At 35.6% G+C, this 60,948-nt stretch overlaps 3 protein-coding genes across 4 annotated transcripts; 2 read left to right on the top strand and 1 right to left on the bottom strand.

Moving 5' to 3' along the window:
* Positions 1 to 19,557: 19,557 nt before the first annotated feature.
* On the bottom strand, positions 19,558 to 20,357 carry LOC125221963 (18.2 kDa class I heat shock protein-like). Its single transcript, XM_048124320.2, has one exon. It carries the CDS (start codon positions 20,169 to 20,171, stop codon positions 19,701 to 19,703), a length of 471 nt encoding a protein of 156 aa, XP_047980277.1. The 5' UTR covers positions 20,172 to 20,357; the 3' UTR covers positions 19,558 to 19,700.
* A 2,127-nt stretch (positions 20,358 to 22,484) lies between these two features.
* LOC125221962 (29 kDa ribonucleoprotein A, chloroplastic-like) lies at positions 22,485 to 24,534 on the top strand. Of its 2 annotated transcripts, none has more exons than XR_007176442.2 (5): positions 22,485 to 22,872; positions 23,011 to 23,112; positions 23,234 to 23,666; positions 23,928 to 24,024; positions 24,231 to 24,534. XR_007176442.2 is itself a non-coding variant. In XM_048124319.2 (5 exons), the coding sequence occupies exons 1-4, from the start codon at positions 22,555 to 22,557 to the stop codon at positions 23,976 to 23,978; spliced, it is 849 nt and encodes a 282-aa protein (XP_047980276.1). In that variant the 5' UTR covers positions 22,486 to 22,554; the 3' UTR covers positions 23,979 to 24,024; positions 24,231 to 24,534. The 2 variants fall into 2 exon arrangements, 1 of the variants encoding a protein (XP_047980276.1); XM_048124319.2 differs by having other exon boundaries at positions 22,486 to 22,872; positions 23,234 to 23,611.
* A 9,628-nt stretch (positions 24,535 to 34,162) lies between these two features.
* LOC125219568 (cytokinin riboside 5'-monophosphate phosphoribohydrolase LOG3-like) lies at positions 34,163 to 36,851 on the top strand. Its single transcript, XM_048121579.2, has 7 exons — positions 34,163 to 34,528; positions 35,078 to 35,175; positions 35,360 to 35,390; positions 35,814 to 35,913; positions 36,175 to 36,245; positions 36,333 to 36,476; positions 36,560 to 36,851. Exons 1-7 carry the CDS (start codon positions 34,409 to 34,411, stop codon positions 36,650 to 36,652), a joined length of 657 nt encoding a protein of 218 aa, XP_047977536.1. The 5' UTR covers positions 34,163 to 34,408; the 3' UTR covers positions 36,653 to 36,851.
* The last annotated feature ends 24,097 nt before the right edge of the window (positions 36,852 to 60,948 follow it).

Here is a 60,948-nt window from a genome sequence, read left to right as displayed (position 1 = left end):
GCCCTATCCATTTTGACTTCAGCTTCCCAGGCATGAGCTTGAGCTTTGATTGGAAAAGGAGTACTTTCTGCCCAACCTGCAGCTCCTTGACCTGGAGGTTTTTGTCGTGCCAGAGTTTGGTCCTCTCCTTATACCACATGGCTGAGTCATATGACTTCATCCTCAATTCCTCCAGTTCCTGCAGTTGCATCTTCCTTTCTTCCTCACAGGCATGAGCCTTCATGTTCATTTCCTTGACTGCCCAATATGCTTTGTGCTCTATCTCCATAGGCAGGTGGCACATTTTTCCAAATACCAATCTGTAGGGTGACATTCCTATTGGTGTCTTGTAAGTAGTTCTGTAGGCCCAGGGAGCATCGTCTAGACGTTTGCTCCAGTCCTTTCTCGAGGTATTCACTGTCTTCTCTAGGATGCCCTTTATTTCTCGATTCGAGATTTCAGCCTGCCCATTGGACTGGGGATGATACGGAGTAGATAACCGATGGTGGACTCCATACTTTCTCATCAGCGCTTCAATCGTCCTATTACAGAAGTGAGTCCCTTGGTCTGAGATGATCGCTCGGGGCACGCCGTACCGGTTGAATATATTGGCCTTTAGGAATTTTGAGACTTCCTTCGCGTCGCTTGAACTTGTAGCTTTGGCCTCGATCCACTTGGACACATAATCTACAGCAACCAATATGTACGTATTTCCATACGAAGATGGGAATGAGCCCATGAAGTCCATGCCCCAAACATCAAAGATCTTGCAAACTATTATTGGAGTCTGTGGCATCTCATCTCTCATAGAAATCCCTCCGGTCAGTTGGCACCTACTGCAGTTCTGGCAGAACTCATAAGCATCTCTATTCAGCGAAGGCCAGTAGAAACCGCTATCCAGAACTTTTCTCGCCGTTTTTCTTGGGCCGAAATGTCCACCACACGCTAGTGCATGGCAATGGTTTGGCACGTCTCTTTGTTCCCACTCTGGAATACACCTTTTTTTACTTGATCTGGACCCATTTTCCAGAGGTATGGGTCATCCCAAAAGTAGTACTTGGAATCGCTTTTAATCTTCATCCTCTGGGCCCTAGTGATTTCTTGTGCGGTAGGTAATTCTCCAGTGACCAAATAATTCGCCAGGTCAGCGAACCAAGGCTCGTTATTCAGCTTGCCTTTCCGTTTCTCTGACTCCTCGGGCCCAGTTAATGCTAATACTGCTACCCATCTGATTGGTCTAGTGGATTCCCCTAAGTAGTACAAGTGCTCCTCTGGAAAAGCATCAGGGACGGCTTCCTCATCTTCTCCCTGGGTAATTCTGCTTAAATGGTCAGCCACTCTATTCTCGGTCCCTCTCTTATCTCTGACTTCCCAGTCGAACTCTTGCAATAGCAGCACCCATCGGATTAGCCTTAGCTTTGATTCCTTCTTGGCTAGAAGATACTTAATGGCTGCATGGTCAGTGAACACTATGGCCCTTGACCCCAGTAGATATGGTCGGAATTTTTCAAATGAGTACACCACAGCCAGCATCTCCTTCTCGGTGGTGTCATAGTTCTTCTGGGCCTGGTTGAGAGTCTTTGAGACGTAAAATATGACATAACTCTTTCCTTCGATTCTCTGGCCTAAAACTGCTCCTATGGCGAAATCACTCGCATCGCACATTACCTCGAAGGGGTAATCCCAGTTGGGCGAGCGGATTATCGTGGCTGTGACCAAACGATCTTTGAGTAGCTGGAAGGCTTCTTCACATTTATCATCAAATTTAAACTCCACATCATTCTGCAAAAGTCGTGTTAGGGGCTGGGCAATTTTCGCGAAGTCTTTTATGAACCTTCGGTAGAACCCTGCATGTCCCAAGAATCCACAAATTTCCTTCTGATTCGTTGGGTATGGAAGCTTAGAGGTGACTTCCACCTTTGCTTGGTCCACCTCGATGCCCCTCTCTGATACAACATGTCCCAGCACTATCCCCTCCTTGACCATGAAGTGGCACTTCTCGTAGTTTAGCACCAGGTTCTTCTTCCTGCATCTCTCCAAAACAACATCTAGGTGCCCCAGGCAAGCCTCGAAAGAATCTCCATAGACGGTGAAATCATCCATAAAAATTTCTATGCAATCTTCCAGCAAATCTGAGAAAATGCTCATCATGCATCTCTGAAATGTCCCAGGTGCGTTGCATAGACCAAAAGGCATTCTCCGGTAGGCATACGTTCCAAAGGGGCAGGTAAATGTGGTCTTCTCCTGATCCTCTGGGTTGACATAGATTTGAAAATACCCACTGTAACCATCTAGAAAGCAGAAGTATTGTTTTCCCGCCAACCTCTCCAGCATTTGGTCGATGAAGGGTAGTGGGAAATGATCCTTGCGTGTGGCTGCATTGAGTTTCCTGTAGTCTATGCACATTCTCCATCCCGTGACTAACCTTGTGGGCACAAGCTCGTTGCGGTTATTCTTGACTACTTGTATTCCTGATTTCTTCGGCACCATGTGGACAGGACTCACCCATTCACTATCGGGAATAGAGTAAATGATCCCCAGGGCTAGCAGCTTCAATATTTCCTTTAAGACTTCCTCCCTCATATTGGGGTTGAGTTTTCTTTGTGGATCTCGGTATGCTTTGGCTCCTTCTTCCAAACGGATGTGATGCATACATAGGCCGGGGCTGATCCCCACTAGGTCAGACAGAGTCCATCCTATTGCTTTCTGGTTCCTCCCCAGCACTTCTAATAGTTTAACTTCCTGCTCCTGGGTCAGAAGGCTGTTGATTATGACAGGCAGAGATTCGTCTTCTCCTAGGTAAGCATACTTCAGACCCGGAGGAAGATTCTTCAATTCCTTCTTTGGAGGGGGTACTTCAGGGGGTAATGGATTTTTCTCCATACCTTTCTTGACCAGCTCGTCCAACTCTGGCAACTTTTCCATACTGGCCAGTTGAATTGATTCCTTTGACCCAGGGGATCTTGCCTCGCCACAGAAATCCATTATTGCCTTTGTGATTTCTTCGTCAAATAGCCCTTGTCCCATAATTGCTTCACACCATCCTGCAACTTCTTTCCTAATGGATTCAGTCATTTCCGAGGTGTTCACCTGTTCCTGCAATAGTTCGGTCTCAAGAAACTCCTGGACCAGGGGGTTAATGACATCAACAAAATGGAGGTTTTCCACGTCTAGTGGTTTCCTCATAGCTTCATCAATGCTGAAAGTGAATTTCTCCCCATTGTAATCCAAACAGATGGTGCCATCAAAAACATCGATTATAGTCTTAGCGGTCCTCATAAATGGTCTCCCTAAAAGAACGCCACTAGACTCAGCTGTTTCGTTGTCACTCATCTTTATCACATGAAAATCAGCAGGGTATAAAAAATTATGAACTTTTACTATCACATTTTCTAATACTCCTTCAGGGCTAATGCATGATCTATCAGCTAGTTGGATTACCACTTTCGTATCAGTCATTCTTGCTCCTACCAGTTTTTTGTATATGGAAAGCGGTAACACATTAATAGATGCACCTAAATCACACATTGCATGCTCGATTCTGACACCTCCTATAGTGATAGGTAAGGTAAACATACCTGGGTCAGTTTGCTTTGAAGGCATTATCCTTTTCGGAATTACTGCAGATACATTCTCCCCGATCACGATCTTCCCGTCAGATTTTGCCTTGCCTGCAACGAATTCCTTAATGAATTTGCTGAACGGGGGAAGCTTCAAAGCCTCCGGGAACGGGAGGTTGATCTCCAGCTTTCCAAAGATCTCCATGAAATCCACGGGGTTGTCCTTTTTCTTCTTGGCATCTCCTCTGTAGGGAAAAGGTTTCACCCTCTTTATTGTGTTGGTAGGATCTTCCTTAGAAGGTTCTTCCGCCTCTCCTTCTTCTTTTCTTTCAATTTCTACCTCAGGCTCGGGGTCTAAGAAAAATGGGTCCGCCATCCGAGGCAACGATCCTCCCAAATCACCAGCTCGGAGATCATACTCTGCTTCGACTTCTTCTTTTTGCTGGACCGGGTGGATAACATCCTCGCTCCTTGGCATTGACATTTCATCATTTTCCTTCAGCTTGGGTCCTTCATATGCTTTCCCAGATCTCAGGGTAACCTGGCTGATGTTTGCCCTTTCTGGTGGCTTTACTGAGGCTGGAATCCTTCCCTCATTCCCTCGCATATCGCTCAGGGATGTTGCAATCTGAGATAGTTGCTTTGACATCAGATCCATCGTGGCCTTGTGTTCCTGCTGAGCATCCTGGAGTTTGTGAACCACGTCATTGTTTGCCACCAAGTTGTTTTGCATGTGTTGTTGAGAATTCACTAGGTCATGGACCATATCATCCAGATTCCTCTGGGTCCGAGTGTTCTGTTGACTGCCACTTGGCCCTTGACCATGATTCGGTCCACCCCCTTGATACGGGCGAAAATTCCCTTGACCTCCTTGGTTATTGTTGTACTGATTCCCTGGCCCCTGATAGTTGTTGTTCCTCTGGTGTGGGGGTACATATGAGCTTCCTTGGTTATTTTGGTTCCTATTGTTCTAGCTGGATTGATTTCCTTGACCTCCTTGGCTCCAATTACCTTGTGCTCCTTGATTCCAGTTGCCTTGCCCCTCTTGCCTCCTTCCGGACCAGTTGGGTTGGTTCCCTTGGTTTCCTTGGTTTCCTTCCGAGTTAGTAATCTGGAGTTGAGGGTTTTGATTCCCCTCGGACCACCTGAAGCATGGATTGTCCCTCCATGGAGCGTCTTTGATTCTTCACTGGTTCCAATTGTTGCCTTGATTATTTTGGTTCCAATTTCCTACTGCATTTATATGGGCTGGATAATCCATCCCTCCTTGAGATCCGCAATAATTGTAACCATCCTCTGGACCCAGTGCTTGTTTTTCTTTCTCTGTTGGACCCGGTGAATCGTTCTTCCCTAGGGCAGTTAGGATAGTTTTCTCGAGCTGCTCCATTCTGACATCCATCCTTGCATCCACTAGGGCATCCACCCTTTCTTCATTTTGCACTGTGACTGCATCCGCATTCCCTCTCCTTAGAATGGTACGAGGTGAATCGTATGCCTTTTTTGCATCAATTAATCTTCCCAGTATCTCTCGGGCCTCGCTCACCTTCCTCTTGGTGAAATTTCCTCCACTAGCGGTGTTCATCAGATCTTTGGACTCAGGTTTCGCCCCTTCATAGAATAGATAGTAGGTTTCGGCTTCCATCATCCGGTGGTTTGGGCAAGCGTCGAGCAACCCCTTGAACCTGGACCAATACTGACTCAACGATTCATCATATTCTTGCTTACATTCTTGGATCTCCTTCTTGAGAGCATTCATTTTGTTAGAAGGGAAGAAGTAATCCAAGAACTCCAACTTGAAGTCTTTCCACGTATAGATTGAGTCGGGTGCCAGCCTTAACAACCACGTGTTAGCTTCCCCCTTTAGCGCGAACGGGATCGCGCGTAATCGATAATCCTCCTCTGTTGCATCGTTGGGTCTCTTCTGAATGCTGCAAAGCTTACTGAATTCATTGAGGAACTCATAGGGGCACTCATTCCTCCAACCCGAGAAAGTGGGGAGAATGCCCAGCACATTAGTTTTGATGTCGATCGCCCTCTGGCGCTGGGTAGAGACGATGGCCTGGGCAGGCTCACCATCTAAATGGGCAGTGAGCCAGCCGATCTCTGGGTCGTCGTCGCCCGCGTTGGCCATGCTCTCAACGCTTTCCTCCTCTGTTTCTGAGGTTGACTTTGGTTCCTTCTTAACTGACGAAGTTGACTCCTCGTCGCTCTCCGAACTCAGGTGAACTGGATCCCCTGTTGTAAGCCCCGATCTGGTGGTAACTGGGAATATAGTTTCCTTGACCCGCCAACTAGTCTGGGCGCTTCTCCAACCAGGTGAGTTGTTCCAGTGTCCGAACCGGTAGCTCCTGTTCATAAACTGAAAAAAGAAACAAAAGAAAACATGTTAAATAAATTATTTACACCAAAACATTCGCAAGCACACTAATAACACCATGCAGTCCCCGGCAACGGCGCCATTTTGACAGGTCCCAAGAGTGCAGTGCAGGTTTGTACTGTGATATGTGTCACTCGATCTAACAGGTCCAGAGGATTCGACTAGACTTCAGAGGCTAGAAGATCATGAAACTTATCAGAAAGGGGTCGTTGGGTGCACTCTGTCCCTTCAAAAAACCTCAACCCACTATACTATAACTTAGCACAGGGAAGTAAAGGATCGATCCCACGAGGAAGTAGGTGTTACGAAACTGCATTTGAGGATGTTTTGGAAAAGAAAGGGGTTGGCTGCTGCCACGCAATTTTTGTGGGTCGAGAACTTAAAACTACTGGGTCTGAGAGATAAGCGAAACTTTACTCTACCTATTGGGTCTAATAGATCAGGAGAACTTTACTCTACCTACTCGGTCTAAAGGATCAGAAGAACTTTACTGGGCCTAAGAAACGAAAGCGTACGGAACATACATGACTCAGAGAAAGTGAGATATTTTTAAGTTCTAAGACAGCTAGGGATAAACTTAACTAGACAGACTTTCCTAATTTGGGCAAACAAGCATAAAGCGAAAAGCAAGACAAACTTTCGTAAACTACCAGGGTCTGGAAAAGCATGCAGAAAAGTAAAAGAGACAAAGTAGATCGTACTGACAGGTCTAGCAGATATGCAGAAAAAGTAAAGTACATGCAGAAAAGTACTGACATAAAGCAGATTTGGTTCTAACTACCAACAACTTCATCTTCTTCGGGAATCAAATGAGAGTAGCAGATAAAACAGAGTTTTAAACACCATGAAAACAGAGCAAACTTTAGATTTAGACTTAAAACGAGAAATTAAAGCCTAAACTAACATATCTACTCTACTGGACCTAAAGGATGCAGAAACAGAAAGTAAATAGCCATAATCATGCATAACGTAAACATCAAGCACCAAATATGCGAAACTCCAACTCCGAAACACCAAGATTCAACAAATCCAAACATCTTCATATGCAAATTCCCAACCTCCAACAACAAACACAGATCTCAGCTCCAAACATCCGACAACAAACAAGAACGAAAGCTAAAAACAAGAGATGAACATAAACTCGGAGATATTCGACCAAAAGCAAACATAAACTTCCATAATAACTAGAAATAGGTCTGAATCCAGTAGATCAAAGCAAGAAACTAGAGTTGTGAAACTTAGAAATCAATAAGGTACTAAACGAAAGCAAATAAAATTGTTTCTTCGCCTCCACAAGGCGGTGTTACACAGCAAAATAACAACGATGACGATGAGAACCACGGTGGCCAGAATCCTCCATGTCCAAGTGCGCAGCAGTCGAAGATGAAAATTTGAAGTAGAGAACTAGAACTAGAGCTACGAGAGCGTAGAAGTGGTTGTTCACCGATTGACTTGTTCTTCAAGGTTGAGCTCTTTATATATGTGAGGCTCTGATTCCTAGGGTATCCCCTATGGTGATTTTACGCTCCTGCCCTTGAGTAAGACTCTTTAAAATAATTTGCTCTCGCTCCATTCTGCTCCTGTCGCCAACTTTTGATTCTCCCAGGTCTGAACGACAACTTCTGATTTTTGCTTCAATTTCATCTCTTTTGCATCTGCCAGGTCAGGTAACAACAACTCCTGGGTCCGACAGATTTACTACGCACCTGAACTCAATAACACACATTAGCGTCCCAAATGCACAGAATTTTAACCCTAAACCGATGTATGAAACGAGCCTTATCACCCTTCATGGCATAACCCTCGGGTTGTTCCATGTAGATGGTCTCCTCAAGACTACCGTTCAAGAACGCAGTCTTAACGTCCATCTGCCATACATCCCAATCCATATAAGCTGCTATAGACAATAGAATCCGGATCGCTTTGAGCATGGCCACTGGGGAGAAGGTCTCGTCGTAATCGACACCTTCCTTTTGGGTATACCCCTTAGCCACTAGTCTTTCCTTAAAGACTTTAACTCGTCCATCGGGTCCACGTTTACGTTTATATATCCACTTGCTCCCAATGGCAGTACAGCCTTCGGGTAGGACGGACAAATCGTAGACGTCTTTGTCTATCATAGATTGTAGTCCCGAATCCATTGCTTTTACCCATTCGCAATGATCGACATCCGCCTGCGCCTCTGCAAAATTCCAGGGATCTAGTACATTGTTGTCCGAGGAGTGATCCATGGATTCCCACAAACCAATGTAACTATCGGGCTCATGAGAGACCCTCCCACTGCGGCGCAGCACTACAACATTAGGTGTAGAAGTTGAAGGTTCGGGAATAGGTTGTACGATTGGTACTTGTTCTTGGTTAATGGAACTTGTGACTGAAGTGAGCTCTTCTAGAGCTACCTCACTGCTGGGTTTATGATTCATAACAAAGTCTTCCTCTAAGAATGTCGCGTGAGTACTCACAATGACTTTCTTGTCTCAGAGACTATAGAATTCATAAGCTTTCGAACCTTTGGGGTACTGAAAAACAAGGTGGATCTCACGGTGCGCACAGAAGGAATTTAACATGTTTCCTTGGTCCAGCAAATCCTCTAGATCACGCGGTCTAGGAACTCGTTGGTCATCGGAAAATCCTGGTCGTCGGACACACAGACCACTCTTTCAAAAATCCTCAACCACTTTACTAAACCTAGTATAGGGAAGTATGGATCGATCCCACAGAGATGGATGCGTAATAATCATGTTCAAGGATTTGGACTTGTTTTTGGGGTTGGCTGCTGCCACGCATTTTTCTTGGGTTGAGGAAAATAAACTTAACTTTGGAATTTAAAAAAACTGCTACGCTAACAGCTAGATCCAGGCGAAACAACAAGCATGCTCAAAAACTACCCGATCTATCGTTAGATTTAAGAAACTACTCTAATTACCTTGACCTGGGAAACAAACTGACCGTGGGGACCATGACTGAAAAAGCAGAGTACGGACGAAAAGCTGGCAAAACAACTAACTCTGGTACTAACGAACAGCGACATCATCTTCTTCAACCAAATTGCGTAAAAACTCAGAATAAAAATCACATGAACCAAATCGGAACAGAGCAGACTGAATCTAAACCATTTTAATGAGTAACAATTAAGAACTAAACAGATCTACAAATGCTGGACGAAGTAAACAGAAAGCAAGCGGAAAACTCAAAATCCATGCACAACTCAACCTCCTCGCTTCGGATCCAACCTCAGACGCTAAATCCACTCCGGATCCAAGCACCTGACACAAACTCCAACGTTTCACAACTTCAGATTTAAACAACAACCTACAATAAATCAACAAACCACAGATGTATCAACAGAATTCCCAGATCGAGTACTACCGCAGCAAAAACAGAGATCGACATATAACTTGTCAAAATAAACTCTCAACAGCAAGATCTATGTAAATCAACTTGAACAGATCACAGATAAACGCAAACAAACAGAGTGAATAGATAATCAGTAGCATCGACAACCGAATCGACTCCCAAAAGTGAAGTTCGACCGTAAAAGTGCAAACAAACTGAGATTTAAAGAGATTGTATCTTCGCCCACATGCGGACGGTGTTGCAACTGAAACTTTCTAAAGAAATGAACCCCTTCATAACCCAAACTACCCCAGATCTCCCATTCCCAAGTGTGTTATGTGTGTGAGCTAAGAGTGAGCAAAAAATGATGATTTGTGTGTTGCATGCTCTTCTATTTATAGGCGTTGGAGTGGGGCCCAGCGAGGTATAGATAGACTTTGTTGCCCTCAGCTACTGACTCCCTCCTTCACGCCTTCTTTTTTTTTCCCCTAGCTTCTGCTCATTTTACTTCATTCCTTCGCTAGATCGTTTCCTTCAGCACTTCCTTGATCTAGCGATTCTGTCACACACCTGGCTTATAAACCGTGTTAGACCCAGCAAAATGTAACGCTTTTCACCATATAACCGATGCATGAAATTAGCCTTATCAGTACCCTATAAACAAACATACCTCTGTCCTTGAGCCCAGCTTAGTTGGATCCTTTTCCAAAGCATGAGCTGGACACCCCCATATCTTGAGATGTTCTAGATTGGGCTTGCACCCAGTCCACAACTCATATGGAGTAGTAGGAACAGATTTTGACGGTAAATTGTCTAAAATATGACTCGCGGAAAGCAAGGCATGTCCCCAAAACGAAATAGGCAGTCGTGCATAACTCATCATCGATCGGACCATGTTTAACAAGGTCCTATTCCTTCTTTCAGCTACATCATTCTGCTGGGGTGTGCCCAGCGCAGTCGTTTGGGATTCAATTCCCTCTACTAATAAGTAGTCCAAAAACTCGGCACTGAGGTATTCGCCTCCGCGATCAGATCGCAGGCTCTTGATACGTTTTCCATGATGCGTCTCCGCATAAGCCTTAAACTCCTTGAACTTGTCAAAAGCTTCAGACTTAAAGCGCATCAAATAAACATATCCAACTTTCGAGTAATCATCAATAAAAGTGATGAAATAGCGAAAGCCGCCTCTTGCCTCGGTTGACATTGGTCCACATACATCAGTATGAACGAGTTCTAGTGCTTCCTTGGCCCTATTACCTTTCACCCTAAAAGGTCTCTTAGTCATCTTGCCTTCCAAGCAGGATTCACACGTGGAAAACGATTCAGTATCTAGCCCTTTAAGAAGGTCTTGATCCACGAGAGTTTGAATCCTCTTTTGGTTGGCATGACCAAGTCTAAGGTGTCATAAGTACGTTTCGTTCATTGAACTTGAAGGTTCTTTTCTTTTCTTTGAAATTTTTGATGCATTATTGAGTTCTAATTTGCGATTATTAAATTGTGTAGATATGATTGTGTACAGATTGTTTTCCATGATACCACGACAGATATAAGAACCATCTTTCTTAATAACACAACTGTCATTAAAAGAAATCGAATATCCATCAAAAACCAATTTAGAAACTAAAATTAAATTTCTTCTAAAAGAAGGTATCAACAAAACATTCTTCATAACCAAAAATCTATCACTACTAAAACGCAAATAAACATCTCCCACTGCAACGGCCGCCACTTTAGTAGCGTCGCCCAGCTGGACTTCGATCTCTCCATCATATAGCCGTCTTGTCACCTGCATTAAGTCAGGATCAAAACAAATATGATCAGTAGCTCCAGTGTCTATAACCCAAGTGTGAGATGAAGTCGAAGCTAAACAAGATTCGACAACAAAAGCTTGGTGCATACCTGTAGCCTTGCCCTTTTTAGGGCAGTCTGGCTTCCAATGCCCCTTCTCTCCACACTTGAAACACTTTCCGGTTTGCTTCTTTCCCGACCTCCTCTTTTTCTTTCCATTAGCTTCCTTAGGTGCGACCTGGTTCGTCACTTTCTTGTTTCCTGCGCCAGGCCTAGGGCCAGAGGAACGATGTGACGAACTAACCATCGCAGCCTTAGCTTGGTTCATGAGATCCTCTGCCGACTGAAGTTCAGTCAACAACTCAGCCAACGTGTAATTACTTTTGTTCATCTCAAAGTTGAGCTTAAACTGCTGGAAGCTAGGAGGCAGACTCTGAAGGATAATAGTAACTTGGGACTCGGCATCAATGACACCTCCCAAAACCTTAATTTGATTGAGGTGGCTCATCATCTCGAGGACATGATACTCCGAAAAGCTTGAGACTTAGCCGTTCGATTCTGAGTACCAAAGAGATTTGTGAGATTTTCCATAATCTCGGTGGCAGTTGCCATGGCGGCATGCTGATGTCTAAGCATTGTTGACATGGAGGCCAACATATAACACTTAGCCATCTCATTCGCCTTATGCCACCGTCTATGGGCATCTCGTGCTGCCTGCGCACTGGGGGGGCGTGGAGTAGTGAGCACAAACTTGTACTCATCAGCCGTGAGAACGATGTCCAAATTTTGTTTCCATTCTATGTAATTTTGGCCCTCGAGTTTGTTTTCTTTAAGAATTGCAGAAAGAGGATTGAGTGACATGTTGACGATTTAGTTTGCACTGCAAAACAGAATATTTACTATTTGTCATAAACTTATGTGATGAAATTGAGTAGATTAACCATAAAACTTTTCAAATTCTCACAACTGTAAAATTAAAATTTTGTACCCTCAAGCAGAGGTCAATACGCTTTAAAATTTTAACATTTTTTTTACTGGTTACAACACCGATGAATAGTCCAGAGACCGCAGCACGGCATGGCCGCCAAATGTTGCCTAAGCACGACCATCAGATTTATCATTACAGTATCTCATTTCTACAACACACTCCCATAACAATGCTCATGTGTTGATAACAAGACCAAGCTATCTCGTAAATTCTGTTTGAACTTCTGAAACTTGTAATTTCTTAGGATTATTGTCCCCACAGCATGGGTGACGATAATATTGGAAACTACTTTCAGTCCATACTATTTACAATTGAGAAGTCCACCTATATGAACTCGCTATTTCTTAGGATTATTGTCCCCACGGCATGGGTGGCGATAAGATTCAGAAATTAGCTTCATAAGTTGTGGACCAATCGATGGAGACCATATACAAACTTAGTTCGTAATTATCGCTTAGATATTTAAGTTATGGTTTTTCATTAATTATCCTTAGCCTTAGTGCAGATTAAAGGCTTAATTAAATTCTGTTGGTATTTAATTGACTGGATAATTATATCTTATATAATCTTTTAAACATTTTATTAAAGGATAAAAAAATTAATTACCAAAGTTTAATCCATATTCATGTCTTCTATAAGATTTATCTAAAATAATTAATTGCTTATATCTTTAACGGACATGAATAAATAAACTTAAATTAATTCCTTATTAAGATTGAGAAGAGAATAATATATTTTATTATTTAATGAAATCCTACATATCTATCCTTATTAGGATTCTAGATATATAATATAATTAGGAAACTATTAAATTATTCTTGTCCACGTCATCTAGGATTAAAAGATATCCCTAGATATGGTCAATAATCTAAATATTCCTAAAATCTAGGGAAATCTTCCCAAAATATTTTATTTCCATTAAATAATAATATTTTAATGATATCTTTTAATTTAGGAATCAAATAATCATTAAAATAATATTTCATCGTTATCTCATGATCGAGGTTCGCACGATCAACGATGACGAAGATTCTACCGGTGAGCATCTCGCCGGAACGGCGATTTCGCCGACCAACTCCCGCCGGCAGCCCGCGCATCACGCGGCTACTTCCTTTCTCCCACTCCGGCGCCTGAGCGCCTCGTCTCCCTCCGTCGACGTTCGCCGTTCGCACACGACAAGCTGGCGGTATCCAGCGGCCACGGCATATAGCAGCGCCGCTCCGGATCACCGTCGCACGACTTGGGTCGACTAGGGTTAGGGTTAGGGTTTGGCCATGGACGAACCATCGCTTCTCTCGGACGAGCAGCGATCCCGTTCTTCTTCCATCGCCGTCGACCGCCGTCTGTTCTTTGGAGAAGCCGCCGCGGTCTTGCCGGCGGCGTGGACGAGCCCACGCTCGTATTCACGTCGCCTCATGATCGCAGCCTTGCTCCCACTCGATCGGCACGATTCGCTGGAGTTCGCCGGATCTGGTGGTCACGCCGACGGCGCACACGAGGTCACTCTCGTCCGTGCGTCGCCGGTCGATCACCCTCCGTACTCCCACTCGCTCGACAACCCTCTATGGATCGCATGTCGCGCGATTCGTCTCGGCGCAAGTGCCGACGAATCGCACGTCTCGTGCGTTCCAAATATTTGAGTTCTTTGTTTCGATAGTTCTTGAGATTATCATGCATAAGAATATAACAACTAAAAACAAGAACATGCTTCGAAAACAAAAACGCATGCATACATGAATTTCGCGAAATTTAAATCCAAATAATCAGAGCCAAAAACCTGGCTCTGATACCAATTGTAGGGGTTGGCAGCGGAAGTGCTCACATAAATCAATTACATAATAATTCTGATCTATTTAGCGGATTATTTAGACAAATTCTATTCGCGTAATTATCACATGTATCATGCTCATAACTCAAATAATAACATGCTTTAAATTAATTGAAACCTAAAACATTATTTTCTAAGGTTCAGCCATTATACCTTGATGATTCTCCAAAGAATTGAAGATAACTAGCGCCTTCTCCACGTGAAGATATTTAGTACAAAACCACGGATCTTCTGACTGGTTCCCGGACTGTGGACTGATATCAGGGTGGGCTGATCTCACCAGTGCACTAGGACTTAAATAGAGAAGACAGAAATCCTTTCCCACGGAGGAGAAAAATTCGACCACTACTAGGAGTAGAGGGGGCCGAAAATTTTGAGTAAAATACAAGTGTAGATTCTGTCTCCTTTATTCTCCTATTTATAATAAGTCACATATTAGGCCCAGACAGGGATCTATGGAAGGCTTTGGATATGGGCTCCTCCAATTAGCTTTTTACTAATTAAATTAAACCCAATTTAATATAAGCTTGAAATTGAAATATTACGAGCAGCCACTACAGAAGTAATATTGCACTCCCCATCCAAATCCGAAATCACAAGAGAGGACTCAGCAAGAAAATCTTATTTATTATTCATAGAGTAATTAAACTCCAACTAGCTAGGTTCCGAATAATAAAACCTTATTTCAAGCTTCTCTTGAGGATGTTACGAGACTCACCTCGAGCACGATTCAACATAATAGCAATCCTAGCACCGCTAGATATTAATCACCACTACCCAATATACCAGGCTTATTGGGTTGCGAAAAACCCGCACCATTTGGTAAGTCAAAGTAGTGCATAATCAATACCGTATGCTCAATGCTAACGTACATTGATTGAGAAATAATTTACGAGACCTCGTCTTTCAGTAGATAGCATAAAGACTGTCTCGCTGTTAGATTCATTCAGTGCTATACCACACCAACGTCATCTTATTTCAGTAAGGCTTAGAAATAATCGGACTGACATTGCAACCTTTCACGATAGGTAGTCTAAGCCTATCTAGGTTGTGAAATTATTCTTTTTCTTTATTTAGAACTGACCGTGTTACCTTAAAGTGAACGATGCCCACAACCGGTCTACTAAAACAAAGACTTAGACTTTGTTAAGTTACTTATACATTTAAATATGCAATAAACATCCATTAAATGTAAAATATAACAACATTATGACAAAAATAATATGTTTATTCATTTGGAAAATAAAATAAGAGTTTTAACAGTATTCAATCACTCGAAAGGTGATTTCTAGTATACAAACTCTAACACAAGGGGTCATGAAACTTTGTCCAATTTTTGGTTTCAAATCATCAGGGCATTTTGGTACGTAAACCATTGTTAAAAAAATATACTTCACTGTAAGCACAAAATACTTCATTTTAATCATGTTTTACTTCACTAAAACGAAAAAATAGAGCACTTTAAGCATGAATCACAAAAACTTCACTCTAACTACAGTGAGCATAAAATAGTTCACTTAATGCATAATATACTTCACTGAAATGATAAAACAGAGCACTAAAAGCATGGATCACAAACACTTCACTCTAACACTCGAATACTTCACTTTAATCATGTTTTACTTCACCAAATTGAAAAAATAGAACACTTAAAGCATGAATCACAGACACTTCACTCTAACCATGTAATACTTCACTTTATTCATGTTTTACTTCACTCTAACCATGAATCACAAATATTTCACTCTAGCACTGGAATTCTTCACTTTAATTATGTTTTATTTCATTCTAATGCATAATATACTTCACAAAAATGAAAATAGTTAACTAAATGCATAATATACTTCAGTACAAACAATATTTACTTCACTATAAAGTATATTTAATTCACGATAGTACATATTTACTCACTAAAAAGCATATTTCTACACTACAACGCATATTGAGTATATTTACTTCACTGTTCGTCACATATAGTTCATTCCAACATTTTTCACATCATACACATCTAATCATGCTGAGCAACAACACTAAATTGATAATAATAATAATAATAATTGATAATTACCTTTAGATTCAGTTTCTCCTTCCTCTCCCGATGAAAATGAATCAGAATCGAAATAATCTTCCGATGAATGTATCAGAATTGAATCCATGTGATAAGGAATCCAGACGTCTCAATAAAGGAATGAACGTGAAGAATGAATCAAATTGTGCTGATCAATCGTGAGCGAATTTGATACCTTCGGTTTGCCATGTTGATCGATCCTGAACGATCACGCTGATAACAGAAGAATGAATTCAATCAGAATCAAATCACGCTGATCGATCCTGAACGAGTTCGCGATGAATAAAACGCAGCTGATCAATCGTGAACGAATTGGATCGGGAAGCTGAATTTGGTTCAGATTTGAGAAATCGCGCATGAATTTGGTTCAGAAATCTCGCAGTAATTCATGCTTGATTATCGTGAATGAATTCGATTGGAAACTCATTTTTGGAAGAAATCCTAAGCTAAATTTGGTTCAGATTTGCGCATGATTTGGGAAGATTGGATTCACGATTAATCGGTTATGTTATCCATTAATTCATGTTGAGATATTGAATTCCCAAAATGCCCTTGGACAAGTATTTTTTCATAAAAATATGAAAGTTTGTTTAAACCATAGGATTAATTTGGAGTAACAAGATGTATGGCTGAGATTTGTTCTCTAGTTATATACTTAAAATTAGTTAGACCTTGATCATTCCTATATATATATATATATGGTTGTGATCAATTGAGATTTTTTATGCTAATTGAGAAATGAGATGCAATATCAACCACTCATTTTTATTAAATGAGTGGTCCAGATTTTGCCACATGGAAAACATTTTTAGATTAATTAATTATGAAAGGGCAGAATGGTAATATCATGGTACATTTTATTCAATAAATATATTTTTTAATTTTTAATTTTATTTATTTATTTGTTTGTTTTTTTAATTATTATTATTATTATTATTATTTTTTTAAAAAAAAAAATTGTTAATTTTTTTTATTAATTTTCTTAAATTTTTATTTTTAGTTTTCAACTATATATACAATTCATGTCAACTATACACATATAATGTCAACTACATATACAATTCATGTCAACTACATATACAATTCATGTCAATTATGTGTACAATCAATATCAACTACATACATATAATGTCGACTACATATACAATTCACGTCAACTACACACATATAATGTCAACTATGTGTACAATCCATGTCAACTATATATACAATTCATGTCAACTACACAATATAATGTCAACTACATGTACAATTCATGTCAAAAAGTATTTATTGAATAAAATTGCTGACATTTGATATGTAGTTGACATGAATTGTATATGTAATTGACAAAAAAAAAATTAAAAATTAATTTTTTTTTAAAAAAAAATTAAAAATATAAAAAAAATTAAAAAAAATTAAAACATAAAAAAAATTAAAATAAAAAAAGTATTTATTAAATAAAATTGTTGACATTTGATGTGCAGGTTATTGATGATAATACCCCCTAGTTGACATAAACTACATACTGTTGACATTTCATAAATGTTCTGAATGAGTGACTGGGATTGCATCTCAATTCTCAATTAGGTTCAAAAATCTCAATCTAACAAGACCCTATATATATGAGTAAAGGCCAAAATTGGTCCTGGACATATGCCCATTTAACGTTTTTGGTCCTAAACCTTATCTTTTAGATTTTTTGGTCCTGAACATATGAAAATTTGATCATTTTGGTCCTCCGTCAATATTTCCGTTAGAAACTAACGGTCAACGGGTTTAATCCCGATTTTGATCAAATTAAACTTTTAATTCTGATTTTTACTCCCTAATTAATTCTCTAATTATTCTCTAATTATTTTAATAATTATTCATTTAAAATCATCTAAATTATGGCCGACGAAGCCAAAGTAACGCCGCCTTCTCCGCCGGCAACCTCTCCCCCTCCAACCACGTCCTCTACTCCAACCTCTCCGCCGCCTACGCTTCCCTCCACCAATTCATCGAAGCTCTTTCCGACGCCGGGAAGACCGTTGAGCTCAAGCCCGATTGGGTCCGGACGAGGGTCCTCAGCTTGAACATCGCCTTTTTCGATAGAGCCGGCTTGTTGGTGAGGATGAGGGCACATCCACCGGTGCGGAAGAGGCAGTTTGTGAGCATTTTAGAGCTGTCGTTTCCCATGTACCAGTTGGGGTTGAGGGATTTGGATGTGACGATCATTGCTGTTAAATTTGCTTGCATTTTGAAGATGTTTTCGACGATGTTGATGGCGATGGTCGAGGCGCTGCAGCCCATCCCGACGAGGTTGTAGACCTTCACGTCGTGTCTCAGATTGTATAAATTGATGATGCGGGCGGCGGGGGAGGGGGCGGAGGAGAGCATGGAGATGTTGACGACGAGGAGGTCGATGTCGGAGGGGGGGGGGGACGGCGGTGCGGCGGAGGAGGGCGGGGATGTTGTCGAGGAAGAACTCGTCCATCTCGAGGAGGCCGTCGAAGAGGGTGGGGAGGGGGGGGGGACTTGCGGCCGTCGAAGACCATCTGGGCGACGTAGGTCTCCTCGCCGATGCCAGAGCTGACGATGGTCTTGAGGAGGAATTTGTACTCGTGGAGGCCGAGCTGCTTGTTGCGGAGGATGATCTCGCCAGAGAATTTGGTGCTCAGCTTGCGGTGGTCGCCGCCGGAGAAGGAGGAGTCGCAGTGGACGGAGAAGAAGAGGATTTCTATATTTTTTAATATTATTTATTTCTGATTTTAATTAAATATTTATTAAAATAATTAAGAAATTAATTAGGGAGTAATAATTCAGAATTAAAAGTCTAATTTGGTCAAAATCTGGATTAAACCCGTTGACCGTTAGTTTTTTAACGGAAATATTGACGGAGGACCAAAATGATCAAATTTTTATATGTTCAGGACCAAAATGATCAAATTTACATATGTCGAGAACTAAAAAATCCAAAAGATAATGTTTATGACCAAAAACGTAAAATGACCATATGTTCAGGACCAATTTTGGCCTTTACTCTATATATATATTTATACATTTTAGCATTTTTATGAAAACATTTGTTAACCCCAAACGTAGTGTCACTATCTTGAGTAAAGTATTCAAATTAAATACAAATTTTTAAAGTAAAATATAATAGTCAATTTCTGTAATGTGCGAGTTAAATGCAAGAAAACATTCAATAGTCAATTTTGTAACTAACATGACATCACTTATTCAATTTTTTTTTTATTTAATTGAGTAAAGGATTATACAAAAAATTTCTAATGTCCATTGTCTTTTACTAATCTTGTTTGATCTAAAATGACTCTGCCCTGATCCTATATATTCCTAAAATAAATCTTGTTTAGTGGTAGTATTATTCTCCATGTTAGATTTTTCAGGAATAGATTGCAAGGTCGGATTCCTCCTAATTGAGAAACATTGGATTATCACTCGCGGGAGCCTTATCTAACTAGAAAAATTATGATCCAACTTCTGTAGTATTCTTAGACTGTCCCAAAAAATAAAACAATCTCATATTATTACTCGTTAAAAGAACCTTATAAATAAGTACCAATAAATTTGCTGCATTTCCAGAAATTGAGCAAACAAACTTTTTATGTTGCTAAATGAAGAACGCGATTAAATTAGAAGAAGACAATATGAAAACACTTTGTTTCTTTAACAACCTCACACAACTTTTTGATGATAGTTTACATTACAGTAGGGTAATAAAAATACAGTAATCTTCATACTTCAGTCTTCACAGGCTGAAAATCAAGAACAACTTCCGCCAAATTTTCCACTTAACCAGAAATATCAATAGCCTTCACTTCTGGCTTCTTCACTTCCTCCTTTGGCACCGTCACAGTCAACACCCCGTTCTCCATCGCCGCCTTCACCTGTTCCAGCTTGGCATTCTCCGGCAGCCTGAAGCGGCGGCAGAACTTGCCACTGCTCCTCTCCACACGGTACCATTTGTCGTTCTTCTCTTCCTGCTCCTTGCTTCTCTCTCCACTGATTTGCAGAATGCCACCATCCTCAACCTCAACCTTGACTTCCTCTTTCTTCAATCCAGGAACATCAACTTTGAAGAGATGGGCCTCTGGCGTCTCTTTCCAGTCGATGCGGGCATCGGCCACCGCGCTGGTTTCACGGGCGGAGGAGGGGAAGTTGGTGGAGAGAGGAAAGCCCTCGAAGGGATCCCATACATCCAGGGAGAAAGGGTCGAAAACGTTGCTGCTGCGACGGCCGAAGAAGCTCGGAATCAGTGACATTTTTGCTTATTCTCAGAAATTAATGAATGTGAGTGATTGATTGATGATAACTTTTGTTACACTTGAAATGCTTGATGGGGAATTGGGTGAAGGGAGATGATCATTTATAGCGCGAGGGGAGAATCGTGGTAGTGCCCGAAGAGTCCAGATTGGGCTACAAATGATACAACTCTGGATTTCACGGTTCGTTTCTGGATACTTCTATTTCCTTCAACCTATTCTTTTTATAATTTGGTACTAGTCAATGTTTTAAAAACCGGACTGGTAAGCGAATCAGTGTGGCTATCGATTCACGATTTAACTAGTCGAACCGATCGAACCACTGGTCGAGCCGAAATACTGTAGCATATATATATAATTAAATATATATTATAATATTAGTATACATAATAACTTAAAATGACATTAAATCTACACAACATGTAAATTCATTTTCAATAAACTAATTTTGTTTAACAAAATATATAAACATAACAACAAATTAAAATAATAATTCAAATCATTATTTATATCATTCTTAATTCCAACATAATATATAATATATTATAAAATTAATAAGTATAATACTTTCTCTTAACCCATGCGCCACATGTCCAATATAAATCAACATAACTCATATTTTTAACATGAAATAAAATTAAAAATTTTAAAAATCAAAATTTGTTTTCCCAGTACCTCCTACTGCCACACGACACCCTTATTTAAATACCCTAACCCTAATATAACTCCCTCACTTCGCCGCCATCAGTAAAATATCCCCACCCGACTTCAACATCTTGAAATCATCTTTCTCTTCATAGTTTTTCTCTTTTTCTATCTCTCTTTACCTCGTTTTACTTTTCAATTCCTTATTCCGTTTCTCAATTCGAGCTATTTTATTTCTAAATCCTCATTGATTATCCTCTAAATCTACGCCCAGCGTGAGAAGGGTGTTTGGAGGTAAACAAGATCTGAAAATGTGGATTTACAAAAAGAAAATTGGGAAATCGGTTCAACCGCCAGCGGTTTCCGGCCCAACCGTCCAGTTTTGCCGGTGCGGTTTGATGTGCAAATCGGACTGGTGACCTTGCCGGTTCACGACCCAACCGGCGGTCCGATTTTTAAAACACGGATACTAGTAGTGTATTTAGTTAGTAAAATATTTTATTTGCTGAAATATCTAAAATTCAGTATATGCAACTATTAAAAGAATATTCGAATTTTCTAGATTATTTAAATAATATTTTCAAAATTCGACTACTAGATTGTTCGTAATAAGCAAATCCAAAATTCAAATACTTAATTTATTTGTTGAATACTTAATTTATTTATTGAATTTAAAGATAAAGTACTCTCAGTCTATTATTATATTTCTTCCGTCCTATAATAGAAATTTTATTTAATTTAAGCACGTATTTTTGAAAAAAAAAAAAAAAAGAGTGGAATTTATTAGTGGAATATGATTCCACTTATAGGGTCCTATTCTAATGCTTTTAGCAGTCTAATCCAAAATCAAGACTAAATCTCCACCCTTGAATTTTAAAATGAGTGGATGAGATTAAAGCTCACAAAATCTCAATAAATAGTAGACAAAATATCAACAAAAGGGTAATATCGTCATTATGTTATCATATGATAATTTTCGTGAGTGTTTTTTTATATCAACATTGTGTATTACAAATATCAACACGGACAAGAAAATATCAACACATTTTTATTGAGATTGGACATGCATAATATTGAGATTTTGCCTACAATATATTGAGATTTTTTGTTGCATTTGTTGAAAATAGCTGCTTATCAACATGTACGAAAATTGAAATATAATTTATCAAATTTCATCACCCGAACATCGTCGGAACATATGCAATTGAGATCTCGTTGGAATCCTTATTAAATTATCTTTAATTTGATATATTTTTGCTAAAAAATAATTTAAATTGAGAGAGTTACGTAAATTTAAAGATTTGAGATGATTTTGAGGAGAGAGAAAGTAGTTAGTTATAATTACTACATATAGGATTTGACATTAATACCCTTTTAATTTAATTAATAATTATTTAAATTTAAAATATATTACACTTAGCATTATATTAACCACAAGATCTTCTAATCTAATGGTTGAAAATTGGTCCCAATTTAGAATTGGTAATTAATTAGCAATTCATTACATTCCTCCACTTATATATATTAATTTTATAAACGCAGTATTATTATTTTTAGAATCATATGCAGTGACATTTTAAATAAGAAGCAAAAGGAGTATTATGCAATTATGCACAAATAGAGGGACTCAGTGCCGTAAAGCTACATTTTTTTATTACCCGGCGCCCTCCCTCTTGACTACAGTAGCCAAAACCCTGTTTCCAATTATCTGAGTCTCTACCTTTTACACGCACTATCAATGGCTGCCTCTGCCCATTTCTTATCCTTGACCCCACGCACCCTCTCTCTTCACCACACCAACTCCTCCGCCGCGGCCTCGGCCTCCCCTTCTCTTTTCACACTCTCTTCCATCAAAACCTTCCCCAAACTCGTTCTAGCGCTCTCTTCTGTCACTACCCGCGCTTCCAACTTTGTACCCTTCTTATCGGACATGGAAGAGGAGGAGGCCGATGAGATTCCCGGTTTGAAGCTGTTCGTGGGCAATTTGCCTTTTTCTGTTGATAGTGCTGTCCTTGCTGGCTTGTTTCAACAAGCCGGAACTGTGGAAGCGGTTGATGTGAGTATATTTTGCTATTCAATTTCATTCTCGAATGCGTTACTTCAATAACACTCTAATTCTAAACATGTATTGTTGGTTATAATTGAAATTAGGGTTTATATTGTAATTTGTTAACTGAGTTACCATGTTTTTCAGGTTATCCTCGACAAAGCCACGGGCAGAAGTCGGGGTTTTGGTTTCGTGGTGATGTCTTCGGTTGAGGAAGCTGAAGCTGCAGTTGAACAATTTAATGGATATGTAAGTTTTATCTTCTATAAACTTCAACTTTCGATTCCTCACATTGTTTTGTTGGTAATTTTGTGATGTCTTGGCAAACTCTTGTTTCATCATTTTTGTCAAATTTATGAATCTCTTTCAGGAAATTGAGGGCAGAGCTTTGCGCGTAAACTCTGGACCACCACCACCTAAAAGGGAAAGAGGCTCTTTTGGAAGAAGGGATAACTCCTTTGGAGGATCCAGGGGACGGGAGCGATCAAGCTATGGAAACTCTTCATTCGAAGGACCTAGAGGGGGTCGCGAACAATCAAGTTATGGTAATACCAACAAGGTTTATGTGGGTAACCTTTCATTTGATGTGGACGACTATGCTCTCGAGTCTGTGTTTAGTGAGCACGGAAATGTTCAGGATGCAAGAGTGATTTGTGATAGAGATAATGGTAGATCAAGGGGATTCGGATTTGTAACCTACAGCTCGGCTGAAGAGGTCAACAAAGCCGTTGAGTCATTGGATGGCACAGTAAGTATTGAGTAGAGAATTTGATGGCTTTATGGATGCAAGCTTTCGTGGATAGGTTGTCTGTCTTCTTTCTTTTGTGCATTCCCAATATTGATTCTTTGAGGCTTGAAATTATTATGACTTGTTTTTTCTTTAGTATAAGAGTTTACATGCCACACACACTATTGCAATATTCTTCATTTGTTATCAGTGGTTTCTATTACTTAATTTCGTTAATTGCGCAGGACATATTTGTGTTTATATTAGGGCCACCCACATAGTTCTTATGAACTAATTATTTATTAATTGACAAATTTGCAAAATTTGTTCTTGGCAGGAGCTGGAGGGTCGACCTATTCGAGTCAGTCCTGCTGAAGACCGTCGTTAAAATTTAAAACTGAAAACAATTTTGATCCTGCGAACTATCGGTCATGGTATGTATCTAACCTAATTTTGCATTTACTAAGGTCTCATATATTGTTGTGCTTTTAAATCCTTATATTTAAAATGTACCCCTCAATATATTTAGCTTTCTTCATAGTTATCGAATCCATGTCTTATAGTTTAGAGAAAAAAACCAGCGTCTGATATTTGTAAGGTAATGCAAGGAAGTTTACTACTTGTGTTATTTGTATTCAAGATATAGCGAAGTCGGTGCCCTAAGGTGATGTGGTTATATGAAGTGGAACTACTGGTGACTACACTCAAGTTGCAACCAAATATTCAGCTTCTGCATCGATGCAACTAGTGTACATGTATGTTCGTTCCGAGTGTGATTGAAAGTATGTAATCCACTAGTTATTTTGTTTTAAACAATGACGGTTTTTGGCACATGGCATTTGGGTTGGAAAGAATTAGCAGGTGAGCCATGAGCATTAATCACCACCCCTTTATGAAACAATATTACATCGGCTTTAGTGTACTTGTTTTATTGTTACGTTCCATTTTGTGGGTTTGAATATGGTCTGCTGATTTTTTTTCATTATATTCTTAACTTGCTCATTTGTTTAGCGCCTTTGTTCTGTTGTGTTATCCAATCTAGTGGTGGGGTGTACCTAAATACCCCAGGTCCCAGCACTTCATTTGCTTACATATTGAAGTACTATATGATACTACATAGTACCTCAGACATGGTATATATTGAAAAATATAAATATGATTTTACATTTAATACATTAACCTTTATTAGATTCTAGTTTCAAGTTACCCTCACCTCACAGATTCTCACAATCTCACACCCTAAATCATCACGATCACATAGTCAGTGCCGCTGATTCATCGCAGTCTTGCCGCCCCACTGGGAGCTTCACAACCTTGATGATGCTTGTTGTGGTTTGCCCCACAACGAGGTCTGCCACCTCAGTCCCAGCTCGACGCTTGTAGTCACGCTGTCTCTGTCTCGCTGCTTCAATGGGTGATTTCTCACTTCAAAAGTTGAGTTTGATTTATTGTTGTTTTTACTTTGTAATTTGTATGTCTAGTAGTACTGAGTTGGGTTGTCATTAATTTTATTGACAGTAGGGTTGGATTGGGGCCTTGAGCCATTATATTTTTTGGTTTGTATAGAAGTAAGGGGGAAGGCCTGAACAACAAATGCCCTGGGCTGGGCTTGCCGGAAAGTTCACTGATGCCACGCCCCCGCTGTTCCTGCGCTCATTCTCGCAAGAATTTCCAAGGATCAAGTATTCCTATTTCATAATATTTCAACTGAAATTATAAAATTATGTTTTAACTTTTGAAAAACATTACAACTTGAGATTTGAGATTATAAAATTATGTAACAGTAGCAAACTAGATGACTTGAACTCGACTGAAATGTTTTACTAGATTACAACTATGTATCTGTGTTTTCTCAAAAAATTAAGAAACGATACACTTTTAAGTGCTTCAAATAATAAAGTACTCCATTTCAAATTGAAATCCGATAATGAATCAAGGAAGAATCAACGTTGCAACTGCTGAATCTAATCTGTATCAATGTTGATAGATTATTTTCTTGTATAAAACTTGTTAAGACAGACTTGTACATTAAAATAGGGGACTATCAGATGAAATCTTACTTGTAGTAAGAAAGTTCATTTTTCTTTTTTGAAAATGAGACTATTCATCGACAGTTTCAAGACACGACGCTTTGTCGAAAACAGTTATCTTCTATTCATCTAGCATCTCGTAAGAATTATGAAAACATTATATGCAAAATTTAATATTATTACGTTTTTTAAATTTGCGCACCGACTTATTTAAATTTCTAATTTGGTCACCGATAAGAAAGGCAAATAATAGAACATAACCCACAACGTACTATGCATAATGATTATATAAAGTTTGGTGGATATGATCATCTAGAATTTACAGATTGTATAGTTTGACAATTTAGACACCGGATTTCTTTTTCTGAAACCTTGATTGATTAATGATTATTAAGGAGGTTAGAACGACAGTTAAGCAAGTCCCCACCCATAAATTGGGTCCTTCATATTTTGTTAGGTTATAATTTGCCTTTTCTCTTTAATTTTATTCAATTGATTCCTAATTTTACACTACCTCCTAGCTTAATTTAACCTAAAAATCAAAAGAAAAGTTGAAGCCCCATTTACGATAGAGTACAAACTTATACTTATGACCCAACTTATAACCAATTGGAGATCTACAAGCACGCGACAAATACACATAAAAATAATGACATATATTATTTTTGGTTTTGTTCATAAACTATTATGCATCCGCGTAGAAGTAATTTTGTAACGTGCTTTTGGCAGAAAACAGGAAAAAATAGTTATGGACTAAAAATGTTTTTGGCAAGTTTAGATATGAAAGTGATCTTTAGTCCTTAATTTTTATTATCTTTTTACATTTTCTTGATTTTTATGTATGCCTTATTTGGACAATATATCTAACTCGATATTTTTAAACAATTTAAACTCGACAAATACTTTGGTACGTGGGCGTTTCGTGTGCACATTTATTGCGCAATATGATAGTAGTACTAACTATTAATTGTGTTGATCATGTGCTAATTGAATAAGTTCTAAAGGGTGATTAGTTATCTGGTTGGAACGCTTAATTAGGAGACCTCCTCTTTAAACATTAAGTAAATTATTAAGTCAAAGTTCACTAAGTGAAAGTAAGTAGGACCTTGAAATCTTGGACATCTCTAATTTTTTTCATATTGATTTGGATTGAGAATCTTGAATCAACAAATTCAACCAAAAGAAAAAAAGAATTGAACCAATATATAGCGATTGGTGAGTCACAAACATGATGAAAGTGTTCATTATTAGAAATGATTTTCACTTCACTTTTGACTTTCCACCAAAACAAAATAAACTAACACCAGAAAAATAAGTAACATTATTTTCTCAGTGTCAAGATTTGCCTTGAGCATTGATGAAGCTAAGATTTTGATGTTTAAGGTCAAATTAAGAGTAATTTTTGGTGTAGCGTTGCCCGAAACTAGAAAGATGACTCGTTATAGAAGTTGTGGCTTAACACAAAAAAAAAGATTGAAATGATAACGGATGTAAGGGATGGCTAGAGACATCTCATTGCAGATGACCTAATGCACAAGAATTGGGAAATTGTTTGATCAATTAAAGGGGTAACATAGTAAACATAGCGAACGACAAGTTGCTAAAGCAGAGCCATCCCAAAGTTGGACAATTTAATCAAGAAGGGGCCACATATATTCCTTATATTTTGTAAAACCAGAAAGCATCAGCAACCGTTTGTGTGCCCCCATTTGTAATCTTGTGTTCTAATTTTATCATTTGCTTCTTGTTTCAAATATTAGTGAGAATTTATAATTGACTTGTGTGGATGTGTGATTAAGATGCTATTGCTGGTTACAGTTTCATCATTTTCACCACAAACATAAATAACGAAGGTAATGTTTTTATTTATATGCTGGTAATTTTTTAATGAAGAAAAGATGAATAGGCATGCAGTCTGATTATAGCTAATTTTCATGAATACGCATGCATGGCCGTCAATATAGACTGTCATACAAATAAAGAAAGCTTGCATTTACATAAATCCATACTTACACTGACAGAATGACATCATTTTGGCAGTACTTTATTTTTTACTAAATCCGATTAACCCAATATAATTCACAAATAATAAGGTTATTAATAGTAATTAAAAGTAGTGGTAGAAGAAATGGATAATTCATAATTCTAAAGGTGTCACAACAATGTTATACTACTATACAAAATTCAATTTAAATTTGTGGGTCTATAGAAATTGTTCAGTATAGCTTTATACTGTCGGCATAACCTTATTATATCATAATTCTTTTTGCTTTTGTAAGTTAGTAATTTTTAAATCGGAACAGAGTAGATGGATGCTACATTGACTTTGTGTTTGCAACTGTATTAACTACCATTTGCTGGAATTGATAGGTGGGGCATCCAATCTTTTTTCAAGCTTTAACTTTGATTAGGACTTAATCATATATTAATATAGCTATTGATGCGACGTCATTACTTGTTAATAATAATTTCTCCCAACCTTTTCAAGTAATTCTGTCAAGAAAAAGCATCTTTTACTAATATTTTACAGAGATAAACTTAACCTACAAAGATGTTAATAGGATTCAAATATTCGACTTAATTAAGTTTTCAGGATATCACTCTACTACTAGCATATGAGCTATATATCATCTAAATTACTTGATTATATTAGCAAACACAGTGATCAATTAAACTAAAATATGCAAGATCTATATATATGTTTCACCCAACCTAATAAAAGAATGGTTAAATATTGTTTAAAATTAAATGAGGTTGAGAGAAGATGAATGCGTGTGTCGGGTGATTAGGAAAATTCTGAATCCAAAGAGAAGCATCCAAATAAAACCACCGCCCTCTGACCCAACTGCCCAAAATCTCACAAAAAGCTCTATTCCTTTTCCATCTCTAATGAAATCCCATCTTTTCCTCCAATCCCTTAACATTAGGCTTTTAATTAACACTCAACTCCATATATTATACTACACCAATTACTCTCTTCCCACTTTGTGTCATTTTCTCACATTTTTTTTATTTTGTGAACGACGATTTCATGTAGTAGTAGAAATTAAAGAATGCAAAAATAAACACATAAGAGTGGAAAAATTTTCAATATAGGTATAAAATATTGAATCCCAAGATATTTTCAATAAATACTTCAGCACAAAATATTCCTCAAAGCAAAATAAAGAATAGGTTACACAACACTATTCTCAATTAAGTATCAATCCTTCTATTCGAATACTCTCCTAAGTCCTAAATATGAATATTGTCATAATTGTTTAAGTTTTTAATAAGAGCACCTACTTAATCATGGTAAATTTTGTCCATACTGGGAAATAAAATCTTTTCCATTTGTGTCACTTTCTGTTGAACACCAAAGAACAATATGTTTCTAATTTGTAAACAGCATGTGATATCTTTCTATGCATCAAAGTAGCTACCTAGCTAGAAAATCACTGTTTTTGACATGTAATGAATCGATCTCATTGATTTCAGGTGAAGATTTGGACCCAGTTCAAATTTGAATGTTATCCTCTTATGTCTTTCTTGCAATTTTGGAACACCATAATTTATGGTATTTCAATTAAATTCACTGCGTTTGACTAAGTATTAGATACTCTCTTCGTCCGCCTTTTAAAGTCTTATTTTAACTCTGCGTGAGTTTTTAAGAAATTATTTAACTTTCGATGGATCGATATCAGGTTGACCCGATAACGACCCAACCCTCACGATTTGTCAACCTTGCTCAAAATATACAACACAAAACCTCGAGACTTCTATACTTATACTCCTTCCTTTGCAATTAGAAGCTCTGGTTGAGTTCGATACGAGTTTTATAAAGAAAAGTGGTGAAAAGATAATGGAATGTGAGTCATATTTTTTATATACTCAGCTTTATAAAAAGATGTGAGTCCAATGAGTTAATGGAACGTGAAGTCTAGTTACCATTTATAGTCAAAGTGAACTGATATTCCTAATTATGAACGAATCAAAATGGTAAATTGAGAATCCTAACAGACGGAGAGAGAGTATATATTAACAAAACATTCTTCTGTTTGCACATCGTTGCCAAATGATAAGTTAATAAGTATTGGTTTAAAATGAAATTTTCGGAGGGAATGACAAAAAAGTCATACTTGTGCTACACTTTATGAGACCAGTTATTGTAAAAAAAATGAAGAACTTTGGAAAAGTCGAACACATATGTTAAGTGGGGTAATGAGGCACATGTCATGCTATAGCCTAATGGTTAAACTTCATGAGTTCCAGATGAAAAAGCATCGGTTGATACGATGAAAGTTCATATCATCAAAGACCAGCCGGCGGGACGAAGCGGTGGAGGTGCTGCGGACGTTGTTAGAGCGACAGGAGAACAAAATAAATATCCAAATATTGTACTCCATTTTTGAGGAAAACAATAGTCCTATATATACTTATTTAAACCCTTTGTGGTTCGACTGCATTCTAGAAAAGAACTGCAAAAAAAAATACAGTTTATAATTCTTGCCCGATTCTATTTAATTGATTCGTACATACGGCAAGACGGTTGGCCCCGCTTGTCGTCGGCCTCTTCTCTGTTCGATAGGACGATTATTAATTGTGAACAATTATGAAAATAGCAACCATAATAGGAGTATAATGTTTTCATACATATAAACAAAGAGATACACGTCAATTTAGCTCTATTTGATACCATATAGAAATGGACCACTCACTCTCCTTAGAAGAGCTTATATTGAAAAAAAGTTATTCAAGAATATATAAATAAGACATGATCATCACAGAGTCGATATAGACATAGGGAAAGCTAGGAAATTATATTTGGTACGGGGGCACAGTAACATATAAATAAATCGATTGATTTTATGTATTTAGATGGAAAGCTTGAGGCAGTCTGTCTTTAAGTTGGTTCGTCCATAGACGTGGGACAAGAATGAGAGCTTACAACAATAGTATAAAAAGAAAAATACTTAGCGCATCGGATTCCTTTGGTAGATATGGGCAGAGCAGTAATTAATTAGTTGGTTTTGAAGAATATGAAAGAGTAATTATGGTTTGGAAGTAGGTTAATGATGAAGAAATTGGTATAGTGGAATATATATGTTAGAATCCACATACAGAATTATACTAGTATTAGTGTGATGAACAAATAAAAAATGTGAAGTGAATGAGCATGCAAAAAAGCACTCAAATGCTCAGTCAAAATTCACACTTAGAAAACGCAATTCTTACTCATTCTTCCACTCTCTAATGCAATAGCTATCATTGGAATTTGCAATCTGTCCATCTAGGTCTGTTTCCCATTTAGCCCGCCGTCCATAAAAATGGATAACATTGCCGATCCTACAAAATGGGAACTATTCTTCCACAACTCAAAATTAGACTTTGGTTGTATGAGCGATTAAACACGCCTACACATTGCCAAAACAAATTTTCCACAACAAAAAAGTAATTTCGTACCTACTAAAATCTATGTATTCCCTACGTTTCCATAAAAAGACTCTACGAGTTTAGTATAAAATTAGTGAAGAAAATATAAAAACAAAGAAAAATAATTGAAGTATTGTCAATAGACGTAAGATCCACCTTATTAGTAATATAACGTGTGATGAAAAGATTTTCAAAAATATACTAATTTTATGGGATGGATTAAATTGTACTTACTAAATTAAGACTATTTTTTAGGAATGGAATGGGTATTTCTTAAAAGAAAACTGAATCGATAGTTGTAAATTAAAAATAAGTAAATAATATTTATACAAGGGAGAAGAATTCAAAGAAACAAACAATGTTATTCCATTGAAGAACTCAAGCCATCATATCCGAAGAGGTAGCACGTATGAGCATAGTCACTAACACACAAATACATGCAGTAAACGCGTGCAAGAATTATAACACACATTTTATTCAAAAATATATAGCTGGCATCCCAATAAACAGCAACTGGTTTTATTTACTACTATCTCAAAATGAACAATACAATTATAGTTTTTTATTAATGGTATACTATGTGAATGGTGGTATAAGTAGTTAATTAAAGAAAGCAGACAGAGTCACAAAACAGATTGTAAAAGACAAAGGGACAGAAAGTAGCCAACTTAGGGATTAGGATTAGTTGATTTATTAACTCATAAGTTGAAGGACATTAATTGGTTGATTAACTTAGTTCCTGCAGTCCTATGCTAGCTTATTTTATTTGAGTGGCCACACACATTTTGCTTCACTTCCCCGCCAATTCTAATTTAGCAATCTTTTTAATTATGACATTTAATAAATTGTGTCTACTGCATCTAATAGATTAAATTTATTGTGGCTTATACATGTCAAGTAATGTAATCCTACACAATAGGTCTCCAAAAACGAGCGACAAAGTGTTGCACATAGTATATGAAGCATGCTCCTTTATGCTTTTTAAATTTTGTGGGTGGTGTAGCTATACTTCTAAAGTGGTATTCAGTTTCCTAGATAAAATAATACCAAAATACAATCTAAAATTGAGTTGTGAGATTATTTTAGTTATAGGGGGTTAGCTACGACTAATTATCCCATGATTATCAATATATAATTGAATTGTGGAATTGAATCTCATGAACCAAACACACTACAAATTTAATCTGGGATGCAATGCAATCATGCAAACCGAATACCCCTAAGATTATTGTGGGTTCATCTTCGAACTATTTTTGCTTTCCAATATTTTTCTATTAGAGCTTCCCAATTGAAAAGTCCGAACGATCAAGTCCACAATCAATTGTTAGGATCAGTGGATTTTCAAATTTCTTCCATGTTTCAACAGTAACATACCAATAAATTTACGTACATATAGATATAAATTTTCTCCATATATTAGACTAAAACCTTTTAATAATGAAAAACTTCTTTCGGATTAACTTAATTACAAAAAAATTACATTTTTGGAAGCAAGTATTTAATGCTTTAAAAATCTTATAGTAGTTAATTATTTGAACATTACAATTAAATTTAAAAATCTTGAAATAACGAAAACAACAAATTAAGTATTTAATTTTCTCTTTTCAAAAGTGTTTGGAAAAAAAAAGTAAATAAACATAGGAGTAGCAATCTCTTTTTATTGTTTGACCAAAGAAAAAAGGTCACTTTAATTATTAATGGTTCCTTCACCTTCTTGTACAATAATATTAATTAATCTCACGTCATCCTACACCTTATTCAAACTAATTATTCACACTTTCTACTTTTAAATATCCTAAAAGCGAAAGAGTTTGCTAACTTAATCACCTGTATAATACTACATCTTAATTATATTTAATTAGTTGATATTAATAGTGACGCAAATGTGAAGTACTGTAATTTGTAAAAGTATCTCCACATCGAGTATGATTCCGTGGATAGTGGTGGTGCTTCCGTGGTGTGCAATATATTTTCCTTGAATGTCATACTATAGTACTTATAAAATAACAAATGTGTGGTGATATATAGTATTATAGCACTACGTACTTATACACATAAAAACACATCAATGGATCCCATTATAAAATTGTCTCAACTCTTAAATTGTGTAGACGGAGCATGGTATTTTCTGCAATACTGTTGTCCCATATAGCATTATTACTACATTTCTCGTTGTTTCAATGTTACCTACGAATTTACCCATCCTCTCTTTTACAAATATATATTTCTTCATTTACTTAAAAAGGAAGATATTTATTGGTGGACAGATAAGAGTAGCACATATTTTGAATTCACCCCCTCATTTAGTAGTATCACTATCTTTGTTTTAGTTCCTGGTATGCATAATAATTTTAGTTGGGGGGAAATTAGTGAAGGATGAGAGTTGGGGACAGCATGCTTGCACAAATGTTATGGGAAAAGGGATGGGAGCATGTAATAAAAATACATACGTTGTTTCCTATGTATACAGCACACTTGTCTCTCAATAATTTCCTATGAGGGCGCAAACTTATATCCCTTCATTACCCATTTCATTTTTTTAATTCAATCATTATTTTTTTACACAGTGCTCCATGGTATAATCACATCTAATTTACCCATATAAAATATCAACTGTCTGCTGCCATTTTAATGCGCATGCACACCCTGCCCATCTCACACTGTCCGATTCCTATGCTTTTAAATTTATTTAACTATGTTTAAAAGGTGTTCATCTTTAAGCACAATCCCAATGTTCACTTCCAGGAATGGCAGAAGCTCTTTTCAATATGTCATTCCTTTTCCTCTAAAGAAAAGTATGCAACTTATGTGATGTGTTTCTTCCAACAGAATATTGGAAAAGAAAGCTTTGTTTAAATTTGTTGAAAAGTAAAAATACTACTAATACTTTCTACAATGACACTCAAAAATGGTTTTGACTATGTTTGGTTTCCTCGCAATAACATATGCATAACATGTGCTGAGTTATATATTTTCAAAAAATAAAATAAAAACCAGTACAGTATATTGCATAAATAAAAAAGAAAATCACCCCAATGGTCCACACGTGACAGGCACGCAGTACTTTTCGCACGTGCGAAAGGCCTTATAAATAAAATCCTTCCCCAAAATATGTTGGAGAAGAGCCAATATTAGTACTCCGGTTGATGCCAAGTGGGCTAGCATTCTCTCTCTCTATCTCGCACACACACAAAAAGCAGCAATATAGGTATTATATAGTTTGATTGTGCCCACAAACTAGTAAGGTCCATAAACAGGGGAGACTATTAGAAGTAAGATTCTTATTTTATTCCAAGTTGTCACCTACGTTAGGAGATAAAAGGCAGAGGGTTTGCGCAGAGACTGGTGAGTGGTGAGAGAAGAAAGGAATAAGGAAATGGAGAGAGATAGCGAAATGAAATCATCAAGATTCAAGAGGGTTTGCGTTTTCTGTGGCAGTAGCCAAGGTAGGAAACCTACCTACCAAGAAGCTGCTATTGAACTTGGCCAAGTTCTGGTAAAATACATCTCTCTCTCTCTTCTACTTCATTCCATTGATTGTTTCCCCCTTCATATTCTCATGCAAATATGTCTTTCTTCTCTCTAAAGCACAAATTTTGCATGCTCAATCCTTCTCTAAAAAGTAGTGTCCCACTCTCTTTACAGTTTCAGATTCTTTTCCTGCACCATGGAGATAAGAAAGTTGCAATCTTTACATGTTTTTCACTTGGTATTTTCTGTTATCCACAAGTCCTGTTACTTTCATCTACAGGGTCTCTCCCAACTCTCCCTCAAATGGATAAGAACATGATATTTGTGTGTGTACTATAACAAGTAGTCTGCACTTAACTATGGTAGAAACCCTTTATATTTTACCCCACTCTGTAAAAAAACAATGTAACTCTATTTCTCTCACTCATGAAATTGTTAAACCAATTAACATGCCTAGCTCACTACAAACCAAGAAAAAGTTGCCCAATATCTTCTTTTAGTTCATACTGAAAAAAGATTGAATCTTTTTCATTTAATGTATTTTTAAAGTAATGGGTTTGGTGTGTTTAATAAGGTTTCAAGGAACATTGATTTGGTCTATGGAGGCGGCAGCATAGGCCTGATGGGTTTGGTCTCACAAGCAGTTCATGATGGCGGTCGGCATGTCATTGGGTGAGTGAAAAATCGCTTCTTTTTTCCTTGCATTCTACTCTTATGTCTTATCCACTCACCACTTGCCTCAAATGATTAGATGGATTTAATCTGTTTATTAAAGTTTGTGTCTTTATTTTAAATTCTTGAGTAAGCATGAAATAGAAACTGATTACTTTTTGTCATGTTATTGTTTCCCCTGCAGAGTGATTCCCAAGACTCTCATGCCCCGAGAGGTTTGTTCTACAGTGCTTCAAAAAAAAGTCTTGACCCTTTTTATCTTACTATAATCACAAAAATCAAACTCCAACCCTTTTTTGATATGTACTGTAGTACATGTTCTACAACATTAAAAGTTGTTGTTTCTTGGTTGGTTCCTTATCCAGAGATTGAGGTTGGGGTTGTTTTGTTTGAGTACAATGTATGTTGTCCTGATTTTTCCCTCTCTGTTTCACCATCACTTTGCTCTGCCCCCAGCTTATGGAGTACTATTCTGGCGTTTTCCCTTTTTAACTAAATTAATTAATCTCCTTATCTAGTTGTAAATCCACCACTGGTTCTGACATTAATTTATTTTTCACTGCAAAGAAAAATAATCATGATTGCTTGACTGTAACACTGATCATGCTTTTTATTTCTTTCCTTTTTTTTGTTTTCAGCTGACTGGGGAAACAGTAGGGGAAGTGAAAGCTGTTGCAGATATGCACCAAAGAAAAGCTGAGATGGCCAAGCATTCTGATGCTTTTATTGCCTTACCAGGTTTCCACTCTCTCCATCAAATTAATAGTACAATCTCAAATCATGACACCCTATTTTCTTATCACTTTCTTCTTATTCTTCAAGTTGAAACACAAAAAGTTAGTGTTCCCACAGATGTGATGGAGTGTCCCCAACTTTGATTTGACTAGGCACATTTCAGTTGCACTAAAAACATAGTGCCCTTAATTTGCAGACAGTTTTCTATGCATGATTGAATTACTATGCACATTCCTTGTTTTAAGTGTGCTTTGATATGTGCAGGTGGTTATGGAACTTTGGAGGAGTTGCTTGAAGTTATAACTTGGGCTCAACTCGGCATCCATGATAAGCCGGTATACATAGACTAGAAATAGTTAGTTAATTGAATATAAGACGAAGTTTTGGAGATGAACAAGTACTTATGTATTGGCATTTTGCAGGTAGGATTGCTTAATGTGGATGAATATTATGACTCTCTGTTGTCATTCATCGACAAGGCCGTAGAGGAAGGGTTCATTAGTCCGACTGCTCGCCACATCATTGTATCTGCTCCAACCGCAAAGGAGCTGGTCAAGAAATTGGAGGTAATACTTATTTGTGTTTGCATTTGCAACATAAGTTGTAAAACAAGAAATTTGTGGTTTGAAATGGTGAATTGTGGTTGCAGGAGTACGTGCCTCGTCACGAACGAGTTGCTTCAAAGCTCAGCTGGGAGGCGGAGCAGTTGGGCTACTCTCAAGATTATGATCTGTTGAGGTGAAAATTACAGATCTATCATTTCAAGAAAGCTAACTTGGGATTTTAGGAAAATCTTTTATTTTTGTAAATGTACTCCATATGGGAATTGATATGATCCCATTATGTTTGCGAGAATAGTTTTGATTTGCAAGCTGTAACTACTGAATTGCATTATGTAATTTCCTCACTAATGGAAAAGTATCAATCCCTTTTGTTGTTTAGTAGGTTCACACCAAACTCCCATTGCTTCTATTTAGATATGATGAGATTTCCCAACAACATGATATTGATGATGCCCTGTCACTAATCTATGTAGCTAACCTTGCAAGAAAATGGCATTTTACCAATGAAGATATGGCCATGATAGTTGAACTATAAATCAATAATAGATTTAATTTATTTTTTGCTTCACATATTGAGATGCATGAATCAAGGATTATATTATTTGTCAAAATTGATTTGTTGTATGTTGAAATGGAAAAAAAAAAATGTATTCCCTCCGTCCCGGATAATTCGTCTCAGTTTTTCATTTCAGTCTGTCCCACATAATTTGTCTCATTTCACTTTTATCATTTTTGGTAGTGGACCTCATATTCCACTAAGTCATTCCTACTCACATTTTATTATAAAACTAATATATAAAGGTAAGACTCACATTCCACTAACTTTTTCAACCCACTTTTTATAATAATTCTTAAAACCCGTGCTCGGTTAAAGTGACCCGAATTATCTGGGACGGAGGGAGTAATTATTAGCTTTTAATTAGTTAGTTTAGCATTATATGTAAGCCATATTATTGTAAGTTGTACTCAACACTTTCCAAAATGTAGTCAATGAGAAAATTCCCCTCTTTTCTACTCTCTCTAATAATCGACAGTTTCTTTATTTTCATTGTCGTTTCTTTTCCTCCTTCAATGGAGTTTTTCTCTTTCAATTTGATTCACCATTTTACAGTGTCTAGTGCGTTTTTGCGAGGTATTAAGTTAAGAGAAATTTCGGAATATGGGTCTCAATTCGTTGACCTTTCAAAATTTGGGATTAAATTCACGTACCTTTCAGAATATGAGATCGAGTCACATGAATTTTTCAAAATAAGAGTTTTTCGATTTTTTTCTCCTTTTATCATAATATTTGCCTCTCAAAATATATGAATAGACTAAATTACTCCAACTTCTGAAAATTTTAGAATCTTCCGTTTTACTGTGAAAATGCAAAATTTCATAGTATGCTTGCTAACGTCTCCAAAATTGTTCTTCATTCGTTGATATAGCCGGATTTTTTCCGCTAGTGAAAAATAAAAAATTTAGATAAAGTTCGTGATAATATTTGTTAAACTAAAAATTTGTGGGAAAAATTCATTTTTTGAAAATTCCATAATATTAAGTACCAATATCCTTTATAGTAATAATATATGTTCAGTTCAGTAGAAATTAGTTCTTTACTTGCCAAAGAGCAATTGGATGGTATTAATGCATAATTTTTGCAGTCTTCTTCTTTTCGTAGAATCAGAATTGCCGAATTGGGGTTTTAAAATGTTGGGTAGTTTAGTCCATTCATATATTTTATAAGGTAAATAGAAAGAAAAATATGAAAACAAAGATGAAAAGTTGAAAAATCATTATTCTGAAAAATTTGCATATCGAACTCTTCTGAAACTCTTTGAAAAATAAGCGAATTTAATCCCAAATTTTGAAAGGTCAACAAAGATACTAAATTTCTCGTCAAGGAAATAAGGTTTTAACTGTCAAAGTAAACTCTCAATCAAATCGACTAAAAAAGAATGGTGTATGTAAATATGGAAATAATATTGTTGCCGAAGATTTCTAAAATATTGATGCCGAAGACCATAGAGATATTTAACTGGGCCCTGGACTTGAGTTGTTAAGATGGGCTTGATTAGAGGAAATTCTGTGAAAAATAATTCACACTAGGAGGCCCAGTTAGGACGTTTGAAATGAACGGTTCCGCTTGTCACACGCTTATTTTTTAATACTAGTATTAAAATTTATTTATTTAATATAACTAGAACGAAATTCGGACAATAATGCGTTTTCATTCGCCTCCGAGAAATGGACATATATTCCAGAAGTGAGGACAGGTAAATCAAGATTCTGAAGACATCTCTAGCTCTTACGTTGAAGTCATGATTCATCGTCATCCACGCAAATTAAACGCCTATTTTGGTGGGTTTGGATCCCCTGTGCATTCGACCATAATAGGGATGTGGTTACATACTCCACACTATTATTGTATTGATAAATTATATTATTAAAATATTAATTTTTTTTTATAAATTAATGTTTTGTGTGTAACTGTACCCCCTATGACTGAATGCACAACAGGAGATCCAAGCCCTATTTTGATGGAGTATCGAATTCGGGGTTTTGCTCTCTCTTAACGATATTTGTGGAATTTATAAGAAAATGACAACTAAAATAAGATTGAATCAAATGTCCACTTTAAAATAATAGTGAGATATAATATGAGATAAATTAAATTAGAATTTATTTAAATAAGTAATAGTAATACAAGTATATATGATGATTAACCATAAAATATTATGTAATTTAAATTTTAGAGTCAACCAAAATTTCAGTGACATAAGATGATGATGGCTTGGAGTGGATTGAATTCAAATAGGACATGCACTTAAAGATTATGTCACTTATATGTTTCTTGGTGTTTTTTTTTTTGTTTGGTTGGAGTTGTCGCGCGTTTATTTTGTTGGTGTTTCAGTTAGGTTGGTTTTTATTTTTGGTTCGAGTTTATTTCTTACGGTATGACAAGGCTCTAGTGTGATAGTCTTTTTTGTTGAGGAGTTTGTTAATGTGTCTTATTTATTCTTTGTCTTATCTTGTATTATTAAATCTTGATCACATTAATTTTATTTTATATTTAAACGAATGTTAATAGGATTTCTTTTTACATACCAAAATAGTTAAATATAAATAATTCACTAACTAATATACTACTTATATGTGTTATTAGATCTTGATCACATTAAAAAAATTGTTCTATCAAACACTTATGTCATTAGAAATCCTTTTACAAATCAAATTAGTTGAATGAGAATGATTCACTTATTGTTCTATCTATTTTTGTAATATCAGATTTATAATATTAAATAATTTCTTTAATCAAACACTAACGTCATTATGGTTTCTTTTACAAATAAAATAGTTGAATGAGAATAATTTACTACTTGATCTATTTATTTTTATGATATTAGATATAAAATGTTACTCTTATTTAATCAAACAACAATATTATAATTGTTTTTAGAAATGACATAGTTGGATTAGAATAATCCGGATTAATTTCATGGTAGGTTACTAAACTATAATGTTTGAATCAAAATAGTAGTATCAATTAATCTAATCTATTTTCCAACATTGATTTTAAAGTATATTAATAAATTATTTAAATCAAATATTAGTGTCATTATTAGGATCTCTTTTACAAACCAAATAATTGGATGAGAACAATTTACCAGTTAATCTATTTATTTTTGTGATATTAGATCTCAAACACATTATACAAATTTCTTTATTAAAAAGCTAATGTTATTTGGATTTTTTTTACAAACCAAATAGTTGGATAAGATTATTTTATAGCTTAATATAACTATATTTGTGATAGGAGTATTAAATTTCAAGCACAGTAAAATAATTATTTAATGAAAAATGAATTTTATTAGAATTTCTCTTATACATCAAATGATAATTCACTGGCATTAAATCTATTTTAAAAATCTCAAATAAGTATTTTTTTTTTAAATCAAATAGTTGGATGATTATGTGAACATTGTTTATTGAGGTACGGTTGAAATAAATATTGGTATTTGATGTGCTTGTCTATAATTTGTATCCATATCACCATATGCACACATATACTATAACGTATATATTAAGAAAATATATTTTTTAAAGATTTTTATCATAATTTTAAGTTTGAACTAGTAATATTTATTCATTTATGACGTAGATAAATATTTAATACTATAACTATTTAGTAGTACTAATTTTCAAAGGGTTAATGTGATTAATTTTAATTATTTTAGACTTTGAATGTAATTGCTTATTTTTTACATGAGTAATCTGTTATATTTTATTTTTGGAGTTTTTTCATACCATATAAATATATTTGATGTAATAATATTAATATTTTATCATGTTCTAATCATTCATAATATAGTTAATGACGTGCAATAGCAAAAATATTTTACATCATAATTAATATCATGTGAAAATTAGTAGTAACTGAATTAACAGGAGTGATCAATTGCTAACTAATTAGCAATCCCAAATTAAGACTAAATCTTAGCCATTAGATTGGAAGATCTAGTGGTTGAAATAATGCCACGTGGATATTATTTTTAATTAAGAAAATTAACAAATAAAATTAGAGGGTATTAATGTCAATTCTCTCTCATTAAAATCATCTTAAAACTTTAAATTTACGTAATTCTCTCGATTTAAATTATTTTTTCGCAAAAAATATATCAAATTAAAGATAATTTTTATAAGGATTCCAACGAGATTTCAATTGCATATGTTCCGACGACGTTCGGATGATGAAATTTGATATTTTTTATTTTAGTTTTCGTAAATGTTGATAACCAGATTTTTATCAACAAATACATCAAAAAATCTCAATAAAACCATGTAAAAATCTCAATAAATATGTGTTGATATTTTCTTGTACTAGTGTTGATATTTTTATGTCATATTGTTGAGATTTGTAATACACTATGTTGATATAAAAAAACATTCACGAAAATTATCATATGATAACATAATGACGATATTACCCTTTTGTTGATATTTTGTCTACTATTTATTGAGATTCGTAAGATTTAATCTCATACACTCATTTTAAAATCTAAGGGTGGAGATTTAGTATTAATTTTGGATTAGGGTGCTATAAGCATTAGAATATGACTCACTAAAGTAATATATGAAAATTAACAAAATTAAGTTAATTACAGTAACATCATGTGAAAATTAAGTTAACTAAAATATTTTACATCATAATTAATATCACAAAGATTAATAAAATTAAGTTAATTAAAATAATTTCAACGAATCTGTTTAGAAGACTAATCAGGAAAATATGTGAATATACATGGATGCAGTATATATAGGAAGTTCAAAAGGTGTTACCATATTTTGGCATCGGAAGTTCAAAAGGTGTTACTATATTTTGGCATCTTTTTCCAAAGAAATGAATGACATATTATGTATGATTAATTTGAGTATTAATCACTTTATATTTGTCAATAATTATTGGGTAGACATAGACATACCATGTCATAATGTTTTCTTAGTGTGATAGTGAATATTTCTTCATAAAACAACTATGTAACATAACTCGTGAATGAAAATGTCATACGAGAATAAATTACTAATTAATTTATCAAATTTGTAATGTTAGATCTTAAGCATATTCAAAAAATCATTCAATCAAAATACTAATGTCATTAGAAATTTATTTAGTTATTTATTTTATATAAGATCTATTAAAAATTTTATTTAATGAAACAATAATATACGAATTAATATTGCAAATCTTTTTATATTTTATTTATAAATTATTAATAAAATATTGTTTACAAACCGAATCCTAGAATATAGGAAATAAATATGGATAGTTGTTAATACTTATTTCCTACCTAAATTCAAGGAAAAAGATAATGGAAGAGATGAAATGGGGAAAGAGGGAAAAACATGCGCCATTTTTGTATCAAATTGGAAAGAGGGATAAGCAGGCGCCGGTTTTTGGGAAGAGATTGAATGAGAGGCGCTAAATATAACAGTGGATAAAAATGTAATTATAGTTACTATTAAACCAGAAATTATAGTTAAACTGGTTTTTTTTCTATTGAACCAGTTTATGGTTGTACATAATGTGGCTGAATAGCTTTTCCCAAATTTTTAATATATAAACGACACACAAGAAGCACGCAACAAAATTAACTTCTTCCTGAAAAGGTCAATATATTACCGATCAATGTTTTACTCAAATTTTAAAATAGTTACACATAATATAATTAACCCAAAATTGACCATATAAATTAATTGTAAAAACACTAGCATGTGAATCTGTTCCCACTCACTTACCGAATTAGGGGTGAGCCAAAAAACCGAAAACCGTATATCCAAACCGGACCAAACGAAAATTTGAAATTCGGTTCAGTTTTTTCATTTTTTCGGTTCGATTCGATTTTAAAAATACAAAAATTTTGGTTTTTGGGTTCGGTTCGGTTCAGGCTAAAAAAAACCCGAAAAACAAAAAACCGAATTATATTTTAAATATAATATTATATATATTTATTGTATTAATTGAATATATTATATAATATATATTCTTTTAATATACTATTTTATATAATATGGAGTATTATAAATATTCTATTAATTTTATATTATATATATATAGGGTCTTGTTAGGTTGAGATTATTTAGCTAAATCGAGAAATGAGATGCAATATGGGCCACTAATCCACAAGATTAACAAAATGTCAACAAATACCACATTATGTCAACAAGGGGGTATAATTGTAATTTCATTAATAAAAAAACTTAAAACATAAAAACGTATTTCAATCCAATTTCTTAAAACCTCTCTGTTGAAAAATCTTCAAATCTTCGTACAATTCATACAATTCGAACCCCTTCAAAATCTGCAAAATCTTGCTGATCTTCAAAATTCAAACCGTAAACATTCAAACAGAGTTTTCTACAATGACGATAGAAAAGCAAAATAGAATCGGTTGAAACATCGATTGAAGCTGAATTGGCTGAAGCAGCGATCGAAGAGAATAGGCATTCCAAATCGGCGACGGTTGAAGCGACTTCTTCAGGTTAAGATATTGATTCAAATTTTAAGTATATTGCTTCAATTTTGGTGTATTAAAACACATCTGGTTTCGTGTTTTATGAATTCGAATCCTGCTAATTTTTTTTGTTAATTAGCGATGGTAGAATCGGAAGTTGTGGATGATTGAGAATTTGACATTCCTGCTAAATTTGACAAAAATAAATTCGTCGCAATTTACCTCCCAGAATTTGGGGCTGATCTGGTTGCGACATTGATGTGGAATTGTGGATGATTTCTCTTATGAATTCAATTTCTGATGATTTTTTTTGTTGTGATTAATACTAGAATAATCAGTTTTCTTATGTATTCAATTTCTGATGATTTTTTTTGTTGATTAGCAATTGAAGAAGCGCAATTGAACATCAGAGAACATCAAGCATCACCTTCCAGTTAAGGATTTGTTTAAATTTTTAAGATTATTGACATTTTATTCAATAGCTATTGACATAGCTATAAAAGTATACATCTTTTAACATGATATTGTATATTGTTGACATAGTGTATGTTTGTTTGAATGGTTGTTGACATAGTTATATTCACATTATAAACAGGATCAATTTCACTAATTAGACTGTGCATTATAAACAGGATATTGACATAGTGTATGCTTATTTGAATGACTGTTGACATAGTTATATTCACATTATAAACAGGATCGATTTCACTAATTGATTGTTGACTGTTGATATGGCGTTGGTGGTACCAGTCGTTGCCGTTAGCCATCAAGAGGCCGCGGCCGGTGAAATGCTTGGAGCCCTGCTGCTGGAGCCAGGATTTCACGGAGAGGCTGCTATATTTGGACAGAAGCTCTTTGATGATGTGTGATTCGATGAGGCACAGCCGTGGTTCCACTCCGTTCCAAAATATGAAGCGTTTTTCTGAATGAATGAATGAATGAATGATGTGGTACATATATATATACTGTATGTTTTGGACCAGAGGATGTAATTGGGGAGGAGACGGGAGATGATATCGTGGTGGAGAGAAAGGCAGTCGTTGGCGGTGAAGTTGGGTCCATTGAGGAAGAACAAGTGCCTCAACAATAAATGCCTGATGTTGATGACAGTGGTGTTGGGTCTTCCCAAAACCTACTCCCAAAAGAATTCATACATAATGTAGTGAAAACCATTAATCACATGAATTACGGGAAGATCAATCTTGTCAAGGTCCTTAAAGAAGCTCTCTCACACATCAAATCTAATTTTTTATTTGGATTGGTGTGTGATATGGCTAGATCTGCACTTGGAAGCCAAACGACTCCACTTGAATCAATGGCCGACAAGTTTCTTCATTTGTCCAAGACGTTCCTTCAAGACAAGCCTGATACTTTTGATCACTGGAAAACAATATCTGAATCAATAGTTATCGCTGAAAAAGAAAAGGAAGTTCTTGAAGATTTGACTGAAGTTCCAACTTTTAAATTTGGACATTTCTTTGATGAAGTGAGTACATCATTTTGTGTACATATGTTTCTCTGAGTTGACATTAGATTACTCCTACAGTTTATATACTAACATTGTAGAACTAATTTACAAGCAGTATGCAGAAGAAAGAAACAGAGAAAATATCCCTACATCGTCAGGTTATGTCCTAAAGGGGTGAGCCAATGAATCAGCCTCTCCTATCTCACCACCCGCTGCAGGCCCAATGGATGACGCACAAGTTGAAAGGAACAAAGAAAAACAACAGGAGAAAGGGAAAGAGAAAGAAGAGAATATTGTTAAAATAAAATAACTAAAACTAAGATTAAATAGTATATTGTTTTTATAAAATGACTGAATTGTTGTTGACATGGCTTGAAAGTGTAGTTGACATTTGGTTATAATTGTTGTCGACGTGATTTGTAAGTGTTGTTGACATGACTTATAATTGTTGTTGACATGGTTTCTATGTGTAGTTGACATGGTTTATAATTGTTGTTGACATGGTTCTATGTGTAGTTGACATGGCTTATAATTGTTGTTGACATGGCTTATAATTGTTGTTAACATGGTTCTATGTGTAGTTGACATAGTATGTAACATAGTTGACATGGCTTGTACGTGTAGTTGACACGATATGTACCGTAGTTGACATGACTTGTATATGCCGTTGACACGATATGCACCATAGTTGACATAATTATATTAGTTGTTGACATGACTAGTATATATATAGTTGACGTGATTTTTAACTGTAACTAAACCTTAAAAACATGAATTATAATTGAGCATAATTAAATTATATGTTTAAGTAATCTTAAATTATATGACTACATCTCCATGTGTTAGTAATCTTAAATTATATAGTTGGATGGGTTTTAAAACTATTATTGTGGATTCTGAATTTTGAACTTAGCAGTTATATCAAATGTTAATCAGTTCAACAAATTGTATTGAAATGTCAACAACCTATAACCAAATGTCAACAGCTTGTATAAAGTGTCAACAACTCAGAAAACAAATATTTTAATTAATAAAGAAAATTATAAGATAGATGTCATTAGAGAGCAAAATCAAATATCAACAACTAATAAGATAATGTCAATAACTTTTAGTATATGTTAACAACTAAAAAACAACTCTGATTGTTGTTGACATGGCTTGTACGTGTAGATGACATGACTTATAATTGTTGTTGACATGGTTTCTATGTATAGTTGACATGGCTTGTACGTATAGTTGACATAGTGTGTAACATAGTTGACATGGTTTGTACGTGTAGTTGACACGATAGGTACCGTAGTTGACATGACTTATATGTACCGTTGACACGATATGCACCATAGTTGACATAATTATATTAGTTGTTGGCATGACTAGTATATATAGTTGACATGATTTTTAATTGTAATTAACCTTAAAAACATGAATTGTAATTGTAATTACCCCTCCAGGCAGGACTGGGGTAGCTTGGACGCCCTCATCAGCTAGTAGCACGGAGGTAAGTCTGACTCCAACTTGTATTAAAATGTCAACAACTTATAACCAAATGTCAACAATTTTCAGCCACTCATTCACAACTTTCGCGCAATGTCAACTACTCAAACATTATGTCAACTAGGGGGCATAATTGTCATTTTCGCGATGTCAACTACGGAAACATTATGTCAACTACAATGTCAACAACGAACATTATTTATGTCAACTACGATGTCAACAACAAATTTTATTTATGGGAACCACGATGTCAACAACAAACGTTATTTATGTCAACTATTATGTCAACAACAACATTTTACAAATAATTAATGTCAACAACAAATATTTTCATGTCAACGACCTATATTATTTATGTCAACAACAACGTTTTACATGTAATTCATGTCAACAACAACGTTTTACATATAATTCATGTCAACAACAATGTTTTACATATAATTCATGTCGTTGAAGCCAGATTTGACTGCAGAACAATACAACAACGATCCAAGGGCCTTTGTTGCGAAGTCCACTATACGCTCCCTCACAGCTGCTTTAGACTTGTTAAATGTCACCTTCCCATAAAATAGTTCCTGTTTTAATTTTCAATCAATCAATCAATCAATCTCAAGTGCAATTAGCATGTTATGCAGCATTGCAATCTTCAACTAAGTAATTCGAGCTTTATACTATACAACCGCGCTTGAAAAAAAAGAACCACACACAAGATTTCATGAATTATAAGATCAAGAACCGATGTAGGAGATTCACAATGTACCTGATAGTGGAAAAAGGCTTCCAATACATGGAATGTTGATGAAGAGTTGATCTTATTAGCTATATGCAGAGCCTTAGAAGTTGCAAATGAATTATCATGATAACTGCAATCCAATCAGATTCATCTCTCAAATTATGCAAATTGCATAAGCAAGCAATCATAAATTGGAATAACAAATCCTACAACATAATGGGAAAATATGTAAACAAACTGAAACAGATAATGTCAACTAGCATATCTTAATTGACCCACACCAGCACCAACATCTCAGACATCATATCATGGACTCTCAACCCTATCCATAACACCTTCCTCCACCAACAAACACCACAGCAGAGGCTGTTCAGACAGGGGAGGTTGCATTTTGCATACAACTATTTTGTATATCAACAAAATGTCAACAAAGAGTATAGCTACATAGAATATTTAACAGGTAACATACATCAGACATCCTATCATGGACTCTCAACACTATCCATAACCCCTTCATCCACCAACAAACACCACAGTAGGGGCTGTTCAGACATGAGAGGGTTCATTTTGCATAAAACTATTTTGTAGATCAACAAAATGTCATCAAAGAGTATAGCTACATAGAATATTTAACAGATAACATATATCATGCCAACAGATTTGCGTTTATGTCAACAGAACATCAATTTAAATATCAACAGTGCGTTTATGTCAACAGAGTATAATTCACCAACATAACACAAAAAAATCGTGTTAATGAAACAGAATATCAACAAAGAGTATAGCTACAGAGTATAATTCACCAACATAACACAAAATTTGACAGTTAACATACATCATGTCATGTCAACAGAGTATAATTCACCAACACAACACAAACAAATCATGTTAATGAAAATCAAACCAAATTACCTCCACCATTCGTCGACGTCGACTCAGAATAAGATGAAGAATCCATCAGATAACACTTAGGTGTTGATTATGAAGTGAAATCGAAGCTAAAGATGAAAAAGCAAAAAAATAAAAATTGATTAGGAAGAAATTTGACTGGGCATCAACAAATAAAACATAAAAACAGAATCAAAGTAGATAAAATCGACCTAAAAACTTCAAATTCAACACCGAAATCCGTCAATTTGTCTTCTGTTCGAAAATTGATATCCTGAGGAATCGTCGAATCAGATATCGTTCGAATCGTTGAAATCGTCTGCGTTCTAATTTTTGAGTCAATTGAATCAGAAATCGTTTCAATCAATTGAATCAGAGATCTCACGAAATCGCAATTCTCACCAAAATCGCAATTGAAAGCTGAAGAACTTCAAAATCGGTAAAATCGACCGAAAAACTTCAAAATCAACACAAAAATCTGTTTTTCGAAAATTGAATCGCAAATCAGATATCGTTGAAATCATTGAAATCGTTTGAGTCTAATTTTCGAATCAATTGAATCATAAATCGTTAAAATAGATTCAATCAGTGATCTGACGGAAATTGCAAAATCTCACAAGAATCGCCAATCTCACGGTATTATGCTGAATAAACCTAGATTAAAACGCGAAAAGACAGTTTTACCCTTTCATATTAAATTAATCTAAAAATATTTATTGTGTGGCAAAATCTGGACCACTCATTTAATAAAAATGAGTGGCTGATATTGCATCTCATTTCTCAATAGACTAAATAATCTCAATTGATCACAATCCTATATATATATATATATATATATATATATATCTATTTATATTCTATTAGTATATACAATTAAATATAATATTATATATATAGTCCATATTTTTTTTCGTTTTTTCGGTTATTTTAAAATTTTCGGTTTTTTCGGTTTTGTTCGGTTTTTGATTTTGATTTTTGGGTTTTTCGGGTTTGGTTCGATTTGGGTTTTGAACTAATTCAAATTTTCTGTTTTGGTTCGGTTTGGACAAAATACCGAATCGAAACCCGAATGATCACCCCTATACCCAATTATGCAAATTCCTCCCATCTTGTGCATTTGGTTAAGTTATATATGTTCAATTTTCGAACTGAACTTAATCTGATTAACTTAAGTTCGTGCGTTCGAAATAAAATAGAATCAGTCTTTTTTGAAAGTGATTTTATTAAAAAATCAAAATCAGGTTCTAGAACCCCTTCAAAAAAAGAAACAAGTTCTAAAAATTGCACTCATAAAAGGTTTTATTGCACCCCCCCTACGACTCGAAAAAACTATTCGGTCTTATTGTATGTAAATGGGTTGTTCGGTTTACAAGATTGTATCTCAAGATTAAATATGTGGTGTGTTTGATTCAATAGATTGAATCATGCAACTAAATCCTAGATGGATAATCTGTAATCATATTTTAATTAGTCATAGCCAACCCCCTCTAACTAAAATAATCTCATAACTCAATTCTAAATTATATCTTCATACTATTTATTTAGAAAATCGAACCCCAACTTTCTGTATTAATTTTATACTATGTAATCAAGATATGTAATATTTTTGTGATGGACAATGAATTTGTAATGGTACTATTGCATTATTTACATGCATAGCGGGAATAAAAGATAAATATGTTGCTTTTTCTTTGAATAAATATTATGTGATACAAAGATACACTAACCGGGCGTAATACAACCCAAATGAAGAACGAAGATAAAAATATAATAAACTGAATTGAAATAATAAATCAATAATTGAAACTATAACTGTAAAAATGTAAGCCGAGTCGAGGAGTCCTCTTTCCGCAAGACGAGATACGCCCCAGTAGTGCTCTTGGATTGGCATGTCGTCCCCAAAGATAAAACGGTTTCGTCTTGTTCGTTGTAGCACCGCAAACATAACAAGCTCCAGCGAACTGGATGATGGCAAGGGCAGAGCTTCGATAGAAGACTATCCAGAGAGAGCTATGCAAATGATATGCAATCTTTTGTGTCTAGTGTTGTGTGGAATGCAATGGATGCATACCTATTTATAGGCCAAGTCCACTCATGTGCATTGATGGAGTCAACGGCCATTATGTGTGCCATGATGCTTTGACTGTAACCGCCGGGGGTTACTAGCCGTTACGGGAGCTAGAGGAGACTGATGCATCTGGACACGCTACACGACGGGGTTCATCGTGAACCTTTTGATCACACGATACGTCGGGGTCAATCAAGGACCTATTGTCACCCGCTATGCATCGGGGTCCGTCGTGGACCTTTTAGCACCCGTTGTACACCTGGGTCTACTATAATTATTACACGTAATAATTCATCTTATTAAATCAATGTTTAATAAGGTTCTCTCCACCAATGTGGGATAGTTAATTCTTTTAATTAATCTCTTGGTTTTATCTCATAGTTCCTTATAGCTCACCACTGTGACACACTTTAATTCATAATTTCTCACTCATCGGAATCGGTTTAGAAAAAATAAATATACCACCAGTGACGGATCCAGAAATTTAAACAAGCCGGTGCTAAAATATTACTCGCTCCACCCCGTATTAATTGTCCACTTTGGTTTCGACACGGATTTTAAGAAATATAAAGGAAAGTGGATTAAAAAGTTAGTGAAATATGAGTCTCACTTTTATTTATTAGTTTTATAATAAAAAATGAATGAAATAAGTTAGTGAATGCGGGACCTACTTACCATTTATGGTAAAAGTGAAAATGGACAATTAATAGGGGAGACGGACGAAAATGACAAAAGTGAACAATTAATGGAGGACATGGGGAGTATCAAAATATTAATACTTTTAAAGTATTCCATTTTACATATAAAATCTTTACAAAATTAAAACAAACCACAATATAATATTTCCTCATATGACACCATCCCAAAACTTTAGGACATGTTTTGGTAACAACAAAATTTTTAATATTATCATTCAATATAAAATTATAAAATTTATAATTTATTTTATTGTATTTATTTAGTGAAAAATTTTCCCTCCAAGGATCGTAATTAATATTCAACATAAGGCAATTTATATAACAAATAGAAAATGAAATAAAATGCCACCTAATAATACACGTAATAAATACATAAATTGATGTTATGAATTAAAATTAACGCATAGATACATGGATTGGAATTTAGGAATTGGTAGTATAAAACTGTAGCAATTAATGAGAAAAAAGAAATAAATAAATGGCTTAGAGTTAGAGAACTGTAGACGCCTAGTCTATTAAATATTATTGGGCTCTGGGCCTTTTAGTTTTATATTATTAAGTTCACCAATTAAATTTAAAACCCAAACTGCTCATCTTCTTCTTCATTTAATTTCTGCAACAGCTTCTTCAACCTGAGCGTGGCGCCCCTATAAGGTTGTAATCTCCGGTAGTCTTAGCAGTCTGGCTCCGGCCAAGCCCCCGCTGGAGCGGTGGCTTGGCCTAAGCTGGATCCGTCACTGTATACCACGGACATCTACTCCAAAAGTAGATCGTCGCTATTGCGTTTAATTTTATAAAATTAAATATCTCGTTACATTTATATTGGTCAAAGTCGATTGACCAATCACGATTCCAACAAAATATATAAGCACTAAAAAAGGGAACAAAAATAATAATGAGTGAAGAGAGCGCGTGACCCCCTCCATGTGGGAGTGGTTGCACTACGTGTGCGTGTTACATAAATTAGTCGCCTTATGCATCAAGCACTCATCGGACAATACCCACCAACATTATTCTAGTATTCATATATCCATAATTTACAATTTTTCTTACATATGAAGAAATTGAAGTGACCAATCAGTAAAACTAATGCCTAGCCACATATTTAATTTTACCTTTTAGATAGGAGTACTATATAATACTCCGTATAGAGTTTGTGTCATTTTTTTCAGAAATTTAAACGTCTTCTGCATGTATATATGTATGAGTAATTTAAACGAAAAATATATAGCCTCCCCTAAAGAACAATAATTATAAATGTTTAGATGATGAAATATGTATATGACTCAGTCTCATATTAAAGTTAATGACTCTACCCTCTATCTTCCTCTATCTTTGCCACTTCGAGTAAAAAGAAGAGTAAATACCAAAACTGGTCCTGAACATATGTCCATTTTACGATTTTTGTCTTATACTTTATCTTTTGAATTTTTGCATCATGAACATTTCAACTCGGATCACAATTGGACTTACACTAACAATTCCGTCAATTTTTAAATGGTTTTAACCCGATTTTGATAGTTTTAACTGTCCCATTCGGGTTAAAATCGTTTAAAAAATCGGTCAAAATCGAGTTAAACCCATTTAAAAATTGACGGAATTGTTAATGTAGAACTAATTGTGATCCGAGTTGAAATGTTCACGATGCAAAAATTCAAAAAATAAATATATGACCAAAATTATTAAATGGTCATATGTTAAGTACCAGTTTTGGCCTTTACTCAAACAAAAAATAAAGAAAGTTAAAAAAATACAAAACATTATTCAGACAAATCACACTCTCTTCCTCATCCGGCATACCATCCCTCTTGCTATATATGAATGGATGTAGAAATTTGTTTTCTTTGGGGCTAAAATTCAGTTTGAAACTTTTAGAAAATAGTCATCCTATATTTTACTTCTTCAATCGTCATTGCTTGTCACAAATTTCATTTTCGATCCATCCACCGATACTTGTTATATTTACATTTTACTACTTTTGGTAAAGAATCTCACATTCCACTAACATATTTCAATCACATTTTATTACTCTTTCCGTTCAACAATAGGAGTCCTCTTTGATTTGGACACAGATTTCATTTTCCACCCATCCACCTATACTTGTTATATTTACATTTTACTACTTTTGGTAAAGAATCTCACATTCCACTAACATATCTCAATCACATTTTATTACTCTTTCTGTTCAACAATAGGAGTCCTCTTTGATTTGGACACAAATTTTAAAAAATACAATAAGTTGGTGAAATGTGGATTCCACTTATATATATTAGTTTATAATAAAATGTGAGTGTAATAAGTTGATGCGGAATGCGGGGTCTACTTACCGTTTATGGTAAAAGTGAAATATGACTCTTATTGTTGGAGATGAAAAATGGAAAAATAGGACCTATTGTGGGATGGGGAGCGTATAACACTAATACGTATATACAAGTAGGATTCATATCTCACCTACTTTTTCCAAATACTTTCCTATACAATTTTTTAAAAGTCGAGCCGGGTCAACTTGCGTCAAGTATTGGTGGACGGAAGGAATATTATAATAATAGAAGCTTTTAAACAATAATTAATTAATTACAAAATATAAAAACTCGATGATATTATATAAAAAGAATTAATTAATACTAAAAAATATTAAAAATTTGATGATATTATATAAAAAAATTTAACTAAGCCCTTATTGACTTCGGAGCATCCCCATCCGTGCTCTTAGCTAAGAGCATGGAAGTGAGCCCGGACCCACTTTTACTCCTTGTCCTTAGCTAAGAGCAAAACACCCACATCCGTGCTCTTAGCTAAGGACAAGCTCAAGGGTCCCACCATTCTATTATTCAATTTAAATACTTCAATTACTAATGACATTTCTACATTATAAAAATACATTAAAAAAATAAAAACTACATAATTAAAATCCTAAAAAATAAAAATTACATAATTAAAATCTTAAAAAATAAAAATATAATTAAAATCCTAGAAAATAAAAAAATACATAATTAAAATCCTACAAATTAAAAATTACATACGTGGAAGACTAGTCCTCTATCCCCAATTGCCTCTTGAGACCCCAGATCATTTGCTCATGTGTTGCAAGTTGCTCCGGAGTCATCTTAAACGTATCGTTCAAATAGAGTTGACCCAAGAGGGTCCACAACGTGTTGTTCGGGGGTGGAGGAGGCACAAAGGGAGCGGGGGCGGATACGGCGGTGGCCGTCGCCTTCTTCTTTCCTTGCGGCTGGCGGGAACTGCTCGGGCCAGCGTCGGGGCTACCCAAGTTAGTTCCGGCAAGCTGGGTAGCCACATCATCGGAGGCGCCGTCGGATAGGGCTAACGACCTCGACCGTTTGCTAGAGGAGCTGGAGGAGGATGCTACTACGCCGCCCCTATACTTCGAAGGCACCCCTCCTGCCAACAAGAGAGGTACTTAAACGCTTTGAACTCCAAACTTTGGTAGGTCGCCAAGGCGGCGTTATGATGTCGAGTTCGCTCTTGCCGCTCCCCGCCGCCCGCTCTTTCTGTTGGAAGTACCCCTGGAACTTACTGATTGCCTCGTTGCATCTGTAGATGCAATTGCGCACCATACTATCATTGCGATAGATGGTTTCCCCCGGTCGGGTTTCATTGTAAAGACGAGTGATGCGCCACCGATACGTATCCCCGATTTTGTTCGTGCCAACGTCCGGATCTTCGGAGACTGCCAAGTAGGCTTTGAACATCGCCATCATCCCACCCGGAGTGTACGGAGTGCGGATGCCACGAGTAGGAGGAGTAGAAGTAGGAGTAGGAGTAGAGCTGCCGCTCCCTCCCGATCCGGGTTCGGGTGCCCACCCGAACTCGGAGGCATTTTGGTCGTCCACCGGGTAAGGACGGTAGCCACCCGAAAATTGCGAACCTTGGGTTTGAGGAGGGGCCGAAAATTGCGTTTCCGGACTAGGGATTGGCTCATCGGAGTCGAACCAATTGTGGTTCTAACCGCGATTGCCGGAGGGGTGATCGCCAGAGCCGGACATTGTGTAGTGTGGTGGGAATTTAGATGAGAGAATATGAGAAAAAAGATGAGAGAATGTAGATGATAGAATAGATGAAATGTGATTTTTTTTTGTGTTGAAGTGGGTGTATTTATAGATGAAAATGTGAATTTTGGAGAAAAAAATTGAAAAATAAATTAAAAGTGGGTAGAAAACGGATATAATATTTTGGGAAGTGGGAAAATATTTTTTTTTATTTAAAAACATTTTTTAAATAGATTTCGAATTTTTAAAAAAAATTTGAATATGCCAACGGCTATGCCGTTGGCCAATCAGAACACGCCATATAAGGCTGCTCAGCGGTACGGACGTGCTCTTAGCTAAGAGCAGCGCCGTGCCGCTGGCACAGACGGACAACTCACAGCGGCGGACAAGCTCGTCCATGCCAGCGCGCTGGCACGAACGGACGGACTACGAAAAACTACCGCTGCGGATGCTCTCATGTAGTTCCGATGTCGGCGAATTGACAAAATTTCTATTCAAAACACTCATCCACCTATGTATATTTAACTAAAAAAAAAAAAGATAAACGAATGTACAGATTTTATATAGTAGAGTATACCTTCTTAACAAACTACAAATTGGAAAACTTACCGACATAAAATATACTCCATTTACCCTTTAAAAAAAACACTAAGATTCGATTTCACTACTCCCTGACAAGTTTTAAATGTTGAATACAAAACAAGTATGTGCCCTACAGCCAAATATTGATTTCTTTAAAAAAAATTGGATTGTATGTGGAAGTTGTAAGGAGGGTAGGAGGAAATGTTATCAGGGAAGTGGGCTCTCTGCTTCATTCACCAGCTCACTCACTTATTCTACTATGGAGTATTGTTTTTTCCTCTTGCAGCATGATCATGTATGTTCGTGTCATCGTGTGTGTGTGTAGAAACAAGCTATTACATCGATCGCCTGTGCTTTGTGTTTGTGAGGTGTGGATAAGTAATGTATGGTTCAAGGGTCGTTATCGGTACTACTCAGACAATATATGGTTGCATTTTATGACATAATAATGTCAAGACCCAGCTCCTGACCTTTTCCTCATGTCTTAATCTATACTATTTACACTTTATTTTATCATCACACAACTCTCGCAATATTTATTCATTACAAAAACACAAGATGCTTTTTTGTCTTCTTTTTGTTTTCCTTTACAAATATTGATAATGATTCTTAATTTTATTATCATAGTAATTCAAATTAACCTTCTATATATTAATTGAAAAGGAATTATTTTATCAAAATTAAGTTGTGTTTCATTGTCATTAAACTTCTATATGGTTAATGAAATTTATTTTTTGTGTTTAAGAGTTTACCAGGTTTTATTTTGTGTGTATTCCCATTGGTATGAATCACGCTTAGTACACAGTTCCCGGTTTATTAGTTTGTCGGTTTGATCCTAGTAATATAATCCATTTAAATCAGTTTCACAAATTACTGAATAGTAGTATTAAATTCCTAGTTCTAACAACCCGAATTATTTTTGGTGGGGCCGGGAAGCATATTCCTGCAAGTATATATAATAGAGTTTATTGGTAATAAAATTTATTGCTAATAAAATTATCAACTTTGATCGGAATGTGTACAATGAACATGAAACTTGATTGCTAGCTAGTATCATTAACTTATGCAGTGAATTTTTCACAAATTCAATTTTCTTAAAATTAAATTTAACATGATACCCCCTCCGTCCCAAGGAAGATGATCGCTTCGGACCTTTCTTGGGCGGCATGAGATTTTATGCAACTTTATTTTGTGTGTTAAATGGAGAGAGTAAAGTAAGAGAGATGAAATAAAGTAGAGATAAAAGATGTTTCTATTTTTAGTAATGAATCATCTTTATTATGACAAACTAAATAGGAAAGTGAGTCATCTTTAGTGGAATAGGGAGTATTACATAGAATAGATTATATAATTGAATAAAATAATCAACATAAGCAACATTATTAAGGTTTTAAAATCTCACTCAAATTTCACTGAAATTCCAATATGAGATAATTTATTTTCTATTTAGTCCCTCAACAAATAGAAAATTTCTTATGATATCTATACATTTATTTCCATTACAATTTAAATACACTTTAATCTGAATAGATATTTTAATTGTATAACTAAAAAATAATTATGCATATTAAATTAGTAATGTGGACGAGGATACAGAACTTAAAATAATTGGAGTCCGAAAACGTTGAATAAGTTGAATGTCAAAGAAGGCGACATACACAAAGTAAAAGAAGATGACGATCTAACGTAGGATTGAATAGACTTTCACATTACTGTTCGTCTATAGTCTATACCCATCTTTGAAGTTATGATGTTAATGAAGTCATATGCGTGCAAGTTGTTATCAATTAATGATTCTGCTCTGATATATTTGTGGACATTTATTAAGTTTCATATTCCTGTGATCAATGTCGAACCAATTTTAAAGACCGAACTAGAGACCAAATCTGGGCCATTAGATCTAATTTTTTTGATGAGATTTGCTGCGGCGAAATTTTTTTCTGCTTCATTACTAGCCCATTTTACTTCATTGTATAGGTTTATTACTTCATTTTGTACCTAATATCTTAAAACTACAACATGTTTTTACTTGCTTCCAGTAGGTTTTGAAATGATTCAACATATGTTTCATATATATTCATTGACGTGGGTTTTTGCTTGATTAACATTTAAAAATGCAATTTATTCAAGTGAGTTTATTACTTCATTCAGGAACGTTATTACTTCATTGGACAACATTTTTACTTCATTCCAGTAGGAACTCAAATGCTTCTACACATACTTCATTCCAATAATTTATTACATTATTCCATGTGTTATTAAACCAATATTAGCGCCATGGCGGTGGTGATAGATATTGTAGAGAGAAAGAACGACACGCGACGGCGAAACCACATTTACCTACTGGAATGAAGTAAAAACCTACTGGAATGAAGTAAAAACCTACTAGAATGAGGTAATATATTCTGGAACGAAGTTAAATCTTCGTAACATGTTAGTATGACTTATTTACCTTCAAATGAATTAAAATAGGCTCGTGATGAAGGCGAAAATAATTTATAAATTTTTGTATCTTATCCATAAAAAACTAGATCTAAAAGCCCTAATTTGGTAGGGTTCGGTGGTTCGATCTTTAAGAGTGGATTTGTGGATAATGGGACTCACTACATAATATCATGCGCAATAATATTAAAGAATATATTAAAATGCGCAAGTGCATTTTGATATCACGCACTTTATATGCAATGGTATAATTAAAGGGTACATATATTAATTTGATTTATCATAAAGTACCATCATAATATTACTCACATAAAATTAAGGATTCCGAATTCCGAGGCTGCATGCAATCTATATAGTATTAATAGATTAGTATAAAAAGGGTGAATATATTGATTTATATATTACACTAGAAATGTAACATCCCGGATTTTAGAACCCTAATTTTTGAGCCCTAGAATTAATTGTTGATGACGTGGCATCGAGAATGCTTTTATTTCGCGAGTTGATATGGTCGATTTGAGTTAGGGTTTGTGTTGAAAGTTTGAAAAGTCAAACTATTTAATTTAATGATGTGGCATGTGATATATTAAGATATGAGACTATGTGGCAATTTAATTGTTTATGGGTGAGTGAGAATATTAGAGAAAATTTCCATAAATACTTGTCACCCTAATTCTTATAATTTTCGAACCCTAGGCCCCTTGGAGGAAGAATTTCTATTTTTCCGGAATTTATTTAATCCTTGGGATATTTATCCAAATTAAATTCCAAGAGCCAATTATTTCCTTGTTTAGAGATGTAAAAATCGAGCCCCTTGTTTTTCTAGTGATTTTCGAAAATCACTATATTTGGGAAGGAATGAATTGTTTTATTTTATTTGATTCCTTACTTGATTTCCTTCCATACCTAGAATTTAATTATTCTACCAAATCTTTCCATACTTCAAGAGATCTTGCCTTACTTTATTTTAGTCAATATTCAAGAAATCCATGCCTTATTTAAAGGGCATAGAAATCGGCCCCTTACCTTGTTTCATGGAGGATTTTCCTTATTTTTATTTTGCTCCATGATATTTTATTCTATATGGAAAAATACCAAAAACAAAACCATGGCTAATTACCTAGCCTAATTTTCAAAAATTAGGAGATATTGCCATCTTCTATTTTTGTTAATTCTTCTTCCCTACTTCACAATATTATTTCATTTATTTATTTAATTGGGAGAATGAGATCTTACCAAATATTCTATCCTAATTACCTAAAAATCTTGTTGAGCACTATAAATAAGAGAAACACCCCAACCCTAGACCCCAAATTTTCGGCCCCCTCACCCCCATACACTCTCTAAATTTTTCTTCCACATTACTCCATTAATCCTTCATCCTTTGAGAAGAAAATTGAAGTGTAATCCAAGAACTTTGAAGAATCAAGACTAATACTTGTTTTCTACCAATTGTTTTTCGCTAAAGAGGTATTTTTGTTTAAGAGTTATGGTTGTTCTTCTTCTACCCCTTCTTTTCTTCTTCCAACCAATTAATCGATCTTCTTGAACCCTCATGCATCTTAGTTGAGTGAAAGAGGGATGAAAAGGGATGTGGAAACGTGTGTATGTGTGTGTGCCGAGTGTGTGTGTGGCGAGAGTGTGTGTGTGCCGTGTGTGTGTGTTGATGTGTTGTGTAGTGTGTGTTTGATAGTTAAGTAATATGGTGTGATAAACATGATCTTGGTTAATTAGTAATGATGAGATAAATCGTTGGGAAGGGGGAAAAATAATGAGACATGCATAAGTAAGAATAGTATCGAACCTAACTTGTGATATGTGCCTATGTGATTAAAAGGTGAAACTTTGGTTGCGAAGCCGGATAACGGAAAAGCAAATCTACTTGAAAACTAAGCAATCGAGGTGGGCTTTACTCTAAAAACTCTCTTTTATTTTATCTAAATGTTGTTGGGAGATATAAGGGTGGTTTAACTGTTATGCCATACCTATGTTTGTTTTAATGTGATATCTGATCTGTTTATACGAATTCGGGTCTGAGTATGGGCCGCAAGCCCTACCAGGCTGTGTACACAATGAGATCGAGAGCCGTCCTTGCTAGTCGGCCGGTCTCGTGGGCGAAAAGTGTGGCCACACTTTCGTCGCACCATGGAATGATTGTTAATTGATGAGAAAATGGGAGGTTATTTTGACTGGCCAGTCTATGAAAATATATTTTGTGATACTCGTGATATTCTTTTTAACTGCTTAAAACTCGAGTTCACTTGGTAAGGGTGGCATAACTTATAAAATGTTTTGGCAACGAGCTCACTGAATATTTCAAAATACTCAGCCCTGCATGTGTTTTCCTTATGTGCAGGTTGAATGATGACGAGCGGTGGCGGGTGTTGAGCAGCTTAATTAATTAATATGGATGTGTTGAACTCTAAGTGTAGTTGTGTCACCATACATAGCTATGCTTTTCTCTTGGTCGTTTTCCGCTGAATTTTTGATACTCTTTAGAACTTCTTTTTGGAATATTTGCATCTTACGTTCGGTTGTGGCCTTAGCCCTTTTCTCGTGATTTTGTCTGGAATACTATGTCGTACTCTTAAGGTTTTGATTCTCATTTATGATAACTACCCTCTTTTGAACTTCTAAGTTAAGTTGTTGCATTAAATACTCTGATATCTCTTTCAATTCTTTTGGTCAATGCTCTTTAAATGAAATCCTAGCCTGTGTTTACTTCTTTGGAGTCGGTTTCGGGTAGCAGCCGCCGCATTTATTGTACCCTAGGAGGGCGGGCTGTTACAAGAAACATGGCACTACTAGCAAACAAACGTAATCTTTTGATCAGTAGAAATTTTGTTTGAGTTCGAGTAATATAGTCTTCCAATCATTTAAAAGACACATATGGTTAGTAGTCTAGACACTCAAATCGTGAAGTTGATCTCAATATCACATGTGCAAAAGTGTAATAGGAATATCCGTAACATATATTCATCCTAAAAAATGCTATTGTACCACTCAAACAAAGTAAAATGTTTGTTCATTTCAAAATCAAATCATAATATCATATGTGCTCCCTCCGTTCTTTTAGTGTTCTATTTTCAATATTTGAGAG

Source organism: Salvia hispanica, chromosome 1 (assembly GCF_029641045.1).
Source record: "Salvia hispanica isolate PSC_SH4W2 chromosome 1, Shi_PSC_v1, whole genome shotgun sequence".
NCBI classification, from domain to species: Eukaryota; Viridiplantae; Streptophyta; class Magnoliopsida; order Lamiales; family Lamiaceae; genus Salvia; species Salvia hispanica.
Note: the sequence above shows the minus strand (reverse complement) of the source record. Positions and strands in the feature narration are given on the sequence as shown.

Bases quoted from the DNA above. Each gene is read 5' to 3' on its own strand.
- LOC125221962 (XM_048124319.2), top strand. From the start codon at position 22,555: ATGGCTGCCTCTGCCCATTTCTTATCCTTGACCCCACGCACCCTCTCT. The intron at 23,113-23,233 runs GTAAGTTTTATC...AATCTCTTTCAG, and splicing joins TTGAACAATTTAATGGATAT to GAAATTGAGGGCAGAGCTTT. The intron at 23,612-23,927 runs GTAAGTATTGAG...TGTTCTTGGCAG, and splicing joins TTGAGTCATTGGATGGCACA to GAGCTGGAGGGTCGACCTAT.
- LOC125221963 (XM_048124320.2), bottom strand. From the start codon at position 20,171: ATGTCACTGATTCCGAGCTTCTTCGGCCGTCGCAGCAGCAACGTTTTC.
- LOC125219568 (XM_048121579.2), top strand. From the start codon at position 34,409: ATGGAGAGAGATAGCGAAATGAAATCATCAAGATTCAAGAGGGTTTGC. The intron at 34,529-35,077 runs GTAAAATACATC...GTGTTTAATAAG, and splicing joins TTGAACTTGGCCAAGTTCTG to GTTTCAAGGAACATTGATTT. The intron at 36,477-36,559 runs GTAATACTTATT...TTGTGGTTGCAG, and splicing joins AGCTGGTCAAGAAATTGGAG to GAGTACGTGCCTCGTCACGA.